This window comes from Myotis daubentonii, chromosome 1 (assembly GCF_963259705.1).
Source record: "Myotis daubentonii chromosome 1, mMyoDau2.1, whole genome shotgun sequence".
In the NCBI taxonomy this organism is placed as follows: Eukaryota; Metazoa; Chordata; class Mammalia; order Chiroptera; family Vespertilionidae; genus Myotis; species Myotis daubentonii.
In genome coordinates this window covers 73,082,295-73,154,383 of record NC_081840.1, presented here as the reverse complement: position 1 = coordinate 73,154,383, position 72,089 = coordinate 73,082,295, and positions in this window count along the sequence as shown.

Below are 72,089 nucleotides of genomic sequence, written 5' to 3'. Positions count from 1 at the left end.
TCCTTTTTCAATAACTCTAGAGTGAGGAGATAAAGAGCTTCAGTACCGTGCTCTACACCGTGGCAGCTATAAAGCGGCACAGCCTGGATTCAAACGTAGGCAGGCTGGCTCGGCACCTGGCTATCCTGCCTCTCTGTGAACAGGAGACAGGCATAGAGGTGGCTTTATTGCTTCCCACAGGAGCAATTGAGAAACAGAAGAGAATCTTTTGGTACCGGTAAGTGGATAGAATCTCGTGGGGGGGGGGGGGGTTGGTTGGTTGTTTTTTTTTTCTAGTTGGGGCCACATTGACTTCGTAGAAGCAAGTGTGCTGGAAAGGGCATAAGGAATCAGGATAAACACATCCATCACCCAGAACATATGAGGCAGCCCCAGATTTCTCCCAACACTTCCTTCCTTCTGTCTTTAACCCCAGAGTTATAGGGAAGTTGGTGGTTGGAGAAAGTGGCTATTTCTGAGAAGTTCACGATGAAGGCTGAAGGGCGCATTTCACCTGCACTTGCCATTCATATGATCCTGGGTATGGCCCCTTTCTATTATTCAGGTCCTGAACCCTGATCATTTCTGCTAAACTCTTTGCTGGGAAGAGAGTTCTGGTGAATTAACTTTCTTAGTTCTTTCTTTTGAAGACTAAAATTTTAGGGGAAAAATCACTTGACATATGTAATATTTTCAATAATAAAGTTGTTTTTTTATCACTTGAACTGTCTGTGCTTTTTTGTGGTTTTTGTTATTTTTTGAAAAAAGGAGACTAGCTTCTGGAGTGTTTCATGTGGCACTTTAAAGAAAAGCTTCCATTTATGACATTTCAAGATAGTTGAAGACTGAAAAGACCAGTTTTCAGGGTGGGATTTTCTTGAGTGCACACAAGAAAACACACATGCATCTTTTATTGTTTGAATTGGTCTCTTTGGCACTTGATGTTTAGAAAAAAAAATTCATTTTACCTGGGTGTTAAGTTCAGAAATGGCCAGTCTTATTTCAAATCCTAGAACCGCTTGCTATAGTGTGTCTGACAACCCCAAAAGGCCTGCCCCATGTATAGTACCTGGGAAGTCTTCTCTTCTGCACCTCCAAATTTTCCTTGTGGACATATATTTGGTTGGAGGGATTAACTGTCAGGAGGGCTGAATTCAGTTCCTAAGGATTACATCAAACTTCTGTTAACACCTATTCCCTACCCCTTCTATCTCTATTCCAAATTCCTCATCAGTTTTGCCTGAAGAAAGTAATTCCCCAGTCATTTATGAGTGTGAGGTTCACCTCCTACTACTGGAACCTGGGCTGTCTCTTTCCTCATGCTATTGATGAATGTCTCTTTGCAGGCTGTTCCTGTGTCTGGCTTCATGGTCATGATCTTCATTGGGCTTCTGGGTTGTGTGCCTTTCCAACTGCAGCACAAACCAGACCTTCTGGTGGATACCCTCCCTGTGGTAATGAGCATGGACACGTGGAAGAGGCTGAGGGACATTTCATTTCCCTTCCTCATTCTAGAGGTAGAAGAGGTTCTACCATACTAGTAAAGAGGGACGTGGGGGCTTTACACTACACCCCAGCAGAGGGGATGGTGTGTGTGGCTTTGCTCCCTGTGGGTGATGGGCCAGGAAGGAAGTGGAAACCTTGACTCAGAACTGCAACTCTGACATATGACCTCTGCATTTCATACTCTTCCCTTGCTTTCCCTCTAGTGTCTCCCTTTCAAATAAAGAATACGTTTGACCAGAGTTCGTGTTGGTCTGTGAATCCTAGGGCCTCTCTAGGCACCCGCAGTTTCCACCCTTGCTGTTGAGAAAAGTGAAATAAGAAAAACTCCTCCATACTAAGAAAAAAAGTAGAGAAAAAAATTATTTCTTAATTTGTATGATACTCTACTCAGGGATGGGCACAAATGGCATTCAATTGAGGAGCTACTAGGTGGATATAAGGCTTATCTAATATTTTAACACCACATTATACTGCCTAAAACTTTTCTCTTTATATAATGCTATATCTTAGAGGTGTGGGATGTCCTAAAAAGATGACCTTTTTCATTACACAGATATTATTCTTCTCAATCGAGAAGAAAATTACCCTAAAATTTAACTGCCATATAAAAATCAGTCTGTAAAATCAGAAAATACTTTAGACATAGCCAAACACAATTTTGCACATACCTGCAATTCAAGTGCTAATTAAAATGCCATCTCTCCCACAATGCCTCCTCTGGTTCCTCCTGTCCTGAGACTGCCTCGCCTGCCCTCTTCTGAATGTTCCCTGCACCTTCTTTGGGCTTCCCTTAGTGGCCTGCCTATTGCTACCTTGTAGTGTCATTACTGTGTGTCCTGACTGTAGGTCTTCTGATCACTTTATTCTGCATCATCCCATGTGGCCCCTAGCACAGTATCTATACAAAGTAGGTACTTAGTAAAAGAAGGAATGATTCCTTGGAGAGTACATATTTATTTTCTCTACAACATCTGGAAAATGATAATTAGAACCACGAGCCTAGACCAGGGGTGGGCAACCCCTGGCACGCGTGCCAAACATGGCACGCCAGTAACTTTTGCTGGCACGCAAAACCCTCTCTGATAATCTTCCATTTACAATTTTTTTCTTAATATTGACTTTTTTATTTTTCAGATAAATTCAGTGTAGGTGCATCTTAGATAAATAATTTTACATAACAAGTTATCTTAAAGACCATAGACATGGATTGACGAGCGAGGGGAAGAGCAATTTCTAGGCCTCTGCCTTAACTCTCCCTGCCTTCCTAGATCCTACCAGTGTTTTGGTTTCATCCACATACCCTTGTGAATCTTTGTTCTCAGTGATGAATTTTGTTAAGTCTCATAATAGGAGTAGCCTGACGGATGAAAGTAGTAGCTCATGCATATCTCTGAAGGTCACAAAATATAAACCTGATGTAAAATCTCTGTCATCAGTGATGCAGCAGCAAAAGTCCCACTGATAATATCAAACAGAGTCATAAAGTTTTCTGTTGGACTATCAGTGTACATGTATACATTAAAAAATAAATGTATTTTTCATCATCATATGCTGAATTTTATTATTTCTTCAAGGTTCTTCACATACGTACACCTTACCTTAAGAGATATCAAGTAGGCGTAACATGTTCTCAAAAAATTAGGGATGGCACGCAGAAGAATTTTTAGTCAGAGATTTTGCTGGTTTTGGCACGCACTCACAAAAGGTTGCCCACCCCTGGCCTAGACCTTATGTTGTAAGAGCTACACTTGTCCTAGCCAATTTGGCTCAGTGGATAGAGCATCGGCCCACAGGTTGAAGGGTCCCAGGTTTGATTTTGGTCAAGGGCACATACCTTGGTTGCAAGCTCAATCCCCAGACCTGGTCAAGGCACATGTGAGAGGCAACCAATTGATATGTCTCCCTCACATCAATGTTTCTCTCCCCCCCTCCCCCAAAACCCCTGCCCCACACACACTCAACTCCACTCTCTCTAAAAATTAATGGGGAAAATATCCTCAGGTAAGGATTAACAAAAAGAGCACCCTCTTTGCCGGTAAAACTATAGGTTACTGAAGCTCAGCGGTGAAGGCACCTTTCTTTGGCAGCTACTTCTTTCCCAGGCTCTTGCTTTCTGATGACCTCTTCTTTCAAAACCATTCTTGATACAGGTTTTATTTATTTTTTTAATTTCACTTGAATACCAATGTTGGGGTCAAAACGACACAGTGCATGTTTGCTTTGATTGTAGACATGACGCTCTCACATGTTTTGGGGTTTTCTTGAGGATGTTCTTGGGGGGAAGAGGGTGAATTGTCCCAGAACAAGGCTTTTAAAAAGTGAAAACTGATCAACACCACCCTCTTGTGGCCAAATGCATCAAAGCAAAGTGTGCTTTACCCAAAAAGGCAAGAGTGTGATCAGCAAGTTAAAAAAAGGAAGATGGATCACTTGTCACCCCTGGACAAGTCTCTTTATGAGCGCTAATAAGTCCAATTAGTGTTCATTCATTCAAAAAAATATTTATTGCGCCTCTTTCTTGGGGCAGGCAGTATTCTAGGCATTGGGATTAGAGCAAAACGGACAAAAATGTCTGCCCACGCTCTAGAGCAGGGGTGGGCAAACTTTCTGACTCGAGGGCCACAATGGGTTCTTAAACTGGACCGGAGGGCCGGAACAAAAGCATGGATGGAGTGTTTGTGTGAACTAATATAAATTCAAAGTAAACATCATTACATAAAAGGGAACGGTCTTTTCTTTTCAATAGTTTTATTCATTTCAAACGGGCCAGATCCGGCCCACGGGCCGTAGTTTGCCCACGGCTGTAGAGGGTAGAGGCAGATAATAAATAATTAAAATATAGAAATATCAGATGACATTAGGAGATATAAAAAACAGTTAGGTGGGGAGGAGGAAAGGAGCACCTAGGAGCAGCATTTGCAAAGCTCACTTGACAAGTTGGCATTAAAACCAAGACCTGGATGAAATGAAAGTCACGTGGATACCACGGCAGGTAGCATGGCCGATAGGGAGACAGCAAGTACATGGCCTTGAGGCTGGAGTGTGTCTGGTACATTCAGGTTCCTTAGCTGATTCCCTACTCACTCCTCTGTGATGATCCCTTCAATAAACTCTCTTCACTGAAATCTTCTGAGTTGAATTCTGGTTCCTGCCAGGACCATGGCTGATACACTGTCCCTTGGCCAGAAACATTCCTTTGTTAAAATTGACTAGAGGCTCACTGGCCAAGAAATGTACACACCAAGTATTTCCTGAGCCCTTCCCATCTCTGGTCACACAATCCCTCATAAGCTTATGGAGCTCAGGCTCTCCTCCACCTCCCAGCACTTCCTGCAAGCTCCTCCTAGACAAGACCAGGATGTTGACTTGGGAAAATATGGACTAGGTGGCCCCTCACTGGCAGTCAGTGATCAGTGGGGATTTGAAACCATGAAGCTGTGCTGGAAGTCCACATGGCAGAAGCACAGTGGGTTTTTTGTTGTTGTTGCTGTTTGTTTTGTTTTGTTTTGTTTTTTCCACCGAGAGAACCTGCTTCCAGGCAGGAACCTGGCTCTAGAAGGGCCTGGATGGCATTCTCAAGTCTGGGAAGGAGAAGAAGCGGGTCGCTGCTTTAAATGAGTGGTGCTGAGTTGGACATCTGACTTCCAACATCTGGGAGCTTATCACCGCCAAATAGCCATCGTTTTCTGAGAGATTATAAGACACCTAGCACAACAAAGGGCACATGGTGGGTATTCAAACAAATTGAGTTTCCTTTCTCTTACATTAGATGAAAGTCTGCCTCCATCCAGTAGTTAATCTTCATTCTGTCTTATAAAGCCACATAGAAAAATGACTGCCTCCTTCATATTTTAATCTCTAAAATTGAACAGACTTCTGTTCTCCAAATGAGCATTTCCAAGCTGTCACATGACATGGCTTCCAGATCTCATATTATCTAATTTACCCATCCCTTGACACCCACTGAGATGAACAGACTACTACAGATGAGGTCTGACTGGCAAAGGACAGTAACAGTATTCTCCTTTTATTCTGAACACTGTGGCTTTCTTAGTGATTCCTAAGATTTCATTAGCCATTTTGGAAACTGTACCACACAAAGATAGGAGTGTGGAGTCAACCAAGATCCCCAACCCCTTTGAACATGAATTATTCTTACTTTATATTTCCTCTGTTTTGTATTTGTACAGGTTGAAAAATATGAAATGCAGGACTTCCCACGTGCTCTGATAAATTTCATTTTGTTGGTTTGGTTGCTTGTGTCATCATCTTTCAAAACCCTGATTCTATGAAGGAATGAACTAGCCTATTTGGTGACCAGACATAACTGCTACAGTAGAAATTGCTGAATTCTGTGTGCAGAGAAGCTTGGGTGTGAAATCTTTGGTTGGCCTTGTAATAATTGTTGACCTCAGGCAGCTAGTTAGCCCTGCCTTTTAAATGGTTAATAACACTCTCCCCCAGGAGTGAGTTACAACAGCTGTGAGTCCTTTATTCTGAAGTGTAATTTCTTTGGGACTTAAATTCAATTAAATGGAGTAGACACTCTCCTTATATCTTCTCACCGATCTTAAAACTTAATTACCTGTTTACTATTTTGAACTACCCTTTTTTATCATAGTAAAGATCAATTTCCTTGATAGAGAAGGCTGATGTGAAATAGGACTCTTATCTCTTAACATTATGCCACATACCCTGGAAGTGGACTATCCCTTTCATCTCTATTCCAAACATAGTATTGAAAATGTCTTTTAAAAATGCATTTTATAATACCTTTTTGAAAACATCAGCGTTGTCCTGAAAAAGGCACTGAATAAGGAGTCAAACCTTAGACCCTGGTCCCAGCCTTTTTGTTATCTGATTTTAGACCAGCTACATACTCTCTCTGAGCCTGAGGTTGGTTTCTGGGTGCCATCTAAGATCACTCATTCTGACCTTCTTTGCTTCGAGGAACTAGTTCATTCAGGTGCTTACATGAGTGAGAAACCACCTTCTTCCTAACCTTCTCCAAGCCTGTCAGGCCTCAGCCCTTCCACTGAGCTAAGGCCTTTCCTGCCCTTTCCTCTTTTCCCAGGGATCCCTCTGGAAGCCTGGAAGTGCTTCCATCACTTTTCCTTGTCAGGAGTCTTAGTGGGTGATGCTCTAATAATTCTTATCTTCTTGAGAAGAAATAGTGTGTCTTAAGAATGAGTTGGAAAGTTCGGAGTGCCAAGCACTGCACAATGATTACACAGGAATGCAGAGAAAAGGAGGGGGGTGCAGATCAAGCAATAAGCAATAAGTCATATTCTCAGAGACTCTCAATTTGGTAACAGATTTCAGAACTCAACATCAAGGTTAGTGGTAACTGTGAAGTCTCTCTGAAGTATAACTGCTGGTTTAATGAGGGCTCAGAACTACCAATAGCCACACTTAGAGATCACTACTATATTGCAGACACTATGTTAGACACTTTCATATGGTCTCCATTTCGCAATTTGGTGAACTGCCTGAGATTTCCCAGCTAGTAAATGGCAGAGCCAGGGCTCAAAGCCACCTCTGGGCTTTTCTAGGACACTTGCCTTTCATTTTCAGATGTAATAAAGGCTCTTGAAGTCGCCTTCAAATCCAATGTTAGCCTGCTAATTAGTAGAACTATTGAATCAGTAATTGTAATCACTTTTCTATTACCTATTTTCCTCTCTCATCTGTAAGAACATTACAGTTGCTACAGAGATCCAATATCATTTCCATTAACTGTCTTAAATTTTACTTTGTAGCTTAATTATACTTTAGTTTACTGATTCCCATTAAAATTAAAAATGGCTTGGATAAAGCTTTCTTAAGGCATCACCAGGGAGACCTGGGTTTTCTAGGGTAAGCCTGAGGATATATTAAGGCCATTGTCACTACAGGTGGGTGAAGGGGTTGAATCCAGGGAGTAACAGGGACATTGAAGTCATCATTGGAATGGTGAATCTATTGAGAACAGCTTTGCCTGGGCTGGCCCTTGGGCTTGTGTGAAAGCTTTAGTTCTCACACAAAGCCACACCACTTTCATGCTACAGCTTTTAGTATAACCTAATTGGACTCGGTGGGAACTCAGCCCATTCCAGGGTGGCATTGTCCCCTGCCAGTTGATAACCTGCAAAGCCCAGTTGAAATGGTAGTGATGGGTCTTTTCCCACACTCCATATGTGCTCAGCAGTTAGGATTTCATCAATTCCTTTGAAATCCTTGCCTTTATGCCATGGTCATCACCCATTGTAAGTGGGTGTTAGCTTGAAAGAACAACATGAAAGTTGTTTCTTCCCTATGGGAGTTGGTTCAGTGCTTTTGCATCCTTGAGGGCCCTATGGTCCTTGAGCTCGAGAGCCAATAACTCTGCAGCTGGGACCATGGGAGCAGGAACCATGGGGGCAGGCGCTGCTGCCTGGACTCGCTTCGGCGGGTAGAAGGCTTCCCTGCTGCTGTCCTTATGGGTCTCAGCTGACAGAGCTGCCCTAGTGTGGGGTTGTCTGACCCTTGCCAGCAATCTGTAGGAGCCAGACCCCCAGCTTGGAGCTTGGTATTCATTTTTCTTCTGGGAGGTTTGTTAGAAGGTTAGTGAAACCTGGATCTCGTCTGAGGCTATTTTAGACCCTGGATTTCTGAGACCCACTGAGCTAAGCCACAGAAGAATGAAAGGAGCAATGGTAGCGGCTTTCTTTTTGTGCAAGCAACACAAAGAAATTGTTGGGAGAATTACAATTCAAGGGATGGAGAGACAGGGTCGGGGTGAGGGCTAGGGGAGCATGGCAGATGAGAAAAGTCCAAGAGGATCTGACGAAAAGGGAAAGAATTCCATGGCTATGGATCCTTCCTTTGGCTAGAATTATCCAGCAGCAAATGTAGATGGTTAGGAGATGCCCTACCTTCTAAACCAGTTTAACCTGGAATTACATTTACAGTCAACTTTAAATAAAACTACATGACAATTTGAACCCTCTACAGTTCATAGTTAGCTTACAGTCTGGAAATAAGGGATGAATCTGAGATTAGGTGCTGGAAGATCCATCTGCCTCTTCAGGCATGGTCTATGGTTCGAGCACCTCTGGTCTGGAACATTGCTGAACCAACACAAGCCTGGAGCCTAGCCATGACTTCCTATATAATGGGAAACCTATCCTCTCCCCAAGGTTTTGTCCTACAAGGAAGATCACCATTGACCAATCTTACAAGAGAAAATGTCAATTCAACAAAATGTTATGCCCCTCCTATCTGTCTTACTGTATACTAGGAAAAATAGGTACAAAAAGATTGTGTTTTATAGAATTCCTACCTTGAAAGAGTTTATTTATTAGCAAGGGAAAAGGAAAATATGAAGTCACTGTAATGCAAAGAAGACTAGGGGAAGTATCATTAAGAGGACACAGGGTGCCTAGGAGGCTCAAAGGAAAAAGATTACATCTAGAAGAGGAAGGAGCTAATGGGGAGGTGTCATTTGATATAAGCAGTGACAGAGAGACAGGATTTCAACCCAAGACCATGGAAGAGGAAGAGAAGGTGAGGGATAATGATCTAAATACTCCCCCAGACTTTTAAACTAAAAAGCCTGAGGGAGTATTTAAACTAAACTAAAGTGCCCAGAGTGAGGCTAGAGCAGTGGTTTTCAACCTTGCTGCACATTAGAATCACCTGGGGATCTTTTTAAAATCCTGATTTCTGGGCCTCATCCTCCGGAAATTCTGTTTCTTTGTTACTAATGTAGTGGGCCCACCCCATAACAAAGAAACAGAATTTCTGGAGGATGAGGCCCAGAAATTAGGATTTTAAAAAGATTCCCAGGTGATTCTAATGTGCAGCCAAGGTTGAGAACCACTGGGCTAGAGCAACCCTGATCCTTTGAATATTCAAAGAAAATTCTCCCAACAGAGAGAATCTTAACAGCAGTTTACTTGATTAGTAATTGTTCAAGAGACATTATTAATTATTCACTTACATTTGCTATGCAAGAAAGAGTTCAGTGTTGCTCAGTTGGTTGGGCTTCGTCCAGTATACCAATAGGTTGCTGGTTCAATTCTGGTCAGGGCACTTGCCCAGGTTGCAGGTTCTATCTCTGGTAGGAGACATGCAGGAGGCAGCCAATGATGTGTCGCTCTCATATAAATGTTTCTCTCCTCCCTTCCTCTCTCTCTAAAAAAATCAATTAAAAAAGTGTTTTTTAAAAAAAGTTCAAAATAAACTCAATAAACTTTTGTCTCCAATGGATTAGGCCTTGACAGGATGCTGGGAGGAGAATGTACCAAATATCCTAAGGGACCTCTGATGGTTCACAAACTGGCTCATACACAAAGAGCAGGAAGAGACTGGAGAGAAAGATAGATCACTGGAGATTGGTAGGTGGCAGGTTTAATAAGCAAGGAAACATCCCTACGAGGTGTATTTTGAATGGCTCTAAGGTAGATCTCCACACCTACCCACCAGAATCTTTCAAGTTTATATAGAGGCCTTAACTGGGTTCAGTCACAGATACCGACCAGATGGTCTCAACTGCACCTTACTTTCTCAAGGCTGTGTCCTTGGGGCATCTTCCAGTGTGGGGGAGGCAGGAAGAACGCACAATCCAAGAACATGATTGCCCCATCCAGCTGGCAGGCCCATCGGTGGTCACATCCTCTCGGCAATCCTCCAACACCCTCCCACTTTGATCATTCTAAATTCGTAGACATTCCAGGCCACTGATTCCCAGAGATATTCAGAAAAAAAGTGGAAATTTTTTTAGTAAAGAAAATAAAAAGGTAAAGGACATTTTGTGGGCCTGTGAAAGAGGAATCCAGTTACTTCCTTTATGCCAGAGTCTAAACCAGTGGTTCTCAACCTTCTGGCCCTTTAAATACAGTTCCTCACATTGTGACCCAACCGTAAAACTCTTTTCATTGCTACTTCATGACTGTAATGTTGCTACTGTTATGAATCGTAATGTAAATATCTGATATGTAGGATGGTCTTAGGCGACCCCTGGAAAAGGGTCGTTCGACCACCAAAGGAGTCGCGACCCACACGTTGAGAACCGCTGGTCTAAACCTTAGTCACCCATTAGAATCACCTGAGGATATTAAAAATAGTGGTGCCTGGGCCGCAACCCCAGGTATTTTTATTTTATTTAAGAGCAGCGTTAATTTTGAAAATCACCTTCCACCTCTCCACTCCAGCTGATTCCAATATGCAGCCAAGATTACAAACCACTGCTCTAAAATCATTTAGAGAAACTGCCAGACTCTATGGAAAAATAACACAGAGGTGAGGAGAGCTATTTCCAAATTGGGAAAATAAGTGAGAAGAGGCGGGAGACAGCTCTATGTTGGAAGACAGAGTTCACCTCAGTATGAAGCCTCCATCCTGATTATAATTTCTTCGTAATACAGCTGCTTTGACATTTTCCAACTGGGTCTACATTTGCTCCTACCTATTGATAAGAACAGTCTCTTCAGCATACTGAGTACTTTCTATTGCATGGAGAGACTACAGAGATCAGGGGAAAGCAACAACTTACCTCTCCAGATGTAGGAGGCAGAATGCGCTCCCACGAGATAGCCATATCCTAATCTCTGAAACGTGTCAAAATGTACAGCATACGAGACTTTGTAGATATGATTAAGGAGTTTGAGGAGAGATTATCCTGTATTTTCCAAGTGGACTCATGTAATAATCACAAAGGTTGTTACAAAGAAAGGAGGAAATAATGAGAGTTGGAATTGGAGGAGATAAGATTGACAGAAGCAGAAGTCGCAGAAATGGCTTTGAAGATGGAAGGAGACCATGAGCCAAAAAATTGCAGGCAGCCTCCAGAAGGTGCTAAATATTTTACACACGTTATTTTACTTAATCCTCACAACAATCTTATATCAAAGGCCATTTCATGGAGGAGGAACCAAAGACTCAGGGTTAAGATTTATATTTCTTAAAATCCAAAATGTCAGTAATTATAATGTGCACCATTATATTATGTGCCACTAGGAAGAACAGACACTGCTAATTAAACTGACATGTATCATCAACACACAACATTTCTAAATCTAATTTAAAAATCACAAAATGAACAAGATACAAAGTTCCATATGCTAGCCCTTACACTGCACTGTAGAAAAATCAAATATTAAATTCTTTGAAGCATATTCTACTTGAAATTTTTATTCTTGTTTGGAGCCCTTGAAGCTGTGCTACACAGCACAGTAGTCACTAGCTACATATACCTAGTCCAAAATGAGATGTGAGGTAAATCTAAAGCTCATTTGTGGAATATAATGAACAACATAAACCGATGAACAAAAACAGATCCAGAGACAGAAAAGCATTGATCAGGCCGTCAAACCTCAGAGGGAAGGTAGGGGAGGGTGGAGGTAATGGGGAGAGATCAACCAAAGGATTTATATGCATGTATATAAGCCTAACCAATGAACACAGACAATGGGGTAGGTGAGGGCATGAGTGGAAGGATCAGAGGGGAGTAATGGGGGGATAAGGACATATATGTAATACTTTAATCAATAAAGAAATTTTTAAAAAATAAAGCACATTTGTTCTCAAAGACTTATGATAAAAAGTAGTTAAATACCTCACTAGTGATTTTCTATATGGATTACGCACTAACATGACAATATTTTGGATTTATTGGGTTAACTAAGAGAGAACATGAACATTAATCTTACCTATTTCTTTTTACATTTTTAATGTGACTTCTAAAGAATTTTAAAATACACATATGGCATTCATTGCATTGCTATGGGACAGCACTTTCTTAAAGTATGTAAATAATCTGCCTGTTGGGTAAAGCAACATAATCCTGAGTTATGAAGCTATTTTGTGTTGTTTTTCAGAGGGAAAAAAAGGTGATGTTCACAAAACCTAAAACATCAAGGCAGGGGGAGGTGAGTCTGTGTGTGGTTGGAAGTGGAAGGAGTTGGGACAAAATGCCCTGGCATTAAGTACTCATTTTGAAATTTGTCATTTTTAACTTTTTTATTGTAGTGAAATGTACATAACACAAATTTTACTATTTTAACAATTTAAGCGTCCAATTCAGTGGCATTAAATATATTTACAATTTTGTGCAATAGTCAACACTTCCCATCTCTAGAACTTTTCGTCTTCCAAAGAAAGGCTACCCACTAAATATCTCCCCGTTCTCCCCTCCTCCCAGCCTCTGGCAACCCGCTTTTTGTCCCTATGAATCTGACTACTCCAGATACTTCAACAAAGTGAAATTATTTTGTAATAATAAAAAGTTTTATTCACTCCTTTTTTTAATCCTCACTTGAGATTTTTTTCCATTGATTTTTAGAAAGAGTTGAAGGGAGAGGGAGAGACAGAGAGAAACACCAATGTGAGAGAGACTCACACTGATTGGGTGCCTCCAGCATGCCCCCGACAAGGGCCAGGAGCCTGCAACCGAGATACTTATCCTTGACCAGAATTGAAGCTGGGACTCTTCAGTTCACAGGCCGATGCTCTATCCACTGAGCCAAACTGGCTAGGGCTTCACTCCCTTTTAAGAATGAATAGTCTTCCATTATATGTACACACCACATTTCGTGTATTCATTCATCTGTTTATAGATGAATATATCACTTTGAATTTGCAATGTTACTTGTAATTGTTCTACTTTTGAAAAATTTTTCTTTGATTTGAGAGAGATATATTGAGAGAGAGAGAGAGAATGAAAGAAGAAGAAACATTGATTTGTTGTTCCACTTATTTATGCATTCATTGGTTGCTTCTTGTATGTCCCCTGACCAGGTATCAAACCTACAACCTTGGCATACCGGGACAATGTCCTAACCAACCGAGCCACCCAGCCAGGGTCTAATTGTTCTACTTTTGATAAAGGGCTTTAGCTTTGATTTACCTCGTGTCTTTTGTAGTATTTACTGAAAGACTTGGCATAGGTGGCATTGGGGTGCTCAAGTGATTCCTCTTAATAAAATCTACTTCTCAGAGCTACTTACAAATTATGAGCACACATTTTCTGCCATGATGTCAACAGGTTTTGACAAGTTAGAAGAAATTTTGTTAGCAAATGATTTGGCACCAAGTCACATAGACAAGACAGTCTTACTGAGATGCTGAATTCTCAGGCTGGAATTTAAGACGAGGGACCCAGCATCATTCCACTGCAGTACTGATCCAGTGCCTCCTGCCTACTGCCTTGAGATAAGTAGAAATTCTGTAAGGTTACTTGGCTCTAGTGAATCTGTGCAAAACAAACCAGGAACCAAACTTTTCCTGCAATGTCACCAGCGTCCTCTATTTACAAAGCTTAACACTTGGCTACTTGGCCGAGGAACATTTTCTAAGGACCAATTCTCATTGTTAAAGAGCAGGCAAAAGGATGAATTTGGAGCTCAAAGATCTATAGTTGACATAAAAAAAATAACTGGGGACAAGAGTCAACTGAATTAGACTAGGTACACAGGAAGGTTGCTCTGCTGAGGTGACATTTGAGTTGAGGACTAAAGAATGAGAATTAGCTAGGCAAGTGGGAGTCAAGTAAAAGGCATTCCAAGAAGAGAGAAGGGCAAAGGAAAAGGCCTTGAGGCAGGAAACCAGTGGCTTTCCTCAGACTGGGCCTGGGAGGAAAAAGGAGGAAAGGGGGAGTGGAGGGGAGGCATTTCTTGTCAGCAGCCAGAGTACATTAAGGACAATTCACATCCCTGCAGCAGACAGAGCTGCTGATAGAAAGAATAAGTAGCTCTAGGATCTCAGAAAGAGAAAGAGAAAAACTGTAAATCTCCTTGAGATACTTCTGCATAGATCATGTGATATTACTTGGCTGTGTTAGATTAAATTAAACTATAGCCCAGCTTCACCTGGTATTCTGATTATGAATACAGCTGGTATCTAATCAGAAAGCCCACACATGGCACTTCCCTTATCTCAGTAGTCGGCAAACTCATTAGTCAACAGAGCCAAATATCCACAGTACAACAATTAAAATTACTTTTGAGAGCCAAATTTTTTTAAAACTTAAACTATATAGGTAGGTACATTCAACTTTAAATTCAATTTTAAATTCACGGTTTTCATCTTCCGTTTTTCTTTGCTTCTTCTTTGTAGCTATCTCAAACAGGGTACCTAAAAAAATGTTTCATTTTTTAATAATAAAGCCACCAAGACATAAGAATTACAATTCTTAAATTGATGACAAAAATACCTGTAGGATTTGCAGTTGGTTGGAAAAATACAGGTAACTTTATGCTTCCAGTAGGTACTTTTGTCACCCGCACGCGATTTGTGGACGCGACTAGCACTAACCACTGCACAATGAGACTGCTGACTGACTGGCTCACTCGACTGGTGCATGAATCGCGTGCACCTCCCCCACGCTGCGTATCCCCAGGCCCGCCTGCACCACATCTCCTGTCGCCCAACCGACCGACACCCCCCACTTCTTCTAATGCCACTTCTTCAAAATAGACTCGTCCAGGCCAAAAACCGACTTCTGCACATGGGCCACGAAGTTTCAATCACACTGTACAACGTGTGCGCCCGCACATGGTATTTTGTGGAAGAGCCACACTCAAGGGGCCAAAGAGCCACATGTGGCTCCCGAGCCGTGGCTTGCCAACCACTACCCTAACGGTTTGGCTCAGTGGATAGAGCGTCAGCCTGCGGACTCAAGGGTCCCAGGTTCAATTCTGGTCAAGGGCATGTACCTTGGTTGCAGGCACATCCCCAGTAGGGAGTGTGCAGGAGGCAGCTGATCGATGTTTCTCTCTCATCACTGTTTCTAATTCTCTATCCCTCTCCCTTCCTCTCTGTAAAAAATCAATAAAATATATTTTTTTAAAAAAGTTAAGGGGAGAGAAAGTTGTGGAGGCCTTAAGAATGTGCCTTGAAGACTTAAATTAAGGGAACAACGTAAACCAAAGACCCCTCAGCTATGCATGGATTTTTCATACTTATCCTTCTTCCCTAAATGCAGGAGGGATTGTTAGACAAGTATGCTCCTGGAGATAGGACTCTTCTGAAGGTCAACTTTGGCTCAGTGACTCCTGATGGCCTTGATGAACTTTCTTTGGACTGCTTGGCAGCCTAGAACACTTCCATCCAACCTTTCTTGCCTCATTCTCTCAGTTGTGGTCAATTTGGCATCTTAGCCAGATTGTTCTCCCAGCCTTTTCTGGCTTCCTCCTTATTGTCTCTCATAGGCATGTCATCTAATAACATTTTTGTATGTTTAATCACATCTTAGTGTCTGCTTCTCAGAGGACCTGAACGCACAATTCTTTCTACCATTTTTTCTAAAAATATTTTAAATATGAAAATAGTAATAATTAATTCACAGCCAGTTCCTTTTCTCTTAGTCCTTGGGAATCACTAAAATATTTGTTGAAAATGTCTTTATTTTAGAAGTGGGTGTATAATACCTTTGGTGATCTTCATCTGAAGTTTATCAAAATCCAAAAGGTGTCCCTTTTTTAGAAACAAAAATATAATCCACTTAGATAACAGATTTTAATTTTTAGAAATCTCATTGTTTGTCTTTAGAGATTTAAAATGCCCTCCAGATATAGGACAGCCACATCATTATTTTCATAAAACACATTTCCACAGCAGTAACCAAGTTTTAGTTTATATACTTGTACCAAATTAGATATGAATGAGACCTCCGGATCTTTTGTTCTAACCTATCCATCCCCCTTTTTCTTTCAGAAGGAAAAATTTAAGTCTAGATGAGTAAAAGGGCTTGCCCACATGTTGTTGGGTCAAACCTAGCTGCCCGAATGCTCAGCACTGTGCCTAGGGCACCTCTCCATGCTGCCTCCAGCTGAAGGAGTCTCCCTCTAGGTGATGGAGCAGCACTTAATGGAAGATTTGCTCCACATTTAGAGAGGACCCTGCAAAGTCAGGGGAAGTAGAAATAAGAGAAAACTTATTTTTACATGCTGTGGGAACCTGAATTCTTGTTTAATCTCTAATAACTGCTGCTCGGCCTTGGGTAATTCCTGTGACATCTCAGGATTGTAGCTGCATCTGAAAAATCTTGGTGTTAAACTCAGTAATCTTCAAAGGTCCTTTCCATTTTCACACTTGAGGTCTTCCCTTGCCAGAAATCATGGGGAAGTGTGTTGCCAAATGATTAAATACAGAGTATAGCTAAGGCATGGGGCCAAAAAGTGTTTGACTCTTCCTCTTTAAGATAAATATGTAAATTTCTAAGAAAATTAAATCACAGTGAGAGCTAGCTACATACTATTCCAGGATAAACAGTACACAATGAAAATTGTATCCACAAATAACCCAAGTAAGTAGCATCAAACTAAAAAGAATATTTTGCTCTTCTCTTCTCTACATAACACATTATCCAACTGATTCTATCTGAAGGTCATTTATTGTAAGTAACCTATTCATTCACTAGCTTCTTCAAATGTCAAATCTGACAACAGTGAACACTTGACATCTTATGATTATTTAAAAACTAGAGACCCGGTGCACAAAGTCTGTGCACAGGGTGGGGGGGGTCGGGGTTGGTCCCTCAGCCCGGCCTGCACCCTCTCCAATCCAGGACTCCCTCAGGGGATGTCTGACTGCATCTCGAAATCCGGTACCGCTGACTCCTAACCGCTTGCCTGCTTGCCTGCCTGATCACCCCTAATCCCTCTGCCTACCTGCCTGAATGCCCCTAACTGCCCCTGCCTCACTCCACATCCAGAACCCGGGCTTCCCTCCCTCTGGCCGGCCACAGGCACCCAGGACCCAGGCTGGCTTTGCCTGGGCCGGCTGCAGCCGCAGGCACCCGGGACTACAAGGCGGGTGGCTTGTCCCTCTCCCGGACCGCAGGCGCAGTCCCCATTCCTCTCTCAGGAGCTCATTTGTGCCTGGCTGGTCCCCATTCCTCTCTCCCCAGTGTTGAATGTCTGAGCTGTTACAGCATGATGGCATGAGGGCATGAGGACCATTTGCATATTAGCTCTTTATTATATAGGATAGCACTGCAGTTATGTGGTTTGAAATCATCTTGGAAATTTAAGGTGTACTTTTGTCTATGTTAATAGAGAAAATTTAAAACGATTTATTTCACCTGTAATTTTAGGTTCTGTGCTATGTTTTCATTGCCATATATGCTATCTTTTTTTGTCTCCAGAGACAAGAAAAGACAGGTTGTTTATTAATTTGAAAAAATATTTCTAAGACCTTCTCACAGCTGGGTTGTAGTCTATGCCCTCCAGCTGCTCTCCTGTCAATTCTCACCCTTTTCTACATGCTCTCTCTGGCCCTGGAAGTTGACTTCTAATGGGCTTCATAAATAGAGCTCCCCAATTTCAGTTGGGTTCGGTCAGTGTGGAGCACCAGCAGCAGATAAAAGGGAGAGAGAAGATAAGAGCAGGGTATTAATTCTTCTGGCTATTCCCTTTGAGGTTACCTCCAGCTGGCTGTATCCCCAGGATAGAGCAACTCTGCCCTGCTCCTCCAGGCTTCTGGTAACTTAGGTCTCTGTGGCATAAATGTGTGGAGAAGAGAGAGATCTATTGGACTGAGATCTTAGCTGAATTTTGTCAGAGCACTTCTGTGGTGAAATGGACGGGAAACCTGGAGGAAGAGTGAGGGTGAGGAGAAATAATCTTGGCTGTGAAAAGAAGAGAAATAGGAGAAGAGTTCCTTGGGGAGGAGTCTTGAGAAAGGGGTTTTGTTTTTAGGCTAGGGACCTGAGAAAGTTTAAAGGCTGAGGAAATGTGAGCATAATGTGACCAGTGATAGGTAAGCAGAGACCATATCAAAAGCCTGGGGTGGGGGCAAATTTGACTTGATCAGCTTGGGCATTTAAGGAAGAAAATTGTGGTGATCATGTTCATGGACACACCTTCAAGTGTGTGTGTGTGTGTGTGTGTGTGTGTGTGTGTGTGTGTGTGTAGGAGTTGATGGTTGATGGAGTTATTTTCTAGAAATTTCTATTCTTTCTGTGACATAAGACTCTGAAGTCAAGGAGTTAGAAGAACCTTCAGGAGTAGAGTTTTAGCCTCTGAGGAGAATGGAATGAGGAGCTGTCCAAGGACAAACCAAGAGGAGTCATTGATGGTGCTGCAGGCTCAGCTGAGGCTAGAGGTTCTGAATCTCAGTAACTACAGGTGAAAGGACTGCTCTCAACAGCACAGGTGTAGAGAAGTTTCAATGGGACTGCTCCAGTTTTGTGGGTATTACCTGGTGGTTGCAAGGAAAGCATACAAAGTTGAGGATGCCGACAAGAGAACTGACAATGGGGTCCAGACTTAGTAATGAAGGAAAGTGTGATAACTTCAGAAAAGTGGGGATAACAGTCTTAGGGGAGCCTGGTGAAAATTAAATATGATAATCAACATACAAGTCTTTATAAGGAAGTGTGTAGGCAGGGCCTGTAATTTTACTCTACTTACAAGTTAGCCTGCCAAAGGATGCTGACAGGAGATACGAGACTCCTGAGACAGAAACAAAAAAGTTTATTATTCACACCAAAAGCAGTAGCCAGAGCTTCATGCTCATTTAATTTGGTTCTGTATGTCCCCCAAGTCCTATGAAGACAACGCAAGGCCTGTGATACTCAAATACACATTGGGTTGACTTACAAGAGAGAGACACTAAATTTGGGGGTTTACCACTTTCTAATAAGCAGAAGCAAGCTTGCTCTTTGCCCAGGGAAAGACATTACCTCATCCTTCAAGGTTACTTGCTGCAAACACAACTCTGAAAAATGGTCTGGCTAGAGTGGTCAGAGCCTTGCATTCTTGGCGTACCCAGCAAGAACATGCAGGAATGCTCAAATCTCATGGCATACTGTCTCTTCCAATAAGTATAGTGTATGGCAGATACTAGGTTTCCAACAAATATTAGCCACAATGATCATGTCATGTTCTTAATCATGATTAAGTTGAATTATCATTAAAATTCAGGAGCTATAAATGAAAGAGTCAAAGATCCACAGTCAGGAGATATATATATATATCTCCTATCTAATAATAGAGAAACATGGTAATTAACCATAACTTCGCTACCCTTCTCATTGGCTAATCAGCGAGATATGCAAATTAACTGCCAGCCAAGATGGCGACCGGCAGCCAGGCAGTTGAAGTGAACATGAACATGAGGCTTGCTTACTCCAGTGATGGAGGAAGTCAACGTTCCCCGCCTGCCACAGCTCAGCTCTGAGCTCTGGATGAAACAATGTTGCAATTATAGAACTAAACAAACCCCAGAAACCTGCTTTTAGCCAGCACGGCCTCAGAGCTTAGAGCGGAACCTGCTTTTAGCCAGCACGGCCTCAGAGCTTAGAGCGGCCAGTGATGGCAACAGAGTTTCAATTATAGAATCTAAACAAACCCAGGTACCTGCTTTCAGCCAGCAACAGCCTCAGAGCTGGAGCCTGCTCTCAGCTCCAGTGACAGTAATAGAAGGTAAATTAATCCCAGAATAAAAAAAAAAAAAGAAAAAAGGAGAGGCTGGGAGCTTCAGTTGCGCACCAGCCTGAAAACAGCCTTCAGCCCCTCACCCAGACTGGCCAGGCACCCCAGTGGGGACCCCCACCCTGAAGGGGGTGTGACCAGCTGCAAACAGCCATCATCCCATCATCCGGGCTGGACAGGCACCCCAGTGAGGATGCCCACCCTGAAGGGGGTGTGACCAGCTGCAAACAGCCATCATCCCCTCACCCAGACTGGCCAGGCACCCAAGCGGGACCCCCACCCTGAAGGGGGTGTGACCAGCTGAAAACAGCCATCATCCCATCATCCAGGCTGGCCAGGCACCCATGCAGGACCCCCACCCTGATCCGGGACACCCTTCAGGGCAAACCAGCCGGCCCCCACCCGTGCACCAGGCCTCTATCCTGTATAGTAAATGGGTAATATGGAAACTGACCCTAACAGCAGAACTGGGAATGACTGGTCACTATGACACACACTGACCACCAGGGGGCAGACGCTCAATGCAGGAGCTGCCCTCTGGTGGTCAGGGCACTCTCACATGGGAGGAGCTCTGCTCAGTCACAAGCCAGGCTGATGGCTGCCAGTACAGCGGTGGTGGTGGGAGCCTCTCCTGCCTCCTCAGCAGCGCTAAGGATGTCCGACTGCAGTTTAGGCCTGCTCCCCACTGGCAAGTGGACATCCCCCGAGGGCTGCTGGGCTGCCAGAGGGATGTCTGATTGCCATCTTAGGCCCAATCCCCTGGGGAGCGGGCCTAAACCAGCAGGTGGTCATCCCCTGAGGGGTCCCAGACTGCGAGAGGGCACAGGCCGGGCTGAGGGACCCCCCCATCCCCCCCGAGTGCACAAATTTTTGTGCACCAGGCCTTGAGTATATATATAATTTCACCAGCAATAAGAGGTTTGATATTAAGCTTCAACAAAATGAAAACTAGAGTGTTTGACATATTTGTAGATAAAATGCAAATAAAATAAAAACTAGAAGTCTTTGAATATATTTGTTAGAGAAATTATTCTTTCTAACACTGTAGTATGAAATATAAAAGTAGAACACATGATGAAGTGGCTAAAGTAAGCCATAAAGTAATCACACTTCTGAAAGCATAATCGGTAAATGTGATGTACAGAGAAGAACTAAAAATGTGGCTGAGAAGGTTAATTTCCATCTTAAATTATTTACCTAAAAGTTCAAATGGGAACATATAAAACTGGGGGGGGGGGGGGACTTCAGGTGGTTCTAAAGTCAAACTATTTACTAGCTGTTAAAACCAATGAGAACAAACAAACAAAACAAATCCATAAAGTTAAAATTGTGGTCAATCTTAAAGATTCTTCACTGAAATACTTATACATTAAAACAATATGGCCCTAACCAGTTTGGCTCAGTGGATAGAGCATTGGCCTGCAGACTCAAGGGTCCCAGGTTTGATTCCTGTCAAGGGCATGTACCTTGGTTGTGGGTACATCCCCAGTGGGGAGTGTGCAAAAGGCAGCTGATCGATGTTTCTCTCTCATCGATGTTTCTAACTCTCTATCCCTCTCCCTTCCTCTCTGTAAAAAATCAATAAAATATATTTTTTTAAAAAAAGAAAGAACATGGGTTCTAGAGCAGTGGTTCTCAACCTTGGCTGCACATTAGAATCACCTGGGAATCTTTTTAAAATCCTGATTTCTGAGCCTCATCCTCCGGAAATTCTGTTTGAAAGAAATTTCCGGAGGATGAGGCCCAGAAATCAGGATTTTAAAAAGATTCCAGGTGATTCTAGTGTGCAGCCAAAGTTAAGAACCACTGTTCTAGAGGGTACTGGAAAATGCTATTGTTAATACCATGAGCTCAACCCTTCCCCAACCGTCCCCTAATCCCAAACAAATATTCAGTGTCTAAGAGCCCTAGTATAACCCGTCATTACTGATCTAAAGTTATTCAGGGTTTTCCTTTCTAGTTATAATTGAAAAATATTAACAAGAAAACTAAACTAAAACATGAAAATGGCATAGAACTGAGCCTAACTCCACCCAAATGAGTCAAATTATGACCTAACTATCTTCTTAGGTTTATCATTCTGGCTAATAGGTTTCTTTGCCCAAGTTATTTTATTTCAGATTAGCCAGTTGGGGGCACCATCAGAATCTGGTTTGTGAAGGATTTGGGACAGCTGACTTAAATTTCAACTGAATTTGCTAGCTCAGCTAGAGCACTGATTGGTGGTATGGTTCAATACCTTAGGTCCGTGGTAGGCAAACTGCGGCTCGCGAGCCACATGCGGCTCTTTGGCCCCTTGAGTGTGGCTCTTCCTAAGCCTTAGGAGTACCCTAATCAAGTTAATAACAATGTACCTACCTATATAGTTTAAGTTTAAAAAATTTGGCTCTCAAAAGAAATTTCAATCGTTGTACTGTTGATATTTGGCTCTGTTGACTAATGAGTTTGCCGACTACTGCCCTAGGTCAGTGGTTCTCAACTTTGGCTGCACATTAGAATCATCTGGGAATCTTTTTAAAATCCTGATTTCTGGGCCTCATCCTCTGGAAATTCTGTTTCTTTGTTACTAATGTTGTGGCCTCACCCCATAACAAAGAAACAGAATTTCCGGAGAATGAGGCCCAGAAATCAGGATTTTAAAAAGATTCCCAAGTGATTCTAATGTGCAGCCAAGGTTGAGAACCACTGCCCTAGGGCATAGGGCCGAGGGTGTAGTTTTGCCAGGTTTATCTCTAGGCAGATCCCAGTTTCCTGCAGGCTCAAAATTGAAATACAGCAGCTTCATTTATACATTATTATAAAGATGAAGGGAAAAGAAGAGGGAGTAATTCAACTATATCATACTAAAAACTTTTGTCTAGTGGTAAAAGTTCAATGGTGGGACCTTTATGTTATTACAGTTGGGATACAATATTATATTATTTTCAGGTGCCCATCATCGTGATTTGACATTTATATAATTTACGAAGTGATCACCCCAATAAATCTAGCACCCATCTGACGCACAATGGTGGGGCTTTTTAATCTCCCACATACACAAAATGAAAGAGGTTTATTTTTAAGAAGTTTCAACTTCATGTAAATGATATGTTTATATGGGGCTTTTTAAAATGTATAAACCTCCCCCACCTATTTCTTCCAAGAACTCAGAGAAAGGACGCTTAAAATTAGCTTAATCCCTTACATTTGTCAAAGATCAGCCAATTAGCTTACTGGGGTAAATTATTGAAAACAAAGCAAGGTGCTTCATCCCCCACTCTTTCCATTTTTTAATGTAAATATATTTCATATGGTCAAGATAAAGTGTCTTGTCTCTATCCTGTCAGTAGTTTAAGTAATCAGAATGAACTAATTGCAGAATACTGCCCTAAACCAATAATAGGCAACCCTTTAAAATAAAACGCGCAAGTGCAGAGGGCCCAGCAGCATCCAGGATGGAGAAACCCAGGCCTCCTGAGGGCTCCTCGCCTCCCTCTGGGTATAGGCAGCCATGCTACAGGTTCAGCCCAGAAAAGCTGCAGAAGCTGGAGAGCTTCTTTCAGAGCAACCAAAACCCATCCGATGAGGAAATCCAGGACCTGGCGGCCAGTTTGGAATGCGAGCAGAAGGAAGTGAAGTTGTGGTTCCAGAAACGCCGGGCCGAAGAGGCTAGCTTACGGAAACAGTCCAGGCTGCAAGACCCGGAAGCCAAGGCTGCACCCCAGGACCCCGGACCCTGCCTGCCTCCACCTGCACCTGGGCCTCCACCTCCACCTGCACCTGGGCCTCCGCCTCCACCTGCACCTGGGCCTCCGCTTCTGCCTGGGCCGCGGCCTGCATCTGGGCCTCCGCCTGCGCCTTGGTCTTGGCTTCCCCTTGAGCCTCATCTTTGCCTTACATTTTCGTTTGAGCCTTGGCCTCCGCCTCCGTCTCTGCCTCAGCCTAGGCCTCAGCCTCCTCCTGTGCCTCTGCCTTCGTTTGAGCCTCGGCCTCGGCTTCAACCCATGTCTCAGCCTTCGGCTTGGCCTCGGCCTCCATTTGAGCCTCAGCCTTCGCCTTCGTCTCTGCCTCAGCCTAGGCCTCGGCCTCCACCTATGCCTCTGCCTCTGCTTGAGCCTCATCCTTTGCCTCCGCCTTTGTTTGAGCCTCGACCTCGGCCTCAACCCGTGTCTCCACCTGTGGTTTGCCTTTCAATTCTGTTGGAGCCTCAGCCTTTACCTCGGCCTCCATTTGTGCCTCAGCCTTCACCTCCGCCTCCATTTGTGCCTCGGCCTTCACCTCCGCCTCCATTTGTGCCTCGGCCTTCACCTCCGCCTCAACCCGTGTCTCGGCCTCGGCCTCCACCTGCACCTGCACCTGCACCTGCAGGCTCTGTGTCCCCACGAAGACCCTGAGGACCCCGAGTTCTCTGAGGACCCTGAGTTCTTGGAAAACCCTGAGGACCCCGAGTTCTCCGAGGACCCTGAGGAGCCTGCGTTCTCAGAAGAGCCTGTGTTACCCAGGGGCCCCCGTGTTCCCTGGAGAATCCTGTGCTCGCCGTGGACCCTGTGTTCTCCGAAGGCCCATGTTTCTGCAGAGCCCCTTGGCCCTGTCACTTCCCAGTCGCAGCAGCGGCACCCAGTGTGTCCAGCCACAGCCAGGCCTGGTGCAATTGTGCGCAGGGCACCCAGAACATAGTTCAGGCTGCACCAGCCCCAGCTCCAGCTGAGCCCCCAGTCTGGCTTCAGGGCCCTATGCCAGGCCCTGTTGGGACCCCTGATTTCACAGAGCTGCACTCACCCTAAGACCCCTTGAAGGGACCCTCCTCCTCCTCCACCACCTGGGTCCTGAGAAAGGGATGACTTTGTGGATTAGAAGGACTCAGCCCCTGGCTCCATACGGGATTGTGTCCCCGAAAAGTACTGTAGATCCCGCCGGTGCAGGACGTGTCTGGCCTGCTTGGTGCGCTCATGCGGGTGTGGGAAGCGGTGACTGCAAGTTACTCTCCTGCAGCGTTAAGGAACCTCCATTTACCCAACTTTGGGAGGCGGCATTGCTGCATTCACTGTGAAGCCACCCGGCGTCCTGCAGCTTTAATGTCCCCGCATTATTTAGGGCACACGTGACATTTCTGCAGGTTTTCAGGTCTAGGAGCAGAGTTGATGCTCATGGTAGATGTCCACTTTAGTGGTGCTGCCCGCAACCTTTCCAAAGGATCTAGACCAGCCTCGTAGGCCATTTAATTTAAAATGCATTAAATCCATAAATGTTTCTGGCGGCAACTGACATCTTTCTACACTACTGAGCTTTATAAACTAAGTGAATTATTCCTTCACTTGTTTGTTTACAACAAGTCTTCATGAAGTGTTATTTTAATCATCAAGGTCTTAGGTATATATTTGTGTAGATTTACTTACGTTTTTATTGTCTGACATTTTGGGTGGTATTTTAAAATATGTCCATTTTTATAGGATTCAGTGGACATATTATTTTATCAGGGACCTGACTCAAATTGTTAAAATTCTATAACTTTTTTGGACATTGTTTGGGGCTTGATAATTTTTAATTTAATAGAGTGCATGGATATCTTGTAAAATAAATAAATAAATAAAACTCGAAAAGAAAAGCAAAGCTAAAGGTGAAGACTATCTCCTATCAGGTCATCTCCTCTCCCTCTCTCATATTCTAAAATTGTGTAAGATTTGGGAATTCATGTCGTGTGTCCTCTGGCAAGGAGCCAATGAGTCTCTGTTCCAGCATCTGGAGCCAGATGAATATCCTGGGGAAGATCAATCTATCAGAGGCATCTGGTCACCTTTTCCTACCTTCACTCCAGGTGTGAATTTGTTTTAAAAAATCATCTGAGACATAGTACAAATAATTGCATTTTTGTTAATGATCCCATTTAGTAAAACAGCTGGCCTGTCAAGAATTCAGGAATAAACACACGCTTTTCAATATAACAGTAAACTTAGTTAAGCCATCTGCTGGCTTAGTGACGGCAGTGCCTGTAAACAGTGTGGATGGAAGGAAAGATCAGATCCCCATTAGGTGTGCCTTGCTCTTGCTCCTGTTTTCCCTTTTCCACAGGGAATTGTAAGTTCCAGCTCAGTAGTTAGCCTTGTCTTCTTCCTCACATGACTCCAGTATCCAGGCATTAGATGCTTTTTGTTAAATGAGAAAAACTCAGCTGAATAGTTTGTCCTAAAGAAGGTCTTTTGTGAAATCCATCCAAAAATCCAAAAGTAGGAGTGATATCTGTTGGTGAGTAAATTGGGTTACCTGAGGTGAAGCTGAGTCACTAACGCAGTAAGCCCAATCGAGAAGAGAGCCACCTGGAAGGACTTTAATGTGCATTCCGATCTCTAAAAGCTGGATTAGCATTGAAGAGAAAAAATCCAAAGACCCTTGGCCCATTAGCATTTTAGCAATTGTTTTGGGGTAGCTATGATGTGGTGGATAGAGCCCAGTCTCAGTTCTTCTCTGCCTTATCTCAAATTTACTGAGCAGTAAAGAGTTGATATATGGTGCCCAACATGGGGCCTGAGTGTGGGGGAATTGTGATTGTGGGGTGAAAGGAGGCTCCCTTGAGGCACATGCAGAAAAAGAAAAAGTAAGGTAGGGAGCGAGGTAGGTAATTATGGGGTATAAAACATGGGAAATTCAGGATCCCAGGAAGGGGATCCTTAAAAACAATGCTTAGTGAAGCATTTTTAAATTTCTTAAGGAGAAAGTAAATGGTAGAGAAAATAAGCAGTAGGAAATAAGCAGTAGGGTAAGAAAATATAGAAAATCCTATCTAATAAAGAGGGAATATGCTAATTGACCCTCACACTGTCACAAAGATGGCAGCGCCCACAGCTGAAAAGGAGGTAATATGCTAATTAACTACCCCACCTTCAAAGATGGCGGTGCCCACAGCCAATAAGGAGGGAATATGCTAATTGCTGCCCTGCCTTCAAAGATGGCAGCGCCCACAGCCACAATCTGGTCAGTAGGGAAGGGCAGTTGTGGGTGACCAGGACTGCAGGGGAGGGGAGTTAGGGGCGACTGGATCAGCAGGGGAGGGCAGTTAGGAGTGACAGGGCCGGCAGGGGTGGGCAGTTAGGGGCAACTGGGCCAGCAGGGGAGGGCAGTTGGGGGCGACCGGGCCGGCAGGGGAGGGCAGTTAGTCATCAATCGGGCTGGCAGGGGAGTGGTTAGGGGGTGATCAGGCTGGCAGGCAGAAGTGGTTAGTGATAATCAGGCAGGCAGGCAGGCGAGCAGTTGGGAGCCAACAGTCCTGGATTGTAAGAGGGATATCCGACTGCCAGTTTAGGCCCGATCCCAGAGTGGTCCCAGATATCCCCCAAGGGGTCCCAGATTGGAGAGGGTGCAGGCTGGGCTGAGGGACAACTCCCCCTGACCCATGCACGAATTTTGTGTACGGGGCCTCTAGTAAGGTAAATAAGATAGAAAATATGAAAAATAGAAAATAAGGTAGAAAATAGGAGACAGAAAATAGCTAGAAAATAAAAGATGGAAAATAAGATAGAAATTATAAGATAGAAGATAAAAAATAGGAGATAGAAAATAAGAGGTAGAGAATAAGAGGTTGAAAATAAGGTAGAAATCTCTCAGGTTTTGTTAAGCTACTGTAAAGCAAAAAATGGCTGTGGTTGTTGTTATTTGGGGAAGTAACTTTTATTTCTGACACAGAAAGTGGGCCTAGATTGTAAACTCTTGTGGCAGTTGCATTTTTCTGGGCTTTGGTTATTTCTGCTTGTATGACGTGATAGCTCCCTGGAACTTTAGGTCCAGACTCAGAGTTGGAGGTCTCCAGCTCTGCAGGACCGAGGGCTGCTCACTTACTCCATGCAGCAGCGGCTGAAGAAGCTGAGGAAGGGACCAGACTTACACCCGTGCAGACGGGGCTAATCTGACTGGGACTGGTGCCAGCTCAGTCCCAAAGCCAACTGTCCAAGCAGCCTGATCCTCAGAATCCAGGGGCACCATCCTCGCATCGACAAAGAAGACGACAACGAAGACTATGCCAGGGACCAAGGGACCAACATGGGGTCAGCTGAAGAAGTTAGCAGCAGAAGGTAGAAAAGCAAGAAGTGGAAGCTACTCCCTCAACCATGTTTCTGGCTATGCTAGTGTTGGTAAACTGCCAGTTTTCTGTAAAGTCTTGTGCAGCCAAATCTGAGGACTCTGAGTAAGATACACTCCAGCAGCAAAAGAAACTTTTATTTTGTAGAAATCATTCTGAAAATATTAACATGTCTGTAGTTTGGTTTCTCTTATTGCTGTGTTTCATTGGCATTGTTTTGTTATTTTATTAATGGCCAGAGTTTTGTTCTCTCTTGTTGCTGTATTACATTAACATTACTATGTTTGTTGTTTTGTTAATAGCCAAAAGTTTTTTCTTGATGTTTCGGTTATGCTGCATAATTTGCCTAGAGGAGGGGTCCTCAAACTACGGCCCGAGGGCCACATGCAGCCCGCTGAAAACATTTATCGGGCCCACCAGGTGTTTTTGCCGCCGCTGCCTGTGCTTAGCAGCCGACTAGTGTTTTTTTTTTTTAAAAAAAACTATAGTCTGGCCCTCCAACGGTCTGAGGGACAGTGAACTGGCCCCCTGTTTAAAAAGTTTGAGGACCCCTGGCCTAGAGCTTTTGATGGTGTAAATGGAAGTGTTTAAAAACAGAAAAAAAAGGGGGAGAGATGTGGAGAGTGGCCACAGTGTTTGGACAGGTACAAGCCTCAGACTAATGAGAGGGCACAGTCCTCTCACGGCAAAGCCACATGCAAGTCCTAGCTTGAGGGGCAAAGCCCTCCGAGTACAATTATAGCGACAGGCTATAGTTGTAAGCTTGACCTTATGGTCCAAACCTGTGGTCCCACGTGGCTGAGTGATATAGGCTGCAGGAGGTGCAGCAAGTAAACAAAGCTTGATCAGGTGCATGTAATTGAGTAGATTCAAAACCCACAAGAATCTTGTAACCATGCCCTTATTTTGCCTCGTGGAATATGGCTATAAAATAAAGACTGTGCAAGCTGTGGCACTGTCACTAGCTCTCCATCAGAGAGGACAGTGCCCCACCCAGAACAGCTTTTTTTCTTTTGTCTGTCTTTTCTCAATCCTTCACCGCCTCCTCTCAGGGTCACGGAACCTGGCTGAGCTGGCTCAGCACATATGACGCCCAATGTGGGGCTGAGCATGCCATAGCCGTGCCTGCTCGCCACAGATATAAAATTAAATGATGTAATTAATGTTGAAGCACTCATGACTTTGCCCCCACAGGACATTTGAAAATGTCTGGAGATATTTTTGGTTTTCACAACTGGGTGGTAGGTGGTACTCCTGTCATCTTGTGGGTATAGGCCAGGGACTCCTTCATGTCCTACAATGCACTTGGCAGGTTCCTCCCCCCCCCCCCCCCCCCCCACCAAACAAAGACTTATCTGGCCTCAACTGTCAATAGTGTGAGGCTGAGAAATCCTGTCTAGGTTCATCTTCTTGGTTCTGCTTTACTCAGGTAATCTGATAAATGAAATCTTTACTGAGTTTCCTGAGTAGGTAAATGATTTTGGGAGGGGTGGGTACAGGATGTTGGGGAGAGCAGGTTCAGGTGTTAATCTAAGTCGCTTGTAGTTATATATGGATCTGATTGTCAGTATTTACTGGCCTTGGCTCCCAAGTTGTTAGATGAGTAGAATAGGAGGACATGACTGCAGAATTTATAGAAATAGTTGTATCTATTTCAAAGGGTCTGGGTGTCTGGTCATAACCACAAACTTTAGATGGGGTGATATACTGGTGCGATATTACTGGTGTTATATCAGTATGTTGAGTTTACAAAGACTCTTCCAGCTCATTTAAGTAAAGAAGAGTCAATTCTTAAAAGTTATGCTTAATCTTAAGGTACAAGTTCTTGTTTTGGTTCTGTCACTGGAAGAACTTTGGAAACACTGTCTGATTCCAGACTCTGACTTTTATGGATGTGCCTAGAAACAGTGAGACTAGAAGTGATGAGACAAAACGATTCAGAAGATTGTTAGTGATAGAATGGCTGAGCTTAATATGAAAGGGAAGCAGATATGGAGCAAGGGTACATATTAATGACTAATTGAGGAACACCTAAAGGCCTAGAGAACTGTTGACCCAAGAGACCTATGTGTAAACGTGCCACAAATCATGACAGTTCCCTTTTGCCTATGAGAAGCTTCTGAAGGGCCTTATATATAGAATCTTTGTGTATTTCCACTTATTCCCTCTATCCAGGTACCTCTATTTTAGCTCCTGCTGTTGATTCTTAACTGCATTCTACCTCTCTGCCTGTGACCTTTAACTGATGCTGCCACTAGACCTCTACTGGCTCCAATGCTTGTTTTGCCCCTAGATATGTGCCTCATTCTGTGCCTTGCCTCCCCCATACACCCACAACCACCAAGGCCAGACTCTGATGAACTCTAATGGTCACAGCTGCCTGAGCACACCATAGGCTGGCGGGGGGGGGGGGGGGGGGGGCGGGGGGAGGGGGCGTTCCATGTGATTAAATAAGAGTGACCAACCCTGGAGAATAGGGATTAGGGAAAGGTCTGAAAGGCAAAACCTCAGGATTAGTAAAATTAACATTTTGGTAATCCACACCAGAATTTCAAGCAAAATGCTGTATTTCTAGCACTATAGAATCTTAAAGATGTTTGTGTTTTGTAACATATGGGAGCACCAATGCAATAATGTTCGTAACAAATGTTCCTTGAATGTAGGGATTGAGTCATATTTTATCTTACTCCCAAAGACTAGCACATTGCATGAAACATGGTAAACTCACAATACACATTATCAAATAAAATCCATTTCTACCTTGTGTTTGTGTCCACTCAGAATTATGGAAAGATTAGGCAAGCCGATGAAAGAATAATTGCATATAAAAAGAAAAGGTTAACTGTGTTTAATAGCTACCTATTCTTATACTGACAGTCCTCGGGTTATGTTGGACTTGACTTACATCGTTTCCTGGTTATGTCGCCATCTCCCATTTATTTATAAAAAAAAGTTCCATCATTTCAACATATGTACATAATATGTACTTTATATTTTTTTATTACTTATTTACCACAAGTAAAGGTCAGGAATTGTTATTTTTATTTTAATTTTTTTTTTTTTTTTACTACTTCACTTCATTACTGCTGTGTATGTGCTCCATGTGAGTGACATAGGTGCTTATGTAGGTGGGTTCTGACTTACAACGAAAATCGTGTTACATCGTGCCCTAGGAACGGATCTCCGACATAACCCAAGGACCTACTATATTCTTTTATCAATATCTTTTTTTCTGTATTGTGAAGATATTCTCTTTTAAAAAAATATTTTTTTTTTATTTAAAAGAGGAAAGAAGAGGGAGAGATAGAAACATCAATTATGAGAGAGAATCGTTGATCTAGCGCCTCCTGCATGCCTCACACTGGGGATGGAGCCCACAACCTGGCATGTGCCCTGATTGGGAATCAATCCATGACCTCCTGATTCATAGGTTGACACTCAACCACTGAGCCACACTAGCTGGGCTTATATTCTTTTATTTTTAAAAAAAAATATGTTTTTATTGATTATTTTGAGAGAAAGAGAGGAAAGGAGTGGGAGAGATAGAAAATTCAATTGGGAGCCCACAACCTGGGCATGTGTCCTGACCAGAATCAAATCAACACCCTCTTGATACATGGGACAACACTCAACCAACTGAGTCCCACTGCCCGGGCTCTTCTTACATTCTTGAAGAGTGGAAGACATAAATGAGCAAGGTATGGCTTAGGGTAATAAATTCTCACTACCTATACAAATCCAGGAAATCCTAGAGTCAATTTTTTGGGAGGAATACAGTTATTATTGACCATTCTTAGAGATAGGACTTGAAATAGAGAGGGAAGCAGTTTTGAAATTGTTAATATCCAAGATATGATTCACCAAAATGCTTTGTTCTATTGGCATTGTATACACATAAGATGCTTCCTGGAGATCACAGGCCTTATGTATGCACATGAACACAGACACCTAATACTTGGATCGCAAAGGGTTTGGGGACCAGTCCTTCATCTACAGTGAATCTCACCTTCCCTTCTAAACACACATTCACTCACTCATTCACTCACACTGTTACACACAAATCTCTGATCCATTCTGGTTCAGGAAGGGGTACACAGAGATGTACCTTACTATCAGGTTAATGTAACAGTGTACCTGACTGGTTATGTATAGATGGCATCTTTTCATTTGAATTGTTTAAAATATACTAACACAGCTCCTTAACTTATATTAGATACTAATTACTTTTGAGTCACAAATCTCTTTGAGAGCCTAATAAATGGTCCTAGCAGTTTTGGCTCAGTGGTAAGAGTGTCGACTCACAGACTAAAGGGTTTCAGGTCCAAATCCAGTCAAGGGCATGTACCTGTGTTGCAGCCTTGATCCCCAGCCCTGGTCCAGGTGTGTGCAGGAGGCAACCAATCTATGTATCTCTCTCATATCAATGTTTCTCTCTCTGTGTCTCTCTCCCTCCCTTCCATTCTCTCTAAAAATGGGGAAAAAATATATTCAGATGAGGATTAACAACAACAAAAAGCTATGGACCATCTTTCCAGAAAAATGAACATAAGGGTACAGGCACAATATTTTTCAGGCTTATAATTTCAGGAAATTTATAGATACTTCTGAAGGAGAACCTTAAAGGTCACATTTTAAAACTCTCTGGAAAAGGAATTGTGGGAAGAAGAGGTTTATGAAGTGAATAATCATTACATAATCAATGCACTGATGTTTATATTTACAACAGAGGCTGCAACTCAAATGTCTATGAAGGTCAGGAAGGAAACCTAAATGAGTGACTCAGGGAGAACCTAATAGAACAGGGAATGCTAGGGATGTAGAGACCAGGTGGTCTTATGCCCCTTGAAAAGGCAGCAGCTACTCAGTCTCAACCACTTGTTGGCATGTAGGTTCAGTACTGCCAGAATTTAGATTTTTACTGAAACGCAAAATTTTGGATTTTATTACATTTCCTGATTTTTAGCAGACTATGCAAGCAAAGAAAACATGACCAGACTTCCCTTAATATTTTATAAAAAATTTAAATGTACAGAGAATTATATAGTGAATATTCAAATACTCACCACCTAGTTTCTACAGGAAACATTTGATTACTTGCTTTATCACATAGTATCTATCCTTTATCCATCCCTGTACCCATCCATCAGTCCATTTTAATTTTTATGCATTTCAATGTGAATTGGAAACATTAGTACACTTCCTTTGAAACACTTCTGGTTGCCCATTTTTAAAAATCTCTAGTTTTATCTATTTTTATACATTTACCTATATGTGAGTTATCATGTATATGTGTGTGTTTAAAATTAAGCTTGTTTTTTTTATACATTCTGGGGTATGAAGTGGTTAACTAGTAATGCCCCTGCATTGCTGTGGGTAGAACCAATGCTTGATGGTGTTTCACAGGAATTGTCATGTGTTGGGGTTGAAATGGGTGACATGGGGAATGATTTGAAAGTTTAGAGTCCATTTTTAGCCCAGATCTAAATCTGGGACTTATTCTTTCTGCCTAGATTTGCAGAATAAAAGCAACCCTTTCATGGCCACAAAGAGAATGCAAGGTGCTGTATGGGAGGAAGACAATGTAGAAGAACTCAGCTACTACTGACCTCATGTCAAAGGGTCCAGGCTAAGGAGACAGAAAGGGATGGGGAGCAGAAGGCCCACACAATCAGACAAGCTATTACTATGGTAATTAGTGGCAAATATCCTGCTGATTACATTGAAAAGAAGCAAATCTTCATTAATTAGCAAAATATACATAATAACAATTAGTAAAATGGGTATAATTACACACTGATGGTATCTTTCTTCATGCATTGTGCCAAGCAGAGTACTAAGAGCTTTGCCACATTTTAATATTTTTAATAACAGAAAAATCAAATTATGAAGTAAGTAGGAAACTTGAGGTTTAGAGAGATCTTGTTGCAGTATATCAAAAACCACACTGTTGGGAAGTGGCAGAACTAAGATGTGACCCCTAGTCTGTCTTGTTCCAAACATATCCTCCTTATCACAGAATTATACTGTGAATCCTCTAAAATATTTCAATATTGAAAATAAGAGTCTTGGGAACAGAATATGACTAGGATCAGCTAAAAAACTTGTGGGGCCTGATGCAAGTTCCATTGTTCATAAAGTATTAAGAATTTCAAGACAGAGAGAACAAAGCAATAAACAAAGTGTGGGGCCCTTCTTTGCTTGGTCCCTGTGTGACTGCACAGATTACATGCCTATGAAGTTGGACTTGGATTACAATATGGAACTGAAACCCACAGAAGGTCATTTACAGAACATCACACACACACACACACACAGGAATTTGACATAGACGAGAGGAGAGAACATATACAGCCTCAGAGCCCCTTTAGTTAGCCAGAACTGGAAATTTATATAGGAAACACACTTTATTGTATTTGTAGTTTGTAGCATATATATTATACAGTAAGATGTATGTAGGACTCAATGGGTAGTGTGCTTTCAATCTTTCATGACTTATCTATAATAATAAAAGTATGCTAATTAGACCAGACAGCTGAATGACCTTCTGGACGTCATTCCTGATATCCTTCTGGACGAAGCTGCGGCAGGCAGTGGGGGCGGAGGCAGAGGTGGTTAGGGGTGATCAGCAGGCAGGCAAGGGGTTAGGGGCAATCAGGCAGGCAGGTAGAGTGGTTAGGGGTGATCAGGCAGGCAGGCGAGCAGTTAGGAGCAATCAGGCAGGTAGGAAGGTGAGAAGAAGCCAGCGGTCCCAGATTGCTGCAAGAGGGATGTCTGACTGCTGGTTTAGGTCCCGGATTGCAAGAGGGTGCAGGCTGGGCTGAGGGACACCCTCAGCCCCTTGCACAAATTTCATGCACCAGGCCTCTAGTTGTTTCACAAAGTTCTCAAGTTAACTACTCCAGTGTTGTAGCATGTTTTCTGGATAAGTCTCTCTTGACCATGCTGTCAAAATTCTTGTGTCCCAGTGGGTGAAAATAGGTAAACCTCCCTGCCCCACTCCTATATCTCCCCAGATCTGCCCATAGATGTGACTTTTGCCAGTCTTATTGTGTGACTTCAGTCCTGGAGCTAAGTCACGTGACTTTTGCATAAGTCCCTACAGCCCTTACACACCCTCAATCACAGTATTGATCTTATGAGATCAAAATTTGTTTGGGCAGAAGGGACTTTAGGGTAAAAGGGAGGCTAGTGAGTCTTTCCACGTGATACATGCAAATGAGCACAGCTCTCTATAGGCAAAATGGTGAAGCCATCAAACTTGTGTTCAAATTGCTTCTCTCTGCTGCCCTACTCTCTCAGTGGCCATCTCTTTCTCCTTAGCATGAATCTCCTTGGGGCATCCTTGGTTTGGGTCCCACCATTCATTTATCTCCTTGAGATTGGCCCATTGCCCATCAAGCTCAGACCTGACTCTTTTCTCTCTTCTCAACATAGGACTATACTGTGTGATTGGCCAGGAGGAAATTAATCTCATGTATTAATTTGAACTAAGACTAATGGCTAACACTAATCTGATGGATTGCTCTCACATTTTATAATGCCTTAGTTCAAGGATGAGTGATAAGGGAACATTAGGTACCTGGGCTGAAACTTTGCAAGAGATCTCCAACAGAGGGGCTATTCCAGCCGCTTTAGTCTGACATTAACAATACTGAACTTAATTCACTGGGAGGAAAGTTCAGCTCTCTGTGAGTCAAGTGAAGAAACAACAGGCAATTCATATTTGTGAACTGTTAAATGAAAATTTAAACAATATACTTTTTGCTTATCAAATGTTGAAGTTAAAAATAGATAATGAATGCTGTAGAGGATGAAGTGAAATTGATACTCATAGTGAAGAGTATTGATTTGCATATACTGTCTGAAGAAATTTGGCAGTTTGATAGTAATGGTTAAAATAGACATTTATACCCACATTATACATACATGTTGTATATATATATGTATATACACATACACATGAATATATATATATATATATATATATATATATATATATATATATACATAAGTAAAATATTTTAAGGCTCCATATGGTCAACAATGCCCTGTGCAATCTGGCCCTGCCTACCTCTGCAGTGTCATGTTTCAGCCTCGCCTTTGAGCTCTGAATCTATTCACACTGGCTTCTCTCAGTTCTCCAATACACCTTATGCTCCCTCCTGCCAGGGAACATAGATTAGTTATTCTGCCTGGATGGTTCTTTCTCTCTCTTTTGACTAATCAATTCCTGATCATCTCTCAGATCTCAGTTGAAGTCATCTTCTCAGACCACTACTCCACCTCCCCTTACCTCTTAAAGTGAACAGGTTCCCTTATCTTCGGCTTTTAGGGACTGTGGGCCAAGCCAGCTCAGCCAAGGGTTTACAAGCCTGAGTGAGGGCAGCGAAACAATGAAGAAATGACAAAGAGAATAAGCTGGGTCTAGGTGGATCTTCCTGTGCCTGGCTGAGGCCACAGAGAGAGATCCAGAGGCAAGCTGAGCCTTTATTTTATAGCCAGAGGTAAACAAGGTAGTGGTCACCATAGTTACAATGTTCTTGTGAGTTTCACTTGTTTTGGCAGCACTTGCTGCATCTCCCTAAGCCCAGTAGCTTCCCAGATAAGATATAGGGAGCATCATAAGGTCAAGCCTAATTATGCTAAGAGGACTGTGCCCTCTAAGTTGGGACTTGTTTGTGGCTTTGCCAACAGGTCAGTCTGAGGCTTAACCCTATGCCCTACAGGACTGCATTCCTATTCTTGTGGTACTTAGCCTACCAAGTACTGACATTCTCCTTTGTGTAATTATATTATTCATCTGCCTCCCTTCGTGCACTGTAAACTCAAAGAAGAGCAGGTTTGTGTTCACCTTGCCATCTCCAGTGCCTAGACAAGGTCCTGGTATTTAGAAGGTGCTCAAGAAATACTGATTAGTTAAATGAATGGTGAGATTACAATCAGTTTTTATTTCCTTTTTGCTTTCTTGTACTTTTCAAATTACAATGATCATGTGATACTTTCATAATATAAAGAAAATCCAAAGAAAAGCCTTTTCTTCCCTGCGAGGCTGCAGCTGTCCTCTGCAGATCCTTCTGTCTTTGGCACTGATCCCTCTGGCTGCTACTGTTCTGGGCTAGTTTACACCCTGGAACATGACTATGCTGCACTGCTTGAAGTTCTTCCCCAGGTGGGGTAATTCTTTCCTGCCCATCACCTTAGTGTGATTTGCCACAAAGCAGGTGACTTGGAATCCTTCTGTTATCTCTCTCCTGCCCTCAGGGCTGCATCCTGGTGGCTTTGATGGCTCTTTGACAAAGCTGCATACCAAGCCTGTGTGCCAGCTAATGAGAACCAGCATGATTTCACTGACTGTAAGCCCTGCTGTAGTGTCTGAGGAAATATTTCTGGGCATGAAACCCTCACACATCATCCCACTCTACTCCCCCATATTCAAGAGAACTATAGTCATTATGACTTCTCCTGTTGAGTCAAATCTCAACTTTTTCAGGGAATTGATGTGAGTGAATTAATGGTTTCAGCTTAAGATCCAATTTCTTGCTATATTCCTACAAACTGACCTCAAAAATGCAATTATGGTTGTAGCTAAGTGAGAGTAATTTCTCCATATGGTGCTTCAGGTGGCATTTAAGATATTTTTAATACTTCTGTAGGCGAGCTAAAAAAAAAAAAAAAAACCTTGTCAGTCTGCAAACATTTTACCAGCCTCCACAATGTATACCTACATATTGAAATGTTACAAGAATTCATCATTTCAAATCCTCTTCAGAATTAGTTGGGAAATAAATAATATGGATGGTGCATCAGAAGAGACTGAACCCACTCAATCTGAAGTGGTACCATTCTGGTGGTTTGAGTAAGTATTTTCAACTGTTATGTAAGTCCTGACTTTTCCACAGACCGGTTTATCTTTTCTTAGACTGTGAACCCATGTTAAGTGACATTGTCACAGCACAAAGCCTTGTTTATCTGTGTTAGATCCCTAGATGTGCTGCAGAGATCGACATTCTGATGCCATTGAGTAATTTCAGGAAATGTGTGGGTGATGAGTAGCTATTGATCAACAGAATAGCATCTATATTAGGATGAATGTGGCAGCAGGCAAGTTGCACTTATCCGGTGTTGGAAGGAAAAGCTGATTACACAGCTGAGGGCAAATGAGGTGGAAACATCTTGGAGATTAGGTTTGCTCCCAGTGTCCTACATTTCACAGGGATGTGATCATTGGTTTCATGTTAATGTCTCCCATGGATAGCCTTTCTCTTCCCATTGTCTTGCGGTTGAAATAAATCTAACAAAATCTATCTTGGAGAAAGCTGCATGTATAAATTTACCTCCGTCAGGACAGAGAACATCCACATTGGGGGTCCTGGGTAGGTGTTCTGGGATAACTTTGTCATCCCCCATCTGTGACAGATGAGGACAGCGAGGTCCAGATTGGTTGAGGTGATTTAGGCCAGTGGTCGGCAAACTGTGGCTTGCGAGCCACATGCGGCTCTTTGGCCCCTTGAGTGTGGCTCTTCCTCAAAATACTACGTGCGGGCGTGCATGTACAGTGCGACTGAAACTTCGTGGCCCATGCACAGAAGTTGGTATTTTGTGGAAGAGCCACACTCAAGGGGCCAAAGAGCCGCGTGTGGCTCGCGAGCCGCAGTTTGCCAACCACTGATTTAGGCCATATAACTAGTGAGTATAATGAAATGGTGGGCCCTTTCTAGAATTATTGTTATGCTGTTATATCCTGTCAGAGCACGGTCCTTCTCTGTGGGAGGGCAAAGGCTATTTATTCCCCAGGGACTGATCACTGGGGTGCTCTTCCCGTCTGTGTTCTCTTCACACCTCCCAGAATGCACTTGCGGTGTCCAGTCCCCATTTACTTTACAACTGGTCCCTCCTTGACATCCACACATGGGTTCCACAGATGCCTGCTCCCTGAAATCAGCTCTTGGGTAAAAGAAAATCCTTGCTCCTGACTGACCACTTAATGGGAATGTAGGGCCCTGAGGCAACAGTTGATGTCACCTGCCACATCCCATCTCTTATCCCCATCTGGACTGGAGTTCTTCCACAGGGAACCACCGAAATGTTTGCGTTTTCTGTGGGTCTGGTTGCTCTGCTTCTTTTTTGAACGTCTTTTGATTTCCTAGCTCACACATTGATGTTGCCCACCCCAGGAAGGACAGAGATTCAATTAAACAAAGCAGATCACTTATTATATGCAAGGCATTTGGGAGGTGAAAAAGGTAAAGAGCAGCCAATCCTCTCCCTTGAGTTGTTTTTAATCCAGAGGCAGAAACCAGTACATCTGCAGCCCTTTATAGAGGGCAAGGGGCTAAGAGAAGCACAAACAACACTCCACAGAAGCACACAGTTGGAGATCAATTCTGACAGGGAATGAGGGATGGTTTCAGGAGGAAGTGGCTTGTGAGCTGGAACTTAATGGTGGAAAGCCTTATCTCATTCTCTGAAAGGAAGCACTTAGTGGTTAAATTATGACATCTGTGGCTTTCATTGACTGTAGAAGTGTACAACTGGAGGACTGGGAAGCTTTGGGGATATGTTAGAATCCACTTGAATCTAGAGCCTAGCTTATGTTTCTCTTTCTCTATTTTTTGCAGGAAAAGGATGGTTTAATCTTTTGAAATTAATTATCCCCAGAGTCTAGTACAGCATATAGTATTAGGCACTTAATAACTGTTTATTAAATGAGGAGCATATACAACCCTGAGTATCCATATCACTAACTCTGAATTAGTGTATACCTTTGTATTGAGCTATAACCGTTAACTTATTTATATTTTGTCTTTAAAATAGCCTCTTTGGAGAATATTTTTCTTCTTTCTTTTTGAACCACCTCATGCACACTCCTCTCTCCCAATTTTAGAACAAGTACATTATTTCCAAGTTTGATTAAAGGTAAGAATAGGATTTATGAATCTCTTCAGAAAGCTTTTGAAACGATTCTAGAATAAGATTTTGGGTTATATTCTCTTTTTTATTTCTAGGACTAAACTCTTATGGCCATGATATTTTGTTGGTTTACTTCCAAAGATTCCTACTTCAATTAAAATCCAGTTAGACTCAAACCCAGAAAAAATTTACCTCCTTCCCATTAATATCAAATCACACCTCCCACCTATGAACAAACTGACTTGCAATTGTTCCTAACACCTGTCAGGGGTGCGGCTTCCCTCCTGGAAGTGCTTCTGAAGCTGCAGTTTCAAGAAGTCAGTAGTGTGGGAATTGGGTCCCTCTAGCATAGTTTATCAAATAATAATAAAGCAATAAAAATAAAACCCTAAACAAAACACAAGTTCAAATAAATAAGAGTTGTGTTAGTGCTTCTTCTAATTCATAATGATGAGTTTTAAACAGAACTGTTAACCTAGAATTGACTCAACTCCTAATTATGTGACCCTGGAACAATTACTTGGCTGATCTCTCAGCCCTCAGTTTTCTTTCCTATAAAGTAAAATTTACACATGGTAGATGTATGGATTGAAGGAGATAACTATAGATAAAAAACCTATTTGGTGAATATTGTGGGTATGAATAAATCAGAATTCCCATAGCTATTATATCTAGAAAAAAAATTTTAAGTTCTTTTGTGTGTTTGTGTTTAATTGATTTTAAAAAGAAGGAGGGGGAGAGAGAAAGAGAAACATCAATGGGTTGCCTCAGGCAAGTATCCCCCCAGGAATCAAACCCTTCACCTTTTGGTGTATTGGCTGAGGCTCCAACCAACTGAGCCACACAGGACAGGGCGAAAAAAAAATTTTTTGAGGGAGAAAAATCACTTTAAAATAACTTTCCAATGTGTTTCACACTTATTTGAAAACAGAATCTGTTCAGGATAGTGTCTCTTCTTTAGTACCAGATGAATGATAAACTTTGCATTTATCAGAAAGCAGATTAAAGGCAATATTGTTTGTTGCCTACCTACTTGAAATAGAAAGGAATGCCATTCAAATCACAGACCAAGTCACTATGTCATTAAGGCCTCAAATCCTCTTATGAAACATTTGAAGATAGTTCGTGCGTTTCAGGAATGATTTGACATTTGGGGGAAAATGGTTTACCTTGGGTCAGTGTGTATACTGATTCACCAGCACAGAAACAGGGGCAAGAAGATCTGGAACGCCGCGGTTTTCCAGCAAGCAGGTAGCCTCCACTGTGATGCCCAGGCCTCAGGACACGGGGACTGTCTTTCTTTCCCAGATAGCCAAAACCCTGGCTCATTGTTTCGTCCAAACCAATTTAGCTCTTACCTCCAAGTAGTCAAGGTCATTTACCTGCCAGCAGTTAAAGAGTTATTTGGAGGTGGAATTGGGGGTGTGAGAGAGACTAACATGAGTTTGGGATTACGTGTGGATTCTATTTCTTGAGTTTTCCTCTTTGGCTTGAGCACTTATAATGCTAGCTTGTGGGTACAGGGGCAGGGGCGCTGACCTGACCCCTGGAGCTGCACAGCCAAGAGCTGGATCCCGGAGGAGGCGTGGGAACCTGGAGAATCACGGGAGTCATGGACCTGCCCCCTTCCCCCTTTCCCCTTCGCTGGGAGCTGCTCGGAAGGGAGTGCTCTGAGAGTGCCCGGACGCAGGGGATTGGCTATGGCCAAGGCTGTCACCTTTGACCTAACCTATCACCCACCGCCTCCAGCCCAGCAGCCTGAACTCGCTTTGCCCCCTAACCTCATGGCGCCCTCAGCTGCTGAATGGGCGCCGTCGCTACCCGCCCCAATTGCTGTCCGCCCACCCCGGGCGCCGCTGCACGTTGTCATTGGTCGGCAACCCTGCCGATCAGGCCACAGCTCACCTCCCCCAAACAGCTCGTCGGGCCGGCGCGTGCTAGGGAGGCGGGGCCTCGGGGCTGGGGGCGGGGACAGGGCGGGGCCTCCAGGGAGGCCGGTGCCGCGGCCGCTTTAGCTTCTGGCTCTGGACTCCAGCGCAGCATCCTCGCTGCCGCGCCTAGGGCTGCTGCACCTGGTCAGGTAAGAGAGACTTGTGTGCCTTGCTGGCGGTCTGCCCCTCCTTTTGTTTTTCCCCGACCGAAGGCTGCCTGCTCCGCCTCCCGGGGCTTCAGGGCTCTCGCAAATCTGTTTTGACCCGCTGCTGTGTCTCTCCCCTTCTATGTCCGTTCCTTCAGCTCCCGAACAGAGTGGCTTTGAAATGCGTTGGTGGGGACCCCAGGGTCACCCTGATGCTCTTCACTACAAAACTGTGGTTCACTCTCACGTCCCAGCCCTCTTGACTCGCCAGTGCAGTCTCATTCCCAGCTTGGCACGGGAAGGTGGTTGGGTAGAAGGGCGGGCGGGGGAGGGAGGGAGGGATGCAGTGCTCTATTTTGAAGCTGGATGTGTTTAGTTCAGAGGGGGAGCAACTTAGTGGGGTTGGTTTGGGAACGGAAGCTGCTTGATGATTATGACTGGCAGTGTATAGAAGGATATCTGTTGCTGCTTTGTGCTTATATTTATAGGTGACATTCATCATCACCGTTTTCTTCTTTCATCGTCATCATCATCACCATCACCTCCACCATCATCCTTTCTCTTCCTCATCAGAGCGCCTCAAGTTCTGCAGGGTCAGAATCTGTTCAGGCATGTAAGTGCTGATCTCTCAAGTAACAAGCAATGCTCTTGCCCTCTGAGACCAGAGCCAAATCCTCATTTAACTAAAGGACAAGCAGCTGGCAGCAGAGTAAATTGGGGGAGTTTCGTATATACATTCGCAGTTGAGATTGCCACGAAAAGAAAAAAAAGCACCCTTGGTTTTAATGGTGCACCTTGCTGCTTGCTGACTTTTGGGGAGTTTGACACCAGTACTCACACATTCCTGATGGGCTGAATGCAGAGGACAGGACCCGTGGTGCAGACCTGTGCAATATGGGTGCTTCAGTCTTGGAGAGGTGAATGTCCAGACCCAGGCCCTTAGGAGGACCAGGTCAAGTAGCTTAGCATCTGACTTTCTTCCGCAGGGGTTCAGTTGTACTAAAGCATGATCCATGTTTGCATACAGGATATGTGTCACCATGTGCCATGCCACCTAGGAGGGTTTAAGTTCCTGGGAGAGAGAATTTACGTTGTGTTACATACATCAGGTAGCATCTTATGGGCAGACCATTTGGATTCAATATCCCTTGCTCAGCTGTTCTTAGGACTTACTACAAGATCATTTGGATCTTAGACTTACCTTTTTTCAGGAGGGAAAACAGTAAAGCTGAGAGTTGCACACTGGATTGTCATTGTGGAAGATATTGCTTTGAACATGTTATAAAAGCCCTGGCTGATGTGGCTCAATTGGTTGGAGCATTGCCGATACACCAAAAGTGTTATCAAAGTTCCAGGTCTTTGACCCAGGCTTGGTAGCTTAGTTGGTTAGAGCATTGCCCTGAGACGCAAGGTTGCAGGTTGAATCCTCAGGGCGCATACAAGAAGCAACCAAGAATGCATAAGTAAGTGGAACAACAAACCAATGTCTCTCTCTCTCTCTCTCTCTCTCTCTCTCTCTCTCCTACACACACACACACACACACACACACACACACACACACACGTGTGTGTGTGTGTGCACAAGCGCATGTACTTTTCTCTCTTAAAAAAAAGTCCCAGGTCTTCTTGGTCAGAGATATCTAATCACTATTCTCTTTTTTCTCAACTGTGTTTATAGCCCATGAATAAAATGCCTTTAGATATACTCTAGGAACTAAGGAACAGTGGCTCCACTGGAGGGAAGCAATAGGTAACAGTTGGGAGGCAGTATATCATAAGGCTAGCTAAACTCATAAACCTGTCTCATGGGTTCAAATCCTGGACTAACCACTTACTAGCTGAGTGATTTTGTCAATCACTTACCCTCTTAAACTTTAGTTTCTTGTTTGTAAAATCATGATATTATCTGCCTCATAGTGGAAATTGTAATGAGATAATATAATTAGAATGCTAAGTAGTTCTTGGCACATAGTAAGTGGGAAATGAATGGTAACTATTATTAATATTAATAATATTTGCCAACAAGAATAACAAAGGCCAGTATTCTATCCCTAAAATGTGTATTTTTCCCACTGTCTTTACCCCTTTTTAGTTATTAAAGCTGATGCTAATGGGGGATGGCAGTCATCAGGTCCCTCGTAGGCCTCCATCTTAGGGGGTGGCACCTATTGAAGCCACCTGTGTTTGGATGGACATTTCTCTCACCAGCTTGCACAAATGCTTAGCATGCTCTACAAAGATGCATTAAGGATGCAGCTCTAGAGAATGTTTCTGGACCTCTGGGCCTGTCCTAGGCTGCTTCTTTCTCCTTGGTTCTTCAGTCCACTGACTTGGTAAATTGTGATTTTTAAAAACTAGTGAATGCATTGGCTTCTGCCCAGGAGAAGCAAAACTGCTTTTCTTCTAATGTCCCTGGGAATTGAAGAAACTCTAACTTGCCAACTTGCCAGCATGGAAGAACTTGTGTCTTACAGTATTTTTCTTCTTGAAGAATAAGATATTTGTCCTTGACCGTGCAGAAAACAGCAAGTGATTACTGAATATCTATGTGGTTAAATTTCCTCATTTAGAAAGAGGGGTTAAAAGTCTTATCTGCTCTTTGTGGATACTTTGAAATTTAGAATATATTGCCTATTGTATTAGTTAGGTTCCATTCTGTGTATGGGATGGAAAGCCAGCAGAAAGAATTCTAAGCAAAAATGAGCATTTTGGGCTAACATAACTGAGTCATTAGCAAGCTGTAATGTCTTGGTGAGGAAGCTGGTCTACCCTCAGTGGGTTCTGATATTCAGATGCTTTTGTGGTTGATTGGTGATTTTTGGTCTTTTTGTCTCTATCTCTTCCAGTTCTGTCTTTTATGTCTGCTTTTCTTTCTCTGTCTTGGCTTTATTCTTTCCTATCACAGACCTTGTCCTCTCAGTGCCTTCATGAACTCTAGATCCACATCCCTCTAGCTCTGTAACCTAAGGATAGCTCCTTTCTCTGGCTCCAAAGTAAATCTCAGGAAAGAACTGTGATCAGTCCTTAGTTACAGGATTAACCCTGCTCTGACCAGGGAATGGGGTCCTATGGTTACTATCATTGTCTGAGGGCGGACCTCATATCCTGGCCTTCCTCCTCTTCTAGGACTAAAATTGGTAGATCTGAAGAAAGGGGAATGGGAGGAATGGGAGCAGATTGGAATTGGATGTGAAGATGGTAAGCATTCTTGACAGGATTCAGAAACACTTCTCTCCTGCCTCACATACTGTGACTCAGAGTCCAGTTTTGTTCAAGCTTTGGACTTGTGCATGTCACCCCAGGCAAAGGTGTTCCAGATGATCTTGCCTTTAATGTTTTTCTTCTTAAAACTTTACTTGTATAATTATAAAAGTTCATCACAGATATTGAATAATATTCAGAGATCCCACTGTTGGCAGATCATGTTTGGGGATTACTCAGAATCTCTTGTTGGGCCTTAGTTTGCGCAGGAGTCATTATTTTTGGATGTACACAGTCTCTGTCTTAAAAATCAGCTTTGTTTTTCAGCAGGTCTCAGCCTGTGTGTTGACGGAGTTACAGCCATTAATCTAATTTGCTTGATCTTGTAGAGATGCTAAACCATGGGAATTGTATCCTCCATGAAGCAAATATGAGCTTGCACCAACAGGCTGGCCTTGTGAGGGAATTGAAACATCCCTGTGTTTAGTGTCTGTGAAGAAGAGCTGACAAAGCAGTCATCTGTGTGCCTGTAATAAGATAATTATAAAAGTAGGAAGATGGAAAGGGCTATGAACCTCTTCACCTTATCAACATGTAAAGGCAAGGTTCTGGGAAATGAACCATTCCCTCCCACCTGTGGCTATATGTAAAGCATATCCCCTAGTAATCTGTATTTTTGTATTTCTTTAGGCTTTGAATATATCAGGCCATAGTATGTATGTATGAAGCTAGCGGAGGGGAAAGAGTTGATCTTCCCTTTGAGCCACCTCGCCTCACCTCTTTTTTTTTTTTTTTTAAGATTTTTTTTAAATATATTTTATTGATTTTTTTACAGAGAGGAAGGGAGAGAGAGAGAGAGTCAGAAACATCAATGAGAGAGAAACATCGACCAGCCGCCTCCTGCACATCCCCCACCGGGGATGTGCCCGCAACCCAGGTACATGCCCTTGACCGGAATCGAACCTGGGACCTTTCAGTCCGCAGGCCGACGCTCTATCCACTGAGCCAAACCGGTTTCGGCATCTTTTTTGAAATTATTAAGACCTCTTAATTCACCTCTGCAGGAATTGGGCTACTAGCCAGTTTTTGTTCTTGCTTTTTTAAACCAATTCATCTATTTCCTGACCTTAATAAAAACTAACTTGTATTGTGTTCCATCATATTAGGGCTATGACTATTTCTCCTTTCTAAAGAGTCATAGATCATTGTTAAAGACCAACATTTTTCAAATTAAATACTTTATTACCTTGGTCTTCTGAGTCAGACCAAGGAGGAAATATTGGAGGAAATATTTTGGAGGTAAGCAGGACTTTATTTTTATAACAAGAGAAAAACAAACAGAAGTTTATTATCATGTGTATTGTACTTATATATGAGAGTACCCAGACATGAGTAACTCCAAGGGGTGGGAGGGAACTTGAGCTTAAATACCAACTTAGGCTAAAAGAAAAGGAGTTTGGGGCTTCTGGGTAGAGAGGCAAGTTATGGGAAGGTAACCAGAAAAGAATGATAAACAAGGGTTGTTTAGTAAGGTTTGTTATGGAGATTTAAGTCAGTTTCTTCTCCATTCATAAGAGTTATTTAGAGTTTTCCTGTACCAGGCATGGGAGGAGATACTTTTTATGAATGGAAATTTATATATATAAAAACCTGATATGCAAATAGACTGTAAGGCGGAACAACCGGTTGCTATGATGTGCGCTGACCACCAGGGGGTGCGTGTGGAACATGGCAGGCATTGGCAGTGGGCCGCAGAGCATGGGACATGGCGGGCATTGGCCACAGTGGGATGGTGGAGCAGGTAAACGGGGCGCCAGACCAAGGCGGGGCCCAGTTGCTGTCATCGGGGCGAGCCTCTGGTGGTTACTGAAAATTCTTTGCTTCTGCACACCACGGCCCCACCTGGTGCTCGCACCTGCTGCTAGTGCGAGCCCTGCATGCACCCACTGCTGGAGCTGAAGCCACCACTTGCAATTGCTGCCAGTGCCTGGCGCCAGCCCCAAAGCTCAGCACTTTCAGCGGGTGCGAGCGGTGGCTGCCGGCCCTGATTGCCCCTCACGGCTTCTCCACCTCCCTCTGCTCTTGAGGGGTGATTGGGCCGGCAGCTGCCTATCGCACCCACTGCCAGTGACAGTCCCGCTAATACCTACTGCCAGCGTCAGAGCCGCTGCTTGCCCCCACTGCTGGCACTGGCCCTTCTCACACCCACTGTTGGCATCCTGCACTGGCCCCAATCGCTCTACACTGTCAGTGGGTGCAAGAGGGGCCAGTGCCATCAGCATATGGGAGCAGCAGTAGCAGGAGTGGGAGTGCTGGCAGAGAGGGGACCAGGGGCATGGTGGGAAGGGCTGGGCAAGGGTGTGGAGGATGGGCCAATACCCAGCCCTGTACCCACAGCAGTCTCGCGGCCCACAGTTTCTCTCAAGGTGCACGAATTTGTGCACTGGGCCCCTAGTGTCTTTATAAATATGTTTCCTTTTTAAAAAAAACAAAAAACTTATGCACTGTATTTAGAACTTTTCCTACATCTGTTGATTCTCAATAACCTTTAAAACAGAATAATCTATATACCAATAGGCATATTTTGGGGTAGTGTATTTTCATACCCCACATTCTCCCCTTTGAAACTTCATTTTTCCCCTCATGAAGTTTCATGTATCAAAGGCCAAGCTGGTAGCTATAGAGAGATTAGGGTTAGGGTTTGCAAGACAAGAGATCTGCAAAGAAGGAGAGAAAACAAACATAGATTGGAATAAGAATGAGAAAGCAAAAAATGACAAATTTAAATGCATTGCCCATCTTGATGAACCAGTCTCTCAGTCCTAGGACTAAGTTAGTCCAGTTAAACAGGTGTATCTCATTTCTGGGGACAGTGGTATAGGAGGCAGTCAGACTAAGTTAAGACTCTATAGTGTAAAAAATAATAACTAAATTCAAGTTAATAAATCTGGAGGTCTAACCAGCTTTATTTAATGATTCATTAATTTGGCAGCATCTCATCTAGCAAATAGAAAGACCTCGTGGAGCTGTACAAAATGAAAGACTTTTATAGGCAGATGGAGGCAGGTTAAGGAGATTATTCTAGTAGAGTAAATTTTCTCACGTTAAGGTCACCTTCCGTTTGCGGTGGAGGCAGGAGTCTATCAGGGAGATTACTTCACTAGTGCTGACCAGGTCATTCCATACTGACTGGTTAAGATTATATTATTGGGAGAGGCTTAAGCTGCAGTTAGGTTACATATTAAGTCTTGGTTTGGCATTAAGTCTTGACATGGGCTTAGCACAAGTGACTCCATTTGGGGCCTGTTTCTTTTCTAACAATAGTGTGAGCAATCAGGCATTTAATAGAGGTGGGGAGGGGGAGTTACAGAAACAAAGGTTAATGGTTAAAACACTGTATTTCCAGTTTTTGAGTCCAGAGCACAATCAGTCAAAATTTCTAGGTGCTGGCCTCAAAGCATCCTTAGAGATCGAGTGAGAAGAGTCCGTGGCAATAGTTTGAATGTCTCTGGCGAAAGCATTGCATGTTCCGATGAACTTTCGGAGTGGCCTATACAACAACAGGAATGCAGGGTAGCAGGACTTTTTAATATTCATATTGGTCATCAGGATATGGACAAGTAGTAAATGCAGCCAGAAAGCTGATTGGGGAGGATAGATAAGACTTGAAAGTAGGGCAGGAACTAACATTTTGTTGCTACTCTGAAGGTACCGCCACTAATATCCCAGTAGAAGTGCTCTAGTGTGCATTTTTGTGAAAGCAACACAGAGAGCATGAGATGACCTGCAGACCAATACTTAAACATCATCTAATAGAGCAGTGTGTGGGTGCGTGCTCTTTAGCTATGCTTGCCCTGTTTTTGCCCACATGAGTATGTGGACAGATACTGTCCACACTTATCCAGGCTCAGATGCTTTCTCCAATGATTTCTTCTACGAGAGAGCTGAGAACCTACTTATTAGGAAAAGCTAATCCCAATGATCCACTCTCTATGGTAATTTTGGGAAATCACTGTTTCCAAAACCTTGACATTTGCACAAGTGAAGTTCCAATGAAATACCCTGAAACAATGGCATTATCTATGGCTGCGAGAAAACCATCTGAGTAGCACATAGATGATAATGGCACGTTCCCATGCTCCCCAAGAGCTCTTTCCAATGTCTCAGCTTCTCTAAGTATTACAGAACAGCTTGTCTGTTCTTTGATGTGGTAAAGATTGCTGAGCAAGGATGGGGAAAGTATTTTGGAATGACAGTTGCTGTCTTAGCATTTAATGATCTTTATCCTTTGAGAATTTCAACAGGGTGGATATTATGTTAAATGTGTTTGGTCCCCAGAAGGCAGTAACTGAAATCTTCGTCCCCATTTCCAAAGGGTGCGTTGCTGCTTTGATCTGTTCACTTACTGAAAGCTCTATGGTCTTGCCTCTGTAAGTACTAATAAAACGGACTTCTTGCCATTACACTGTGGAGTCCATATAACTTGTTGATGTTCTATTCTGAGAACAATGCCCTCTAAGTCTATTCCAAGGGCAAGCAGTGAGTATGAGTGGTATGTTCCCTCTGTGTCCATCCTGTGCTTAAAACAGGAGATTTAAGCACCTTCCCTGGGTTTCCTAATCTATCAGTAGGTACCTCTGTGCAGTATGTAGATGGTACTATACCTCGAGTATAGATGAACAAATCAGGTCTCAGAGAAGTTAATGTGCTTGCTTACAAGCATGGCTATAAATGGGATCCAGGTGGCATTTGCTCTACCTGCCAGGCTTGCAATGCACCTTCTGTCTAGTAAGCCACAGAGAAATATTCCTGGCTTTAAATTTTTTTAAACTTTCAAAGCAGGATAAACCATAAATATAGTCCAGTATTATGGTTATGTATCTAGTAAAAAGCTAGAGTGGGTTTTTTTTAGGTATTAAAATGATTATCCTTTTTCTTTTTAAATAAAGACAGCCACTTTAGAAAGTTTTCTAAGCCTGGCTCATATTTAGAAAGCTTTGCACATAATTTTTTAAAAGCCCACAGGTCTGCAGAAAACAGAATTCGTTTACAGAATTGGCATCTGTCCTGTCCCCATTTGCCAATGTCCCTGTCTCCTTTTATGTCTTTTCTGCTGTAGCACCTTCTACTTACAGGAGACCAGCTGGGCTTTTGAATCCACTCTTTCCTACCCAACCAACTCCCCAATAATATGAATAGAACATATCATGCATAATAGGGGACACAGGCCTTGTGTCAAGGTCACTTTTTGATTTCGATTTCTTTTAAGTTCTGAAAATATAGGTTAATTCTAACTTTCATGATTATTTGAAGAACTCCATGATACTCTAATGTCATAAGGGAAACTGTGGTAGATTGAAAAAAATAAACTTACTGTTTTCTCAAGCTGCATTATCTTCTTTCTTATTCCATAATTCTTGTGCCCAAATTATTCTCTAGGTAGGTGACAAGATATTTATCTAGTTGTACAGTGGGGAAAACGGAGATGAGGAGATAAAAAGTGATTTGCCCAAGGTCACTCATGGTCAGTGGCACAGCCAGGAATAGATCCAGGTCAGGTCACCCGACTCCCAGGCTTTGTTCATTACATCACTCAACTTCTCTTCAGGAAGTAACAGCCCTGCCAACCACAAAAATGAAAGGATATTCAACACTCAGATGCAGTATTTGGGGCTTGGTCTTTTACCTGTTTTGTTTTTTTTCATTTTTGGGAAAACATATCAATAGCTGCCAAATTGCTGCAGTATTGACTAGAATTAGGATCTTAACTAAAGCGAAATTTGTTAAGAAAAACAAAATTCTGTATGAATAGTTAGTAATACTGTATTGCACACTTAAAAATTTGTTAAGAGGGTAGGGCTCATATTGAGTGTTCTTTCAAAACAAATAAATTTTAAAAAGATAAACAAAATATTATAGTCACTAGTTGGGCAAATGACAAAGCAAAAGGGAGAGGTAGGTGAATACTCCAAAGGGGTTGCCTATGGAACTTGTTCTCAAACCACATCTGAGAGGGAAGAAATGCACAGGAAAGGGAAGAAGGGGAATATGTGTAAGACTTCGCATATAGAGGTATGACATGGACCCAGGAGAATAGCATCAGGAAAAGTAAGGTCATGACTAGGAAGAGGGTTTGCCAAAAGTTGTTAAGCCAGTTTTTCTAAAAGAGGGGTTTTAACTTTACAATCATGAATGATGTACAGATTCTGCTGTTTGAAAAAGATGAGGTCAAATTCAGAGAGAGGAAGCAGAACCACTCAATTCTCGTTTTGCTTCTGTCACTTCCATTCAAGGGTAGCACTTGAGAATCTCCATCTACAAAGACGGGTAAATAAAAAAATATATCTATTTTTTTTTTTTTTACAAACCATGTTCATTTCTGTCTCAAGCATCTTCCTTCTGGGAAGGCAGAAGACTCACCTGCAACCCTTCTTAGGGTCACACCACTCCCCATAGTTGTGCCAAGGCCAGGTGGCTGACACTGTAGGGCAGGCAGCATTGGGAGAGGGGACCCTATGGTCACTGAGGACCCTGACCACACAGGTTATGCTGTAGCACCCAGGGTTTCTGCTCACATGGCTCTCTTAGTTGTCCAGGTCATTCTTGGTCCACAGAAATCTTTTGGTGATATTTCCAATGGTTCCTTCTACCTAGATGTACCACACACAGCTCTGGGGTCTTGTGGCCTTTCTGGAGACACTGCCAGGCAGCAGGACCTGGCTCCCCACTCCTCCAAGATCCATAGGCCTCCTCCTCTCCCTTCCCAACAGCCCTGGAGAGATAATGCTCTATGTTTCTTAAAGATTCTTCATGTTCATAAATCTTATTCCTTAATACCTGCTTTAAGAAATTCCCTGAGATCTATTAAGGATTTTAGAAAACAAAATCCAGAAATATTCTCCCGCTATTTCTCTTTTCCTCCTTGTTACATACCTCCCCTGATGCAGTGAACACCAATTTCAAAGCACCTGCCTCATTGGGGATCAAGAAAAAGGGAATTAAAAAGAAACACATAAATATCTGACCTTATTTTCCTTTAGAAGTACATTAATTTGGATGTCTGTCTTGTTCACATCCATTTTCCTTTCTCTGAAAATGACCCCCAGATACCAGCATGGGTGCCATATACCCAGCACCATATCCCTGGCCCGGGCTGCCTAAAGCAGGGACACCTCCAGGAGCTAGACTTTAGGTTGAAGGACTGAAGTGACTGAGAGTCTCTGGAGTTAAGTCAGAGTCAGTGAGGGCCTCGGGGAGACCACACAGGAAGCCCAGCCGGAGGCCACTGGCAGGCTCTGCTTCCTGTTCTTCCTGCTCTTGGCTTTTCAACTCTTACTCCGATTTCATGAAATTGCCCATGAATTTCATGAAATCGGATACACTTCTTTTTTGTTAAGGTAGACACAATCAGTTTCAGTTGCTTGCAACCAAGAGTAATTTAAGAATGGTCTTCAAAATTGCGAAGGCAGAAAAACATGGTGAAAAGGAAGCTGAAACTCAAGATAGGTAATGAGATAGTAAGATAGGATCTAGCTATTTAAGACGTGTTTGTCTAACGATTTAAAGTGACTGTTGCAAGAGTTGTATTTGTGATCCTGGAACAACTTTTGGCATTTTTTGAGAAGCAGTTTTTAGCTGCGGACAGTGCTTTGTCAGTGAGATGATATGCAGGGTTTTGAGGATGGAAACACTTCCATTTGAGGGCTTGCTGAGGAGACTGGGGTGCGTTAGTCATGATGAGAAGATGTCTCAGGAAACATGGTGTTCAAAGGACTATTGGCCAGGAGAGGAGTTGGATTCTGTCAGTGAAGCTATGGAAGTAAGAACAAGCACCAGGGGTAATGGAAATAGACTTGGTTCTGAATAAGGGAACTTTTTTTTTTTCATTTAGGGCTGTCTGGAATGCCATGAGGTTTCCTTGTGGGGTAGAAAATGCTTTGCCATGGAAAAGTTCAAGATGAGACTGGGTGGTCCTTCATGAGGGTTACAGTGAAGGAGAGAGCCCCACGTTGGGAGAGAGGTGGGATGGGATAAATAAATTCTAGGTTTTCTTTAAATCTAAAATTCCAGTATTTTCTCTGAATCTAGTTAACTCCTAGGCTAGAAAAACATCAACCCCCATTTTGACAGAACGCAATAGAAGTTAAAGCATTTCACAAATATAGTTTTATGAAAATGTGTTTTTCTTTATAAGATGAAAAGGTACCATAGGCTACAAACTTTTATTGAGGGAAGAGAGTTCCAAAAAGTAACAGAAAGTAAAATATTTATTGTATATTCTATAGATTAAAGAAAGAAATTGATGATGATTAAAGGTTTTATATCCAGGTGGCTCACTGAATTAAAACACACACACACACACACACACACACACACACACACACACACACACACACACACCTTTCTCTAATAGTAATGTAACCATACAAAACCCAGGGAATACAAAATTGTACCTAGAATTCTAGGCTTCATGGAACTAAAGAGACTTATTGAGTTACTATATGTAGAATTCTAGGCTACATGAAACTAAATATATTTATTGAGTTATTTTAAGAAATAAATCAGAATCCCAATTTTTCCCCCAAACCTTTATAATGGAAAATTGTTACTACGGCACCTTCTGTGAAACCTTAAAAGCTCAGAGACTTTAGCCACCATTCCCCAAATGTCTTGTGTAAATCAGCTAGTCCCTTTAACAAAATGCAGCCATTTGTGTATTTTACATTATTATTCTTAACTAGAGGGTAATAACTGGATAGATTTAGTTTGTTATTTACCACAGCAAGCAGATGTCAACATTCAATAAGGACACCTTAAACACAAAGGGACAAGGAAAGCCACTTATGTTTGAAATCTGGTCTTAAAGACTCTATCAGACAAAGTCTGACAACATGAAGCTTTCCATAATCTCTTTGATAATCTCTCATCTTCATGTAAAAACCCTTTAAAAATGTAAACATGCATATAGCCATTCATTATCTCTCTACTCAATTTATTTGAGTGGGTTGCATTTATAAAAAACATTCAAATGGATCCAGTCTCTTCAGCTTTGAAAATTGGATTCTCAAGTCATTTCAAAGACACCATTGGCAACATAAGTATAAAAGGTATTTTCTATTTTAGAGGAAAGGAAAGAAACATAATCATAAATGTAGAGTCTAATCTAAAGCCCTTTAGAAATCACTTTTGGAAATGTAAAAATTACAAATAAGGTACAAAGAAGGAAATAACAATGATCTATATTCCCACAAGGAATAATTAACTATATTTTGGCATATTCTTTATCTATTTTTAGGGAACAGACTTTTTAAAAATCGCATTATGTTTATTATCAAGAATCAAAATAAGGCAGAAAGTTACAAAAAAACAATCTTTAAAAATCGTCTCAAATAGTAATACAATTCTCATTGTTAACCTTAGGTGAATATCATTTCAGACAAATATCTATCTATATATCTATCTATTAATGGATGTTAATGGATAGATAGAAATACTGTTATAATTTTACAATACTTTAAAAATTGAATAGAAATGCTATTTATAACAAAAATAATTAAATTTTTAAAGCAATTTAAAAAACTGAATTGAAACTAAAGAACAATCAAACTTCAAATAGCTACTTCATTTCAAGGTATATTATTTCTTTTAAAAAAATCTATGTCTAAAGTGTCATAAAATATTAAGAGGTTGGAGTAATTGCCGTTAATTACATTGCTGTTTTTATGACTACTTTTTTCTTTAGATAGTATAAATTGATCACCCCCCTTTTTTTAAGGGTAACACTTTTGAAACTTTCTCCCCTCTTCCTGTTTTACCTCCTGGATATTATTAGGTACTAGAGGCCTGATGCATGAAATTCATGCAAGGGGTGCAGCCCTTGCAGCCCCCGCTGGCCCTCACAGCCTCAGCTGGCCCTCACAGCCTCAGCTGGCCCTCGAAGCCCCTCACAGCCTCGCCTTCATCGGGAAGGTTATCTAGAGGGTTGTTTTGCTGTTTGGGCTAATTAGCATATTAGCTCTTTAATATATAGGATATTATTATTTGTTCTTGTTCAAGTTATAGTATTCCATTTGTCTCTGTGAATTTAAAGAGTTATTTAGTAGTAGTTCTATGTTTAAATGAATTTAATGTGTACAGACTCTGGGTGTGCACTTTATTTTCAGTTATTTTACTGACAATTTGATAAAATTCAACCCACTAATTTGACACAGTCATTAATAATCTCTAATACTTAGGGTCTCTGAAACCATTTAAGCCATTCTCAGTCATACACTAAAATGTTTTTGAGTGTCTATTTGGTCTAGGCATTTACTGACCTTCAAAATTTCACGGTTGAATAACACATAGTCCCTGCCCTTTAGAAGCGAGAGCAACCAAAATATATTAAATTCCTACTGGGTTAGCTCCATGAGAGCTGTTTTTTAGCCTCAGTGCCCATCCTAAAGCCTGGTGTTTCATAAACCCTCAATTAATACTTGTTTAATTGAGTGGGTCTTTATGTGCCATGAGCTGTGGTAAATGCATTAAAAGTTATGTCTAATTTTATCTTGACAATAAACCAATTAGGTAGGCATTTAAGTCTCCATTTTATAGCAGAGGAAGCTTAGTCTCAGTAATATCCCAGAGTTATACAACAGGATTTGATTATAAAACTCATTCTTGTTTCATGACACCTGGCCTGGGTCACTTATGTTGTGGGTAATAGAGGAAAGAGGCACATGGACTGCTGATTATAATACAGTGGGGTGAGCCCTATAATAATGTGTATACAGTCTGGAGGTTAAGAGGCTGCTTGGGGTTGAATCTCTACTGTTTATTTGGCATTGAGCAAGCTCTTTCACTTCTCTAAGCCTCAGTTTTCTATCTGTCAAATGGAAGTAATAGTAGAAGGGATTATATGGAGTAAATTCAGGTAAAATACTTATTATAATGCCTGCCCCAAGTGCTCTAGAAATAGGTGCCATTAATATTATTTTACAAAGTGTTCTGGATACTCAAAGGAAGGGATAGTTTTACACCCTGGATTTCCTGGGGAGGAGACATTTGGGCTTGGGCTCTGCTGTGAGCACAGGAATGCATCAGGTGAGAGGTAGATGGAGTCTGGAAAGAAAGAGAAACACGAAACACAGGACAAGAGATCCTGCTGAGACCCACAGCATTTGCAACGGCTAGCACATCCTTCCTCCACTGTACTTCTCGAAAGTGTGCACACAGGAGTATCTGTATTTAGAGCGGCTGACTTGCAAATGACCATCGTATCTTACTGGACCATCTTCCCACTGAGAGGGTGAATTAGTCAGTGTCTGTTCAGCTCTGAGGGAACGTGACAGGGCAGATTTAGGGCTATTGGTCCAGGAGGCCAGGGGCCATCCCAGGCCAGCGTAAGAGCACCTGTCGGTCCTAAGGAGCCTGCAGCCTGCCTGCTATTCTGGATCACTTTCTCAACCTTTTTTTTTTTTTTCCATTGTCCCTCTCCTTTAGACTTTTCCTTAATTGCCCACCCCCACCCATGAATTGATAATACCATAAATAGACTCCTTAGCTGGTTATGTACTATATGTTATCCCTGCTTCATGCATAAAAAGAGTAAAATTTTCAACCCCCTCCCAAGAACCAACTGGATGAAACAGACTCCAGAGGGCCTTCTGAAGCCCGAGGCTCTGTCTCTGTGCTACCAACAGCCACTTTTTATTCTGCTTTCAGTGCACTTCCACAGCGATTCCTTCCAGAGTAGTAATCTGACGGCTGCCTTAATCTTACAACCGGTCTCTTTCTCTGCTTCCTCGCCTGCCCTTTCACGGTTGACTTTCCATATAGCAGCCCGAGTGACCTTTTATAACAGTGGTTCTCAACCTTGGCTGCACATTAGAATCACCTGGGAATCTTTGTAAAATCCTGATTTCTGGGCCTCATCCTCCGGAAATTCTGTTTCTTTGTTATGGGGTGGGGCCACAACATTAGTAACAAAGAAACAGAATTTCCGGAGGAAGAGGCCCAGAAATCAGGATTTTAAAAAGGTTCCCAGGTGATTCTAATATGCAGCCAAGGTTGAGAACTACTGTTTTATAATGTAATCAGGTCACGTATTTCCCCAGCTTAAAACTCTCCAATAGCTTCATACTGGACTTAGAATAAAATCTGGACTCTATCTGATGGCCTTCCAGGTCTACCCGATGGAGCTCTTGCCTATCACTCTGATCTCTCCAGGTACCAGCCTCTGTGCAGGTGAGGGTGCTCCCATGGACAGACACAGCCATCAGCAGAGTGTCACAGGTGTTTGCAGTGGGTGGCTCTTGGTGTGAGGAGACAACTGCCAAGTGCATAAGGGTGGACAACAATGGCAGGGGCTACAGCACCAAAGGGCACAGGGATGGTGGGGGTTTCTGTTCAGGGAAATCAGAAAAGACTTCTCTGGAAAAGTGACAGTGATGGAGCTAAGGTATGAAAGATGTAATGAGTTAACCATGTGAAGGAGGATGGCAGTCACATTCTGTGCCGAGGGACCGGCATCTGCAGATCCTCATGGGGAGGAAGTGGCCCTTCTGTGAACCACCGACAGGCTGCTGGGGCCCTGGCCTGGTAGGAAATGAAGCTGGAAAATTAGGTAGGGGTCCATTCCCAGAGTGCTTCTCAGGCCATGCTAAGGGCTGAAATCTGTCTTAAGAGCAGGATTGCTGCTGAAGGATTTTGATTGCATGTGACTAGTGAGGTGACAAAGTCAGATTTTTATTTTAAAAAGATGGTGTTGGTTGCAGTGTGAACCACAAATAAAGGAGCACAGATCAAACTGGAGGCACTCTGGTGGTCAGGTGGCCACCTGGTACTGGTTTGCCCAGGACTTAGCTGGTTTTAGCCCTGAAAGGCCCACATCCTGGAAACTCTTTCATCATGGCATGCCAGCCCGACTGGTCAGCCTGTGCTATGCCACCATTCAGCTGGAGATTATGGCTGTCTCATGGAAGATGCAGGATCTTCTCTTCCCTAGGTTCACATCAGAAGAAACAGGGTCAGCATCATAATGCCCTGTTTCTTAAAGCCCCTTGGAATTGGCTGCCTCCAAATACACAAGCAATGCAGCAGTACACACACACACACACACACATGCATGCATGCACACACACACGCACACACGTGCACACACATACTCCTAATGTACAAACTGCTTCAGGTAAGCTTTGATTATTTTTTTTCTACACAGGCCTGGGGGCATCACATTTTTGACGTCTCAAAGCCTGGAGCCTGCCCAAGTAAATGTAGACCTAGGTAAGAAAGTGGATTAAATCATGCTGCACCTTGTACTTCTGTTCACTGGTCCCCTGGGCCCTGGCCCACTCTTTTTCCCCAGCTTCCTGGTTCCAATCTTGCCCCCCCCAACATTGTTAGCACCCCCAATACCACTAAAGCATGCTCTTTGACTGTACTGCCCTGCAGAGCACTTGAGCAGTTTCCAGTTGCCGCCTAAGTAAAGTAAATAGCTCCACTCTTAGATTTTAAAGCTGCCTCCCCTGCCCCCTTACCTAACTCTTCCCACTTTTGTCTAAATCCCCAAAGGCAGAAGACTTTTCTCACTAAACCAACAAAAAGAATTGAGGAAGGAATACTGCTACTCTACTCTCACTACAAATAGCTAATTGGGCCCACTGTGTGTGCCAGGCACTATTTTAAACACTTTGCATATATATTTACTAATATTCGTATTAATAAATGGATCACTCATTGGACAGACTTTGTTGAGCACCTATGACTTTCCAGGCAACCTCTCAAGCACAGGACACAGCAGGGAATGAAGCTTCCCCTTTCATGGTAACATTCTGCAGTGCACGGGGAGAGGCTGAGTAACCAGGGATGTATAACATGGCAGCTGACAAGTTCCATTGACACAGGTACATCGGGTGAAGCTGGAGAATGACATCGGCCATAGACATGCTTTCGTATTAAGTCACCAAGAAAGTATTTCAATGAGGCATCATCTAAGCACAGATTGAGTCATAAAGATTCTGGGGCAGTTCAGGCAAAGGGAATTGTGAAAATATGTATTTTCATTTTATGTTGAAATCCTGAAATCACAGCTTTCATTTTTCTTTTAGGTACTGGTCAAGGTTTCATAAATCTATTTTTCCACCTCTTGTTTAATATCTGGGAATATTTTTTAAAATCTCTTGTATTCACTTTTCCTACTTCCATTTTAATCTGATCTTTATTGGAAAATTTGGTATCAATCTAGTCTTTTACTCTCTTATTTGACTGCTTGTATTTTTTATATTTTTCTCTCCCTGGCACATGTTTTAATGATGGAGATGATTATGATTTTTTTGGTCTATTTTAATTGTGTTTGCTGGAAAGTAGAACTTGAGTCATCATTAATCATTAGTACCGGCTACATTCTGGTATGCTTGAATTTTCAGGCAGAGACATGTTGGATTTACACCTTCAGATAATGACACTTTAATCCACTCTTTACTGAAAAGCTTCTATCTTTAAGGTGTGTGCTGTAGGGAAAACAAAGATTATGATGATGACCGTCCTCCCCTTAAAGAGATTTTGATCAAATAGGAAAAATATATCACAAAAAGGTTAATGGACAATAGAAGCCAGAGTGTATTGGGGTTCCATTTCTGGATAGTGCAGGTCTGGACCACATAACAAAAATATCAGTTACCTATATAGGCACTAGATGTATCAGACTCTATGTTCTAAATGCCAACAGGCTGTGAGGTATCATTATTACCTCTACTTTAGGGATGAGAAATTGAGGCACATAGAGATTATGTAGCTAGCTAAGGTTCCGATGCTGAGTGGAAGAGTTAGGATTTGAACCATATCAGTATAGGTCCTAAAGCTGTGCTAAAGGGTAGGAGGGAATGGGGCTCTGGCCCTCAAGACTATAAGGCATGGAGCCCAAGGACATCTGAAGTCTGAGTTCCTGGGCACAGTTAGGACTAAGCCAAGCATTCTGCCAAAGAAGGCTAAAAGATTGGAGACTGAGAGCAGGGTCTGGAGACATCACAGGCGGGTTTAGACTGTAAGAGCCTGAGAAGGGGGAGAAACCAAGATGGCGGCATAAGTAAACACTGGAATTTGCTGCTTCGAACAACCAATTCAAAAATACAACTAAAAAACGGAACGGACATCATCCAGAACCACAGGAAGGCTGGCTGAGTGGAAATTCTACAACTAGAAGGAAAGAGAAAAGCATACCGAGACTCAGAGGAGGCACAGTGCGGAAGTAAAATACCAAGGTGCAGAGGTGCATGCAGAGTGGGCTGGCAGCTGAGGGCGCAGTTGTCGTTATCAATCGGGAGGGAGTCTCAGGCTCTGAGCTCCAGTTCTGGGTAAGTCTCTAGGGACCCAGACTCATACAGGAGAAGTGGGACTGTCTGGCATCAGTCGGAACTCGAGGGCAGCTTTCTCTCCAAAGGGCTTGCAGCCATTACCGGGACACTGAGAAGCAGAGCCTCTGAGGGCAAGACTGAGAGCAGCCATAACTGCTAGCCCCACCCTGTTTATCCCGTGGGACCCACCCAGCCAAAGGCCTGCAGGGAGGCTTTTGCTGGATAGCCTCAGGCAAAGGCTAGATTAGCACCTCCCTAGAGATCCAGGAGCCAGGAAACCCAGAGGTCAGAGTGGGACCATCCAGTTTGCAGCCCCGTGGAACCATAAAGGACACACTCAGGGGGCAGACTCAGTGAGCACCAAAGCCCCACTGAAGCAAGTCTTGCCCCAGAGGGGTGTCTCCAGCACAGAAGTTCTCCGACTGCAGACACAGCTGATTCTCACAGCCAATTGGCCTGGAGGCCAGTTCCTCCCAGTGATCCTACAACAATCAAGGTTTAACTACAACAAGACTGTGCACAAAGCCCACAAGGAGGTGCACCAAGAGTACCCTCCTCAGGTAATTGGGGAGGCTGAACCACTGGGCCCTAGAGGACACTCAGCACAGAAAACCATTTTATCAACACAGCGAAGCATAAAAAATGCAGAGACAAAGAAAAAAGACACAAATGACAGAAATGGAGGAAAGCAAACTACTGGATATAGAGTTCAAAACCACACTTTTAAGGTTTTTCAAGAATTTTCTAGAAACTGCCGATAAACTTCATGAGATCTACAAGAAATCTAATGAGACCCTCGAGGTTGTGATAAAGGACCAACTAGAAATTAAGCATACACTGACTGAAATAAAGAATATTATACAGACTCCCAACAGCAGACTAGAGGATCGCAAGAATCAAGTCAACGATTTAAAATATGAAGAAGCAAAAAACACCCAACCAGAAAAGCAAAATGAAAAAAGAATCCAAAAGTACAAAGATAGTATAAAGAGCCTCTGGGACAGCTTCAAGCGCACCAACATCCGAATTAATAGGGGTGCCAGAAGAAGAGAGAGAGCAAGATATTGAAAATCTATTTGAAGAAATAATGACAGAAAACTTCCCCTACCTGGTGAAAGAAATAGACTTACAAGTCCAGGAAGCACAGAGAACCCCAAACAAAAGGAATCCAAAGAGGACCACACCAAGACACATCATAATTAAAATGCCAAGAGCAAAAGACAAAGAGAGAATCTTAAACGCAGCAAGAGAAAGAAAGTCAGTTACCTACAAGGGAGTACCCATACGAATGTCAGCTGATTTCTCAACAGAAACTTTGCAGACCAGAAGGGAATGGCAAGAAATATTCAAAGTGATGAATGCCAAGAACCTACAACCAAGATTACTTTATCCAGCAAAGCTATCATTCAGAATTGAAGGTCAGATAAAGAGCTTCACAGATAAGGAAAAGCTAAAGGAGTTCATCACCACCAAACCAGTATTATATGAAATGCTGAAAGGTATCCTTTAAGAAGAGGAAGAAGAAGAAAAAGGTAAAGATACAAATTATGAACAACAAATACACATCTATCAACAAGAGATTCTGAAAATCAAGTGAATAATCTGATGAACAGAATGAACTGGTGATTATAATAGAATCAGGGGCATAGAAAGGGAATGGACTGGCTATTCTTTGGGGGGGGGGAAAGGGGTGAGTGGGATGCGGGAAGAGACTGGACAAAAATCGTTCACCTATGGATGAGGACGGTGGATGGGGAGTAAGGGAGGAGGGTGGGGTGGGAACTGGGTGGAGGGGAGTTATGGGGGGGAAAAAGAGGAACAAATTTAATAATCTGAACAATAAAGATTTAATTAATTAAAAAATTTAAAAAAAGCCTGAGAAGACCCTTGAATCACAGATTTTGCCTTTGTGCATGGAGTGATTAAAGCAAGTCTTCAGATGATACATGCTAAATGCCAAGTAGAGAGTTTGGTCCTAGCTGGTTTGGCTCAGTGGATAGAGCGTCAGCCTGGGTTCGACTTGGGTCAAGGGCACATACCTCAGTTGCAGACTCAATCCCTGGCTTTGGTTGGGTACATGTTGGGAGGCAACCAATTGATGTTTCTCTCTCACATCTATGTTTCTCTCTTTCTTTCTCTCTCTCCCTCTCCCTTTTACTCTTTCTAAAACCAATGGAAAAACATCCTCGGGTGAGGATTAAAAAAAAGAAAGAAAGAAAAGAAATGTAAGGACCACAGGGGAAAATGCTTTAGACATGCTGTGTTGAAAAGATCACTGTGTGTTGAGTCTCACTGAAGCTGACAATGAATTTTCATTTACAGTAGAGGTGGGAATAAGCCTTGGTTAATTCATTTATTTTTAACCATGTTAATTTTACATTTAGTGTTACTTGTTTTCCACAATTCACTTACCTTCCTTCTAGTTTCTTGCATTACTAATGACAGTTCGGCTATGCCCCCCTCCTTGTAAATTTCTTATGCTGTTCCCCTTGCCTGCTTCCTTCCCTTACCATCCTGTGGTGTCTTTGGGTTCTGATCCCACGTGTGACCTGAATTTGTCATCTACCTAGAAATGTAATTCAAGAGTGGGTTCCATTACTCTGCAAGAGGGGTGATGGAATTGGGAGGAACAATACAAAGCTGTTTTACTGATCAGGACACTAAGGCGCAAGGAGAGTAAGTGACTCACAAAAGATCGCTGTTAGGAACTGGCAGAGCTGGACTTGAGCCCGAGCCTTCTCGCTCTGAAGTCATTGTTTTTTCCTTGGGTGGAATGATATTTGCTCATTTGGTTCTATGCTCCCTGGGTGGAAACTGTCTTATGTGAAGATTCATCAGTCCCAGTTGTATGATGGGGTGAGTGCTCCATAACATATGCCTTAAAGAAGAGGAATTACTGAGTGGGTCTGTTTTCTGAATGAGATTCAGGGAGAGAAGTCAGTCCTGTAAGGGATTTTCAGAGCCAGGGTTCTGGGGCAAACCATCTGGGCTCAAATCCCAGCTCAGTCACTTAGTAGCTGTGAGACTGTAGGCAAGTGAATTATTCACTCTGTGCCTCAGTTTCTTCATTGTAGAATGGGATAATCATCATACCTACCTCATAGACTTTGTGTGTATGTGTGTGTGTCTGACCATGAACATGTTAAAACAGGTAAAACCCTAAGAAGAGTGACAGTACCGTGTGAGTGATCACTAAACAATAGCAATTACCTTAAGTGTTTAAAGATGTAAACTATTTCTTCATCTTTTGCTTGAGAACCAAAGCTCAGTAACACCCTTGGTACTCCTAAGTCATGTCTTAGCTGCAGGCAGATGCATTAGGATTTTGTCAATGCTGGAAGACCATGACCATTTCAATGCCTCTTCTTAAGTGATGCTGGAATTCTCTAAATTGGCTCCATAGCCTATCATTCCCTTTGATAGGGTAATCCTGAGAATGAAAATACTTCTGGGATGGCCAAATCATTTTGGTCAAAAGCTAAGTGATTCATGTCTGGTCATATTTTAAAAGTGAATTTTCTTATGGGCAGGAAAGAGAATGTATTATAAGTCACAGGAAAGGAAGCACAAAGTGACTGGTTAGAACAGCCAGAGACAAATCATCTAAAATAATGTGGATAAAATGTCTGACATACAGTTGGCCTTTGTGTGGAAAAATAAGGGCCACCTGCCTTCTTGAGTGTTTTCTTTAATATATTTTTATTGATTTCAGACAGGAAGGAAGAGGGAGAGAGAGATAAAAAGATCAGTGATTAGAGAGAATCATTGATCTGCTACCTCCTACACGCCCTACACTGGGGATCGAGCCCAAAATCCAGGCATAGGAATCGAACCGTGATCTCCTGGTTTATAGGTCGATGCTCAATCATTGAGCTACACCGGTCAGAAAGGGAATGAGTTTTTACATGGAAAATATGCCTTTTGCTTTGGTGGCACTGCACCCAGGTATTCCTCTCAAACCGCCCTCAGCCAAGTCTCCCATGCTCATCTTGTTTTCTACAATCTTATATAATAAAGGCTAGGCATCACGCCCTCACCCGATGCCCTTGCGCAACACTGTCACAAGATGTCCGCCACAAGATGGCTGTGCACACAGCGGAGGCGGGGCCCAGTGGCCATTCCACGTGGTGAGGCCTGGGGGACCTGTGGCTCTGCACAGTGCGGAGGAGGCTGGTCCCGGTGGAGGAGGCCGGTCGCAGCAGAGGAGGGCAATTGTGGGCGATCAGGCCGGCAGGGGAGGGCAGTTTTGAGCAATCAGGCCGGCAGGGGAGGGCAGTTGGAGGTGATCAGGGTGGCAGCAGAGAGCAGTTGGGGGTGATCAGGCCAGCAGGGGAGCAGTTAGGCGTCAATCAGGCCAGCAGGGGAGTGGTTAGGGGGCGATCAGGCTGTCAGGCAGAAGCCTTTAGGGGCAATCAGGCAGGCAGGCAAGCAGGTGAGCGGTTAGGAGCCAGTAGTCCTGGATTGTGAGAGAGTGCAGGCCGAGTGGAGGACCCCACCCCATGCACGAATTTTGTGTACCAGGCCTCTAGTTTTCAGATAAATTGCTTATTTAAATGTGATTGTGTGTGAGAGATTCCTTTAGAAAGCATAGGCATTGTGGAATTTTAAGGGATCATAGCTTCAGTTCAATTCTGACAATAATAAATAATCTAGCTGTGACAGAGCCTCTCATTTGAGGGCTTTGACATACACAGGTGGTAATCTCTTGATGCTTTTGACTTCCATGGGAGAGCACTACTAAGTGTATGTGGCAGGAGGAGGATTAGGTATCTCTGCTTTGATGTGCATTAACTTTGACCTCACTGGAACCACCCCTGTGGGCTGTTTGTGCACAGTTCCCAGGCTGCAGACACACAGCCAGCACTGTGCGAACTGTTCTCAGCCAAGTGTTCCTGACTTTTAACGATTCACTTCTTTATTTAAAAACAAAAGAAGGGGGAATGGATGGGGAGAAATAGGGGCCACCTGCCTTCTTTAATTTCTTATTAAGGAGTAATAAAAGGAGAATATAGGTGGTAAAACACTTAGAAGACCAAGGGGATTTTCTCCTAGACTGTCAATTCCCTCCCTGGAAATAACCTAGGACTTCTCCTTGATTGAGACCCTGGTCCTTAAAGAATAGTTCTTTCCTTGGAAAGGAATCTCACTTTATTGATTAAAGCAAACATGTGGTAGGAAAAGGTCTCTCCATCTGAAAGAGCCCCTTAGTGTCCTGGGCTCCTTATTTACCCTGCGGGCCAGCATCCATTTTGAAACAGAAATCCTGATGCAATCAAACCATTACCCTTTGCTTTAGGAAACTCTGTAGTGGGGAACATGGACATATTTCTGGTTGCCCAACTATTCTGTAAGTCCTTATATGGGGGAGTCGATCATATACAGGGATCTTGTCATTAATAACATTCATGCAGTATGGGAATTTGGAATATGATATTTGCTCATTTGGTTCTATGCTCCCAAGAATCTGGTGGCTACTATTGGGCCAGATACCTTTAAATATCAGTAGATCAAATTCTGGGTATTATAGAATTAAATGATCCAAGTAACTGAATCAATAAAATGTTAATGATTATTGGGGGTCTACTGCTTTTATTTGAAATGAAAATGTAATCATGTGGGATATTATTAAAAGAGCAAATACACTTTGCCTTTCCATGAGAAATACATGCTGTAACATATTCAGAAAATAATACCTCTCAAGATGGAAGTGGTTCTGAGGGCCACTTCATTCAAGCACCTAGTCATTCATGGAGGTAAAATCAACAGTTCCTGGGAATGGACTGGAATCTGAGAAGGGGAAGGCATTAAGGAGGACTGATAGGTTTATAGAACTGGATAGATAATGATTAAGTTTCCTCAGATCCTCTGTCAATGTGCACTTGAAAATTTTCAGTGATAGCAAGTCCTTCAAAGAAACCCATTTCATTAGGATAATTTTCATTTTCCCTTCTTTGGGAAGGGAGCCATATTTATCATTGAGTTTCTTCTCATCATTTTTGTATCACTTGCTTCTTTTTCACTGTATATAAACTTAGTAACCCAGCATTCACTTATTTGTGGGTTCCAGTGAGGCCACATCTACACTAATAAAAGAGAAACATGGTAATTGGCGTACGACCGCTACCCTTTTCATTGGCTAATCAGCGAGATATGCAAATTAACGGTCAGCCAAGATGGCGGCTGGCAGCCAGGCAGCTTGAAACTAACATGAGGCTTGCTTGCCTCAGTGACGGAGGATCGTTGGAGGAAACCAACATTCCCCGCCTGTGGCTGCAGGCCTCTGAGCAGGCAGTTTAAGAAACATTGTAACAAATACCGCCAGACTTCAGCCAACAGATTCGCAACATTGTAAGCAAAGGCCAGAAACCTACTTTCAGCTGCGGACGCCTAAGAGCTGGAGCCAAGCCTCAAGGTAAAGCTGGCCCAGAATTAGAAAAAAGAAAAAAGAAAAAAGGAGCAGTTGGGAACTTCAGTCACTCCCAGCCTGAAAACAGCCCTCAGCCCCTCACCCAGACTGGCCAGGCACCCCAGTGGGGACCCCCACCCTGATCCAAGACACCCTTCAGGGTAAACCAGCCGGCCCCACCCATGCACCAGGCCTCTACCCTATATAGTAAAAGGGTAATATGCCTCCCGGCACCGGGATCAGCATGACAGGGGGCAGAGCCCAAACCCCCTGATCGCCCTGCGGCTCTGTGTGTGACAGGAGGCGGGGCCCCAACCCCCTGAGCAGCCCTGCTCTGTGCCTGATAGGGGGGAGCTCCCCAACCCCCCCCCCATGGGCCCTGCTCTGTGTGTGATGGGGTAGAGCCATAACCTCCCCAACGGCTCTGCCCTGAGTGTGAGAGTGGCGGTGCCCCAACCCCCTGATCAGCCCTGCTCTGTGGGTGATAGAGGGCGGTGCCCCAACCCCTTTATGAGCCCTGCTCTGTGTGTGACGGGGGCAGTGCCCCAACCCCCTGATTGGCCCTGCTCTGTGCGTGACAGGGGGTGGCGCCGCAACCTCCCCATCGACCCTGCCTTGAGTGTGACAGGGGACGGTGCCCCAACTCCCCAATTGGCCCTACCCTGAGCGTGACTGAGGGTGGCCTCACAACCTCCCAATCCGCCCTGCTCTGTGCATGACGGTGCGGCGCCCCAACTCCCCAATCGTCCCTGCTCTGAGCCCGACCAGGGGCTGCACCTAGGGATTGGACCTGCCTTCTGCCACCCGGGAGCAGGCCTAAGCCAGCAGGTCGTTATCTCCCGAGGGGTCCCAGACTGCGAGAGGGCACAGGCCGGGCTGAGGGACTTCCCCTCCCCCCCGAGTGCACAAATTTTTGTGCACCGGGCCTCTAGTTAATAATAATACCATATTATGGTGAACCTTCCTTTCTTCCTGTCTACGTAGGACTTCATCCACTTTGGAAAACCTCCCCCGTTGTTTCCTGGAGCCTCACGTGCTCAGCAGTCAGACTCATCTCACTGTGCTCCAGCCTTGTCTTCGCTTACACTTTGGTCTGGCCTCTGCCACCAGTGCCCTCCATGAAAATACTGCTGAGCACAGCAGACTTCTGTAATGGGCTTTCTGAGTTTTTAGGGAACTGAAGGAGATGATGCATAGGGAAGAATGGCCCTTTCTCCAATGCTTGCTCACCTGGACCCTGAAGCAGCACTGATTGGTTTCATAGTATTACAAGATCTTTTATGAACACAAAGAAATGTCCAGCCTTCTTTCTTCTGTTTGGTTCACATACTGTCCCTTTTTCTCTGATGTTCTCTCTTCTCTCTTCTCCTCTCTCTCTCTCCTGTCTGTTACCCACAATTTGCCCTTTCTCTGTGTATTTGTTCACATAATCAGCTCATGAAGGGTTCCTCGCCCATCAGTTTCACAAAGAGGTGGACTGGATATCGCAGCCCAGGCTCAGGTAGGTCACTCTGTTACACACCAGCTTTAGATTGTTCAGCTGCTCCATTATTTTCCCGTGACATATATATGATGTTGTTCTTTTACCAGAAGACCTCTGGGAAGAACAGCTTTGCACTTATTGTAGTATTTAAGTGATGTCACTTCCCAATCCCACCCTATTCTTTTCCTCCACAAAGTGACATTCTTTAATTCTCCATACTTCAAATTTTCTCTGGCCTTATTGAAATAATTTTCTTTCTCTTTAACCTTTTTTTTTTCTTTTTAAAAACCCTTTCTGATAAGTTAGAGTATTGAGAGACAGTCTCCAAGCCCCACTTACTTGAATACGCTGTACTAAGAGGACTGTTGATGTTAGGGTAAGACTGACCTTGTGTTGAAGCCTAACTCTGCCACTTCCCCCTTGTGAATTTTATTTATTATGATATATAAAATGAAAATGACAACCTTATGAGGCAGAAGATAATTGCTAGAGTGAAATGAGACAGCAAGTGTAGAATTTCTAACTTAATGTCAAGCCATATAACCACTGTCAGTCTCCTTCTCCTTCCCTTTTGCGTCTCATCCCTTGGTGGCAAGGTGCACAGCATTGTACAGCTGGCTGTGGTTCATCACTTCATGCAGATCCGTGTAACTCTCCTCCAGCATGAGTTGTGGCTTTCCTCATCTTTCCCTTTGTCTTCCAGGTCACTCAGTGTTCCGATGGCCTTTCTATCAAGTTCATCATGGAACCTCCAGTTAGTATGCGGGTTGATCATTTAGTCACAAATCCAAATGTTCCACCTCTTTGTACCTTAGTAATGGTGTCAAATTTTCATCAATACTGTAAAACCTGTGAGCCCCTTAGATGTAAAACACAGGTCTCCTACTTGAATCATTGTGTTTTATACACTACACATGGCCTTGCATTATGATGACAGCTAGTGATATTAACACCATTTCTAAGTGCATTTGTGAATGTGTTCGTTGTGTAGATTTTACTGTAGAGTAGTTATGGTGTCTTGGTGACATTTTGGTTCTGGGAAGGCAATTGAGACGGAAGAAAAGGAATGAGTAAATATTGTGTCCTGTCTCCCAACATCCAGTTTAAGAAAATCCCATAGTTAACTTTTCCTCTGTTAATAATTACATTTAAAGAACCATTAGTGGAACTGAGTTTCCATGCCCTGCAGTTCTTTTATTATAAAACTGGGGCCCGGTGCACGAAATTCATGCACTGGGGGGGGGTGTCCCTCAGCCCAGTCTGCCCCCTCTCACATACTGGGAGCCTTCAGGGGATGTCCTAGTGACGGCTTAGGCCCACTCCCTGCTCCCCTTGCGGATAGGGCCTAAGCCGCAGTCTGGCCTCCCTTTGTGGGAGGTGACTGGGCTGTTCAGGGGAAGGCACCAGCCCCATCACCCCGCTGCTGCAGCCACTGCCAGTCACTGCAACCAGCAAGGTTTTTTCATTAACACAGTCTCCAGTTCCTTCACCATGAAAAAATGACAACTTTCTTTAGGCATTTCAAGATGTGTCTTTGATATAATAATAATTTCTTTATTATTTTTTTATCCTCACCTGAGGATATGTTTCCATTGATTTTTAGAGAATGTGGAAGAGAAAGGGAAAGACAGAGAGAAACATCAAAGTGAGAGGAACACTTTGATTGGTTGCCTCCTGCATGAGCTCTGACCTGGGCCCCGGCCAGGGAGGAGCCTGCAACCTAGGTACATGCCCTTGGTCAGAATTGAACCCAGACCCTGCCATCGGCAGGCCAAGGCATTATCCACTGAGCCAAACAGGCTAGCGCAGGATATGACATTTCTTAGCCCTTCAGCAGCGGACCTTCGTTTTTTTCACCAGGAGTGTGGTGAAAAACCCTAGATCACCTTTTTGGATTCTTATTACCCAAGTTACTAAGAATATTACCAGTGGCATACAGGGAGCTCAACCAATGAGCGGTCAGAAAAGGTGTTTCCTCTGTAGTTCACACCAATCGCTGGCTAGTCCCCCGCTCCCTGCCAGGCCTGATGCCTCTGGCCCAGGCTTCAGGCCTGGGCAGGGGACCCCCATCTCCCTCTGATCACCAGCTCTGCCCTTGCCCAGGCCTGATGCCTCGGCCAGAGGAGTCGACCCGCATCACCCTCCCATCGCAGGATCGGCCCCTTGCCCAGGCCTGATGCCTCTGCCAAAGGTGTCAGGCCTGGGGAGGGGACCCCCATCTCCCTCCGATCACCAGATAGGCCCCTCGCCCAGGACCCCCAGACCCCTCTGATTGCCGGCTCCACCCCCCGCCCAGGCCTGACGCCTCTGGCCCAGGCTTGAGGCTTGTGCAGGGGACCCCCATATTCCCCCAATCACCAGCTCCGCTCCTGCCCAGGCCTGATGCCTCTGGCCTAGGCATTAGGCCTGGGCTGGGGACCCCCATCTCCCTCTGATTGCTGGCTTGGCCCCCCTGCCCAGGCCTGACGCCTCTTGCCTCAGGCCTGGGCAGGAGATCCTCAGGCTCCTCCTATTGCCGGCTCTGCCCCCTGCCCAGGCCTGATGCCTCCGCCAGAGTTGTCAGGCCTGGGCTAGGGACCCCCATCTCCCCCCATCACCGGCTTCTGGGGCCGTCCTGCGGCCTGGGATGGCGGCTCACGCTGGCAGCTGTGCTGTCCCGCCCTGCCTGCAGTATGCAAATTAGCTGCCATCTTTGTTGGTGGTTAATTTGCATATCATGCTGATTAGCCAATGGGAGGCATAGTGAAGGTATGGTCAATTACCATGTTTGTCTATTATTAGATAGGATGAAATAAGTAATGCCCCAGTACATCCTTTTTAAAAGAATGACTTGAATGCTATAAATTTATTTGGCTCACATAGTCCCCCAGTGCAGCCAAACGGATGTTTCTCCTGATGGCAGGAGGCTGTCTAAGAGGAATTTTCTTAGTAAATCCTTATCTCTTAATCCATATAGAAACTCCCCACCCCCACCCCCCATGGGAAAATTGATTCATCATGCAAGTACATGTTCACTTTAGAGAACATTATCATTTAACCTGATTATAAAAAGAAATAATAGTGTACTCCCTAGTGATTCATGATTTACTTTACAACTTATGAGACAGAAATTTGTGCCAATTGCAACTTTTTATAGAAGGTTATAAAAAGTTATGGAACCATAGGCCTTAGTTTCCTTCTCATTTTGCATTTTAACAACCATTGTGGACATCATATTTGCTGTACTTATTATATATTTATTTTCATTTCAAACTGTCTTTGAAACTTGCTATAGACCTTGTAAAATCTTCCTGATAGCAGAAATATGCTCAGAGTCCTTTAGTTCTCAGGGGTTCCCTTGTTTGCTGGTAAGAGGGAGAGATCCACCACTCTTTCTGTTAGGAACCAGGACAACAGCCATTTGTCTCAAAATTCAGTTAAATTTTTTTTTGCATATTGTTATTTCTTCAATCTATGTAGAGGTCTTAGTAATCTCAAATTCACAAATGTTCTTATTAAATTGTTTTATGTTTTCCAAAGGATTTCCCCCCTTAGATGTGTTTTGAATCCCAGGAAAATGGAAAATTTCTAGAAGCAGTGTGAGATTGCTATAACAAATTATCTAGGGCAACCATCTATATACCTCAAAGCATTGGCTACTTCATCAGTTTCATAAATGTATACTTATCTTCACCTTTACTCTTTCCAACCTGCCATTCAGATAGCTGCAATTTTTTACTTCTAATATAGTAATACACTTTTTATGTTTGT